This window comes from Sprattus sprattus (genome assembly GCF_963457725.1).
Source record: "Sprattus sprattus genome assembly, chromosome: 6".
NCBI lineage: Eukaryota > Metazoa > Chordata > Actinopteri > Clupeiformes > Clupeidae > Sprattus > Sprattus sprattus.
Window position 1 is genome coordinate 33239309 of NC_137925.1, and position 72089 is coordinate 33311397.

Consider the following 72089-nt stretch of genomic DNA (forward strand, 5'->3'; position numbering starts at 1 on the left):
ATAGTTTTTAACATTACAGTGTGTGAAATTATACTTCATTATATATTATTTAAAAATGAAATTACCCTCTGAAGTATCTAGGATTAGGGTTAGGCCCGGGTAAGGCATGTTAGTTTGTGTCAAAACATTTGCTCAAACCTAGCCTTAGAATAGTGGAAACGATATCAGTATTAGACTCCATAGTATACGTTAGATGGCATCAAGCTATCTGTCACTTTAGTTTTGGTCACCGCTAGTTTATGATGTCCACTGATTTCCATTCACTTTTTTTGCAGTTATTCGCCCAAATATTCACATACGTATATAAACCGCATTACAGTATTTCAATTAATTTTATAAAACAAACCTGTGTATTGACCTCATCTGTGTATTAACTGCAGTTTACTCATTTATTAAGTGTTATGGTGCTGTGTGGGAATGGATGCTAAATGTTTAGGTCAAATCACCTGGCACCTGCTCAATTGAAGTGTTCCAGGGCCAGGGGGAGGGGAGACTTCCCCCCCTTCATTCACTGCATTGGTATCAGAGTAAGCCCTTGTTCCAATGATGTCCCATTATTTTCCTCAGGGTTGTTCAATGTCTACGGGAACCCATTTAACATCTTCCACAAAACAGCTCATTTTGATAAATTAAACTTTGCTTCAGGTTTCACAACAAACAGCACTTGATTGCTAGCTAAAGGAAACTTTTAAATAACCTTAAATGACATTCACAAGACATGATAACTACAGTCTGTTACAGTTTCTCCACAATTCTAACAGGAAAGGGTAGAAATTCTCAAGGTGCCTGTGCAGCTTTTAAATGTATGAATGTATTCAGTATCTGAAATTGTTCTCTGATGTCTACATAGAAGGTATGTCACTTCGGTAGGGGCAAAAAACATGTTTTTTTACAACCCTGTGAGTGATATCTTGTTTTTTTGCCCGGTGTTCTTGTGGAAACTACACGCATGCTCTTTGACAGAGAAAGAAAGTATAGCCTATGTTGCAGGGAAATACCACAGGTAACTCAACTGAATACAAATTCACAGACTGTGTGAAAAAAAAAAACGATACGTGCTTTCCTCCTCTCCTCTCCCAGTTCAGATGATGCAGACATGTGGTCCACAGTTGCTCTGTCAGCTGAGGCTGAGGTTTCCTCGTGCTCCCTTCATGTGTGGTGGACATATGAAGGGTATTTCCTGATGCTGCAGGGCAGTACGTCGGGTGCAGACATATCATGTGAAGTGAGCAAATGTCTTTTTATCTATTTGAACCTTTGCCTTTGTGTCTTTGCAGATTTTTTTTTGCATTATTCGAAATAAGTATTTTTTCATAAAACTAAAAAAATGTTGTCTCTTTCCTTTCCTGGTTTGACTGTGTGTCCTGCCTTTTTGATCTTTGGAGTAAAGAAGATGGTGAAAATGAAATGTTAGTGATAATGTCACGCTATAACATATGCTCAGTAAACTGTGATATAGCACCCTTCTTAATACTGCATTACCTGTGCCTTTCAGTTAGAGCAGCCCCAAAGTGATGTGCATTTTGATGGTCAGCTAATGACCATTAGACTTAAAAATTGTATTTTGAGAAATAAAGATAAATGTAGTCATTTAGTAGATGCTTGCATCCAGAGCGACAACCTTTGGGTTTGGAAGGGAACTGAACCAGAGTCAGCCGCGCTAAAGGAGTCCTAATGCACCCCCCAACATCGCATCAGTTGTTGTTGAAAATCCGATTTGCAATGTCAACAATGCGATGTCAGTGCCATTAACCATTGAAAACGTTAAAGCTCATTGCGTGAAGTAACACTGATTTTACAGTGACTTTTACAGTGATTTTAACACTGACATTAACTAATTTACAGAGATAAGTCTTCATCATTCAGAGAGACAACATGCCTCCTCTTTAGATGTTCCTGTATAGATGATGTGCTCTCATGCCGTGCCTTACTAGTAAGCACGAAAAACATACGACTTGGCAACTAATTTGATAATTTGTTTTAAGTCATGATTGTTGTTGGCACCAATCTGGACTGCCTAACAACAGTGGCGGAGAGTAGGACCCTTGAGCAGGCTGCTGACCATCATGGACAATGACCACCACCCACTGTACAGTACTTTTAATGGACAGAGGAGCATCTTCAGTGGCAGACTCCTGTCACTGGCATGCTCATCAGACAGGCTGAGGAAGTCCTTTGTCCCCAGGGCCATTCAGCTCTACAACACCGCACAGAAGGGGAGGGGGGAGGGAGATGGACTTCTCTGCATGAGTATACCGCAGTATGCCCTCCTCTTCTCATCACATTTTATTCCATCCTACTGCCCATCCTTTTCTACATTTTTCTACTTTTTTACTGGCTACACTAGCCCCTTGGACTGTCTTTACTTTATTTAAGTATTTATATTTATATCACTTTACACTATCCCCACACACATAAGCACAGGACTCTTTGCACTATCCACACATGCACATGAACACTCTTGCACTACTACTTTTCCACTACTTTGCAGCTCTGTCACAAGAAATGCACAATGTTATATGTATATGTTATATGTAAACACCCCACCCCCTGTGTACATGTTCTCCCTATGTGTATTGTTTTTGTTTTTGTATTTATTGTGATTCATGTTTGTTTGTGTAAGCTACTGGAAGCTACTGGATGACCTTAATTTCCCTCGGGAGCAATAAAGTATCCATCTATCTATCTATCTATCTAAGTCGACTAAGTCGATTAATTGTTGCACCCCTAGTTGGAGACTGTGGTATTTGTTGGCAATGTGGTTAACGTCATCACCCTCTGAATAGTTGATCTGGGTTTCATTGCCTGACTGCTGTTGCGGTCTTTATAAGCCGCTCTGGATGAAAGTATCTGCTACATATCAAATCTTTACCTTGATTTCTCAAAATTGAACTTAGCCAGTGAGCCACCTTTCAGGAGCTTCTTGACCTTTCATGTGCAGCTTGCAACTCCATCTTTAGAAACGATGCTGATGTTCCAGAAAAGATGCTGAGATTGCAATTCTGAAACCAGCCCAGCTGGACTCCTTTGAGAAGGATTTAGCATACTTTCAAACTCACTAAGCTTATAATTAAGGATTATGATGACCACCTACACAATCGTGATCTTCTCCTGCTTGCCTTTGCCTCTGAAACCTCCCTTCTATTCCACTGGGATGGATTGTTTCAGGCCCTACACATGGGACACGAGAGCTACTAGTGGCTCTAAGAAGTAAGCATAAGCCAAGCCTTGACACCTGACCTTCAGGCAATTTTGGCCAGGCATAGGATCTTTTTCAAATTGAATCCCCCTAGCGCACCCCACTTTGGTAAAATATGGGAGCGTGAAATACGCTCCATCAAAATTGCCCTGGAAACTATCTAGGGAGCCCAAGCAGTCTCATAGGAGGTGCTGCGTACAGTAATGATCCTCAATTAAAAGCATTTTATATTTGAATTATGGTGCTCGTAGGAATTATGGCCTAATTGAAGTTTATTTTCTTCAATATTCCTTCAAGACGTCTGATGATGCCATTTAATTCAGTAATGCATTGTGGTTTTGCATATTGTGGGCCTAATGGAATGCTTTTCATTGGTCCTCCCCTTAGAGAACATCCCTATGAATACACACATACACACATTTACATACACACATATACATACACCCATATAAAAACACACATATAAATACATACATATACATACACATACACACACCCATATAAATACACACATATACATACACCCATATAAATACATACATATAAATACACATACACACACCCATATAAATATACACATATACATACACCCATATAAATACACACATATACATACACCCATATAAATACATACATATAAATACACATACACACACCCATATAAATATACACATATACATACACCCATATAAATACACACATATACATACATATGCATACACACATATAAATACACACATATACATACACCCATATAAACATATATACATACACCCATATAAACACATATACATACACCCATATACATACACACATATACATACATATAAAAACACACATATACATACACCCATATAAACACATATACATACACACATATACATACATATAAAAACACACATATACATACACCCATATAAACACATATACATACACCCATATACATACATATAAAAACACACATATACATACACCCATATAAATACACCCATATAAACACATATAAATACACCCATATAAACACATATAAATACACCCATATACATACACATACACACACCCATATAAATACACACATATACACACACACACTTATATAAATACCCACATATACATAAACCCATATAAATACACATACACACACCCATATAAATACACACATATACATACACATACACACACCCATATAAATACACACATATACATACACCCATATAAATACACACATATACATACACACACCCATATAAATACCCACATATACATACACATACACACACCCATATAAATACACACATATACATACACATACACACACCCATATAAATACCCACATATACATACACCCATATAAATACACACATATACATATAAATACACACATATCAGTGGAGGTTCTTCCATTGAGGAAACGGAGGAAGAACCTCCCCAAACTTTTTGAGAAATGTATTTTTGTAATTGAACTGACTAAACTCCTTTAAAAATGCAGTTTGATTTCAGTATTTAATACTTTGCATATTATAATTTGTTTCCCTGAGTTAAAATAACATTAGCACCCCCTATCGTAACAAGAAATTACTGCACGGAGGACGTCCTCCCTTTGGCTCCCATTGAGATCAATGTAATCTGTCTCTGATACTGGCGGTTCTTGGGGCTCATTCACTTAAAGGCTGATTTATGCTCGGGGACGTAAGCGCAAGCGCAAGCGCAAGAGGCCGCGCAAGCCCCTTGTGTGACCCTTGCGCGACTTGTCACGTCTTGCGTGCGTCGGCCCCTTTTTCTAGACTAGCGTCAATTTTTACGTAAGGTCTTACGCGAGCCTCGCAGCCTGCATTCTATCAACGAATGTTACGAGATGAGGTTACTAAAATATTCTGCATGTCTACTCAGTTTTACAGTGCTTCCCAAGTAAAGGTTTGAAAAGAACTTCAAGCTTCAGACTTTCTGTTAGGGAACCTGTTATCTATCTGCAGAGCAAATGTCAGGCTCATACAAAAACATTAACGTGAATTAATTGATGCTAATACCTAGCGCGGTGTCTATAGGATTCCCCATATGCGTTAGCATTAAGCTAACGTATTTTCTACCACAGTAAAACATGCAATACTATGTGATTGTTTTTAGAAAACGAATGTTACGTGATGAGATTACTAAAATGTAGTCTGCATGTCTGCTCAGTTTAACAGTGCTACCCAAGCAAAGGTTTGAAAAGAACTTCAAGCTTCAGACTTTCTGTTAGGGAAACAGCTTTCTATCTGCCAAGCAAATGGCAGGCTCATGACAACACGCGCAACCTTTGGGAGCATGAACTAGCCTGGATACCAGCCCAAACCCCGCCCACAAAAAATTTTGTCAGGGAGATTTGGTCTGGCTCTGGGCTAATTGGGAGAGAGTTTCATCGGTAGGATGAAACCGGACCAATCAAATTGTCAGGGCGGGCTTTATACGTTGATGGACAGATACCAACGCTTGAGTTGAATTAACCGGTAGATTCAAACTACGACCAAGATGGCCGCGTCTCGGGTGCTTAGTGGGGAATATTTTATGTGAATTAAGCTATCTACACGACTTTTTAATGTCTACATTGACTCGGTTAGTTGTGCATGTGCAACACGAATGTTGCAGAGTATTTTTTTGTCTTAACTAAAGCTCTCTAGACCATTATTGTTAGATCATTGCTAACGTGTACACAAAAAACCCATTTAAACTAACTGTAGCTTGAATCCTTAATGCTAATTAATTAACGTGAGCAGGCATATCTCAACAGACATTGACAGCGCATTCATTTTGAAAGAGGAACAGAGAAACGCGATCAAGGCATTTGTCGATTGAAAAGATGTTTTTGCCGTCCTTCCTACGGGATCAGGTAAAAGTTTAATCTATCAGATGGTAATAGGCTACTACGTTTCTCTGATTGGTTCTAGGTATCCAATTCAGCGAATAGGCATTTTCTTTCCTGGTTCGTTGAAACACGCCCCATAATGACAGCCCAAAGGTTCGGTATCAGACTCATATTCTGACTAGAATCATGAGTATGACATCGTCAGGCTAAGCATGAACTGCACTGAGTACATTTTCAAAATGTAACTAACAGAAAGTCTGAAGCTTGAAGTTCTTTCAAACCTTTACTTGGGAAGCACTTTAAAACTGAGTAGACATGCAGAATATTTTAGTAACCTCATCTCGTAACATTCGTTGATAGAATGCAGGCTGCGAGGCTCACGTAAGACCTTACGTAAAAAATGACGCAAGTCTAGAAAAAGGGGCCGACGCACGCAAGACGTGAAAAGTCGCGCAAGGGTCGCGCAAGGGGCTTGCGCGGCCTCTTGCGCTTGCGCTTACGTCTCCGAGCATAAATCAAGGCGGCTGCTTGCTACAGCGTTGGGGGTTAACGGTTGCGCAAAATTTACTCGGTGCAGTTCATGCTCCCAAAGGTTGCGCGTGTTGTCATGAGCCTGCCATTTGCCTGGCAGATAGAAAGCTGTTTCCCTAACAGAAAGTCTGAAGCTTGAAGTTCTTTTCAAACCTTTGCTTGGGTAGCACTGTTAAACTGAGCAGACATGCAGACTACATTTGAGTAATGTCATCACGTAACATTCGTTTTCTAAAAACAATCACATAGTATTGCATGTTTTACTGTGGTAGAAAATACGTTAGCTTAATGCTAACGTATATGGAAAATCCTATAGACACCGCGCTAGGTATTAGCATCAAGTAATTCACGTTAATGTTTTTGTATGAGCCTGACATTTGCTCTGCAGATAGATAACAGGTTCCCTAACAGAAAGTCTGAAGCTTGAAGTTCTTTTCAAACCTTTACTTGGGAAGCACTGTAAAACTGAGTAGACATGCAGAATATTTTAGTAACCTCATCTCGTATCATTCGTTGATAGAATGCAGGCTGCGAGGCTCGCGTAAGAGCTTACGTAAAAAATGACGCTAGTCTAGAAAAAGGGGCCGACGCACGCAAGACGTAAGAAGTCGCGCAAGGGTCACGCAAGGGGCTTGCGCGGCCTCTTGCGCTTGCGCTTACGCTTACGTAAGGTAGCATGAATCAGCCTTCAGTCTTTACATTGCCCAGGGGAGGAAATACCTCCCTAGCGTCTGAGTCTGCGCCAACATCGCTTAACCAATAAACAACGGATTTGGCGTTGGAGGGAGGGGATTAGACATTAATACCGAAAGAAGTTTCCGTCTTCAACCATTCTGCAGAAGGATATCGATAACTCGTCACCCTTAAAGAGTGTTGTAGAAAGATTGCAAATAAAGAGGATGTGCAATGGAGAACGAAGATATTGTTCATGTTTTATTGAACAAACCGTTTCATTCATTGTGCTACAGAGAGAAGGTTAGTATCATAACAACAGGGAAACCTGTTCCAAAAATCGCTGCCGTTAATGCTAACTGGTATGCGAAATACTTGTAGCTCACTTGTACCATAAAAAAACAATCGGCTGTACTGTCATGTTTTTAAATCGTTCAATTCAATTCAATTCAATTCAATTCAATTTTATTTGTATAGCGCCATAACAATACAATTGCCTCTCGGCGCTTAACAGAGTTCATACGCCTATTGTTAGTCTGACTGTTCACGTTCAGCTGACATTCTGAATGGAAATTGTTAATGAATGTTTCAGAACACGATGTGTTTCGTATCTATTCTAATTAGCCTACACATTGACCAACATTCTGAAACATCCATTAACATCCACATTTGCCACAAACAATGTTAGGCTAACAGCCCATGTTAATAGTTCTGAAATAATGTTCTCTTACTTGTTGCCTTTGTAACTTGTTGTTTAATATTGTGGAAAGGATGTTAGTAAATGATTCAGAGCATTTTAAATGGCATCACTTTTGGTCTTGTGTCAAAACAATTGTAGCTGAAAATAAAATTAGTCAAATAATAACCAATAATTTAGTAATGGTAGGCCCAAAATTTAGAATGCAGTTTTTTAAATCAAGAGTAGGCCTGATTTGACTAATTGGCTTTGCATCCTTTCCTTCTGGCCTTGTCTAGTCCAAAGACATGCTGCCCACCAGCTTTTTAAGTGCAATGGTGCCACACTGGTGGCTTTGTATCAATTGTATCCCTGCCTGCTATTTTGTAGTACTGTAGTCCACAAAAACACCCTGAAACAACTTGTATCTCACATACTTATGCCACCAACGGAATAAGCAGGCCAATGGCAACCAGGTGCACAGTCCTTTCTCCCTCACTTTAAAAACCACCAGCCGCCACTGACACATATACATATACCCATATAAATACACCCATATAAACACATATAAATACACACATATACATACACCCATATACCTCTACTCTTCTCCCTGTACACCAAAGGCTGCACCTCCAGTCACCAGTCCGTCAAGCTCCACAAGTTTGCGGATGACACCACCCTCATTGGACTCATGTCTGGTGGGGATGAGTCTGCCTACAGGTGGGAGATTGACCATCTGGTGACCTGGTGTGGACAGAACAACCTGGAGGTTAACGTGCTGAAAACAATGGAGATGATTGTAGATTTCAGGAAGAACCCAGCCCCGCCCACCCCCATCACCCTGAGAGACTCCCCAGGCGACAGTGTGGTGTCCATCCGCTTCCTGGGCACCATCATCTCACAGGACCTCACGAAAAAAGCTCATCAGAGGATGTACTTCCTGCAGTAGCTGAAGAAGTTCAACCTAAGGCAATGATGGTGAACTTTTACACCTCCATCGTCCATCCTCTCCTCCTCCATCACCATCTCGTATGCTGCTGCCACTGCCAAGGACAAAAGCAGACTGCAGCGTGTCATTCGTTCTGCTGAGAAGGTGATTGGCTGCAATTTGCCATCTCTCCAGGACCTGTATGAATCCAGGACCCTGAGGCGTGCAGGGAAGATTATGGCACCCCTCCCACCCTGGACACAAACTCCTTGTGACACTCCCCTCCGGCAGAAGTCTGCAGTCCATCGGGACCAAAACCTCACGCCACCAGAGCAGCTCCTTCTGTCTGCGGCTGGCCTCATCAACAAGGCCTGGGACCCCCGCCCCCCAACACGGACTCTTATCCCGCACTCTTAATTGCACACTCCTGCATAGACTGCACGGCTCTTCCATTAATCCCTTTAACATATTCTGTACATTTTTTTTATATATTTTATATTTAGTTTTTCCGATGTTTGAAAAATAACTTAATATGTGTATTGTTTATTGTTTATTGTGTATGTTTATTGTTTGCACCAAAGTACAACAAACAAATCCTGGTAGGTGAAAACCTACTTGGCAATAAAAACCTTTCTGACTCTGATTCTGATAAATACACACATATACATACACACATATAAATACACACACATACATACAGTACATTGAGTAAAAGTTCACCATACACCCATATAAACACACACAATTCCAGTAAAAACAAAGAATCAAAGACCTGACTAGACTGGATTTGTGTTCGCACTTACGCACCCACTGAAATCAAACCAGCCAACAGCTATCTTATGGGCAACCTCCTTTTCATTTGGCCATGAATACTATACTATTACCAATACTTTACTGACTATTGGGCATGAATACTATAAATAATAATAAATAATGGATTTTATTGTATAGCACACTTTAAAATACAAAGAAGTTTCAAGAAAATAGAATCATATAAAATGCAAACAATAATTGGTTATAATGAGATTAAAGAATATGTACAAAAACATATATATTACTTTTACCCATACTAAACTGACTATTGGGCATGAATACTACACTTATACTAAAACTAGACTATTGCACAATGGCAGGAGTAAAGTTATGAAGTCTCTGTTAACTGCACCCTTTTCAGTCATTAGTTGCCTTCAACTTATAACATTTCAGAATGTATTAATTGACTTATTCTTGTATTAATTATAGACTAAAAACCTTAACGTCAATCATGAATAGATTTGCATTTCCAATGATGGCAGTTTACTTGTTCAGATGTTCTATTATGAAGTACAGAAAGAAAGAAACAGTAATGCTGTTGGTTTATATTATCATATGTACCTGATACCTGCTGGTGAGAGTAGCACATCAGTATTAGTGACCCTCTGTGTGTGTAACTCTGCAAGGGGAAAACCTTTTTCAGAGACACGTCATTTGTGCACACTTCAACGGGGATACACAAACCAAGGGCTGCAAGTGTGAGTGATGGAAAATGGCCTTCATGCTTCAGTCACAGGTGTGCAGGTCTGGTGTAGGTTAATGAGAGGCCCTATATTTCACTACACTGTCCCCTTTACAGACCTCAAGGCGATGCCACAGCCAAAAAGATTCCAGCAGTAAATGTCACTCTAGCACTCCAAACTTATGAGCTATCGCACATTTTCATCACGGGAAATAAACTGAGGGAGGAAGTTCCAGGAGGCACTTTTGAGTGGGTGCTGGGCAATATGACTCAGTGGTTTTGGGGTTCTCTTTACAAGGATAGTTTCAAGTGTGACATCCCAGTCTTTTTCCATTTGCCCCTTAAAGGCAATCTGAGTTTTGATATGATACAATGTCCTCTCAAGGATCAGGCTGTAAAGTGTAAAATCCCAATGTTTCCCCTAGTCCCTGAAAGTTTTTATATGACAAGAAGTCACTGTTATTGACACAAATGACTGCTTGATTATGCATTATGTATAGATTTAATTGAATGTGTACAATACTATGTGGAGCTGAACAACATTGAATTATTTAATCATATACCAATGCAGAGTGGATGCTTTTGCAATACTCATATTAATGATGACCCAAAGACAGCTGTTATTCCTGTTATAAAAGATCAATAATTTTTTCATTATTCATCATTTTTTATTATAACATTATTTTGAGCATTATTTTCAACAAAAGCTTACAGTTATCAGTTAATGAGGCCTTAACTGTTAATGAGAACTGCAAATCTCTGGCTTTAAACGTTACAGAGAATGACCATTTACTTTCATTATAATGAGATAAGATGAGATAGTGACAAGGCTAAATATTGCATTATCATTCCAATCTAAACTATTTAAAGACAAAAGTTTCTTATCAGAGGCTTCTGCTTAGATCTTCTCAAAGAGTCAGCCAGTTTTTAAGAAGTAGTTTACACTGATAACTCTGACTATAAAGATGCATATTCTTTTTACATTCTCCCTTTATGTGTGCCTGTTCAGTTTGCATGTTTAAAATCATGGCAATGCTGCAGATGATGGTGTAGCCTAAAGAACTGTATTCCATCCCATTAATCTGTTCCTTGCATAACATCGAAAGTCAATCCAGACTGGCCTTAAATGAATGCAAAAATAGAAAGAGAGTATTCAGTACTGTAGCTTTTGAAATGTCATTTTAGCAATTAAAAACAGTGTAATACAACAAAACTACTACTATTATTATTATTATTATTATTATTATTATTATTATTATTATTATTATTATTATTATTAATAATAATAACAATATTAATACCAATGATGGTACTAGCAGTAGCATTTGTATTACTGTTAGTTTGTTGTTAAGACAGTTTCCAGGGGCTCAGTGGTATGGTAGGGAGTCTGGGGATAGGGATTTTTTTTTACACAACCTTATAGTCACACACACACACAAAATATCAGAAGAGAAGTCATCAGAAGGGAAAGTTAGCCAGCTGTTTGCGTGTGTAATATCTAAACTAGCCCACCCAACAACTTTCCACTTTCCACATATAAAAGCAAGAGCCAAATGGGCAAGATTCACACCAAAGATTCATCCCTTTTGAAGACAGACATCTGTGTCATTAGTTTTATTTTCACTGTAAAGTTGTCAGGACAGAAATCATCATGTGCAGTTTGAACTGGATTATTGTAGTGATGCTCTCTATCTGTCGTTGTGTTGGTGTTAATTCTAAACCATTGCCAGATGAACTCTTACTGCGGATTGGTCTTCTGATTGAATCAAATATGACATGTGTAAGTAAACCCTAGAGCTTTCTCAATTCAGAAATTCAAAAAGATAGTTTTTATTTCAGACTTAATCAATGATTTTTCCCCCCATGCAGGACACAGAGGATGCAAGGTTCTACACTGGAGCTCACGTAAGAATGAACATTTTACTCTCATACCATGAAGGGTTAATAATTTGCTTCTAACATAAAACATAATTAGCACTACTCATCGATCATACCCTTAATAGGATACTGCATACCTGCAAAGAAATTGCATAGCCATGTTCTATATATCATGTGGATAATATAGATCCCTTTCTTCCTCACAGAATGGAACTACACAACAAAATTTGGAATGTGTAAGAAGGGAACTGCAGACAGTGGAAGCGGAATGCCTGAATGCCTCCAATTCAGACCCAAGTGTTGTGAAGTTTAGTGATAACTTGAAGCTCACAATGATTTTTTTGGAAAAGGTAAACAATTTATTGCACATTGCAAGGTTTAAATAGTTTGTGTATTGACTGAATAACAACAGAAATTCATGGTTATTTTTGTTCCAAACCAAGAACCAGACCAATAACACAGGCATCTGTGATAAGGACGGGACATTGAAGGAATTTCTAGCGAAACTGGAAGAGCTGGTCCAAGCAGTGAACAGCGAACCCTGAAACTAAGGGGAAACCGAATGTTCTCAATGGCAATCTTTTTGTTTTCTGAATATGTGAAGCACTATAATTGCAAAATAAGCTTTTGCCTAAGTTAATTTATAAACTATTTATTTAACTATTTATGTATTGAATAAGTATTGAATCACTATAATAAATTATTGACACCACAATCTGGTGTTCTGCTCTATGATTGTTTTTTCACTACACATTAAATCTCTGAAACGAAGCTGACATTAAGGCTAATGGGATAATATTTTTTCACTACACATTAAATCTATGAAACAAAGCTGACATTAAGGCTAATGGGTTACATTAGAAACATTCACAACCATAACAAATGAGCATATGATGATGATGTGGGAATTCCCCTCCCCCTATGCCGCAGCAAAGGAACATTGGAAGGAAAGTTCACCCTTTCACCCCCACAGCAGTTAGAAGAGCAATGTTGGGGCTGGACCACAGCCCAGTGCATTAATAACAACACGACCTACATTTACATACTGATGAGTCATTTTCAAGCCATTCAGATGCATACTATAAACGCCTATAGTTCAAACTAGAATATCTTTAGAAAACTACTAATAATTGTGTTTATCTCTAACAGTGAAGCCCATTACATGCATGAAACACCTCAAAAAATACCAAGCAATATTCTTGAAACCGTATCATAAAAAAGATGGAGGCAGACTTAAACTTTCCAAACCCAAGCTATAAAACGTTCAAACTAATGCTTGAACAATACATACGCCCCAATCACAGTATCCTGTGAAATACATCCCACCTCCTGTCTAAAAAAAGACCGCTTTAAACTTCCCTTACCTCACAAAATCAGTGTGTAACAACAAACCTAAGTTAAACCTAACAGCAAGAGGCCAAATATGAATCTATCAGTCTTTTTTAGAGCAAAGGCACACATTTATTTTCAGGCTAATGACAGACAAAAATACAGTGCAAAAACACAGTATTGAATGACAACTGTATTGAATGACTCCAAACTACAGAAACCTTTTCAGCATCAACCTCCCATTAATATGCCAAAAACATGTACATTTCAAGCAACATGACGTTGACATAGACAGTCTATTAACACGGACAGTATAAAGACATTTACACCATTATAAAACAGTAACTACTTCCTTCAAAAAGTGATCACGAAAAATATTTAGTACACTATACAGATTTACATACATGCTGGAATTTAGCAGCTGCCAGACATCCCACAGTACTTTCAGACCAGCAACAGATATGAGAGTGATGTGAAATGCAGATGTTAAAGTGAGAATTTTTTTTTGTAGATTGAAGAGACAACCGGAAACCAACAGACTTCCTCTGCATGTTTGTAGTAACAGCAAAGACAACCACAAAATTCAATGATGCAAAGGAGCTGACCCAGTTTATGAAGCTTCACTGACTGCTATCGAACATAAAATCACATTTATTAAAGACGATCCTAGAGGACAAACTTGCACCACCATTTTGGTGGTATTTAAGTCTTGACTAGTGGGTGAGATGGGATGCACCTGCTGAGTTCCATATTTGTAGTCCTTAAAAGAGCTAGAATGCTTTGAGATGGACAGCAATGGTGTCATTCAGCAGGCATGAAAAAAAGAGTGTTGCACAATTTTCCCTTCTCATTGTAGGTCATGGAAAAATCCATCGATGGACCACTATATTCCTGCTATCTGGTATGATTGACCAGGGATCATATTCTCAAATTATCCACAGGTAGATTAAAGTAGCCCCAAATAAAGGACGTATCAGTCCTCAAATTGGGAGACCTGATTTTCTTTCCCAAAAGGACCAGGACACGGCTTTGTGCAATGCTCACAGAGAGTGCATGGGTGTCTCCAAGTATAGGCCTTCTCCTTTGTCTGCTGTTGTGGACGCATCTGGGCACACAAGCTCAATCCCAGTGGCTGAAATAATATCTGTACGTTATGTGAATCTATAGAAAAGACTTATTTTATATTAGGTCTATAGTTTTCTCTGTAGAACAGCAAAACTGTTCTCTAAATCTTCTGTTGTTTTATTCCCAGGAAGCAAACATACTAATGAAAATATGCATGTGTATTGCAAGTTGCTTTGCATAAAAGCGTCTGCTAAATGAATAAATGGCATAAATAGATCTTGTTTCTCTGAGCCACTGCTGAGAACTTACAAGCAATCAACATGCAGAAGTCAGCACGTGGACAATTTTCTTTTTGCAGGGTGGACAGGGAGAACCCATCATTCATGTGGACTCATCATTGGCTGGGAATTGCCTTAAGCCTCGATCAGGCAGGAGGTGTTTATTTTTTGCAGTAAGACGTCTTTTTCCTGTTGTATACCTCAGAAAAGCACCTAACGTCATGTTTTATTTTTTATTTTTTTTTACTATTGTCCAATCGAAACAGGCTCTCACCCTCAATCAAAGCAAGTGTCCATTTTTTAATGCAAAAAAGGACAGATTTGTGAGTTTACTTGCCTAGTTGACTAACTGTCTTTGCCAAACAAGTAAGCTATGGTGCATCACATCACTCACAGATGGATAAATATGAATGGTTATATAACCATTCATTATTGACATAATTTATCATAAAGGTGGTTATGAGTTGATGTGAATACATATACATGGTTATAATTAGGTGTTACAATGACTAGGAGCTACTTTATAAGACATTATTAATATGTATAGGGCATTATAGTCACAGGCTATATAGATAGTTGTGATAACTTAGTTCTCAGTAAGAGAGGATTTACTCAAGATGATCACTTTCAGTATTTAATTCAAATATGCACAATCATCACTCCGGTTAACTCTACTTGATCTACTATCAGTCTCTTGACCTCAGGGGTTAACTGTACCTCCTGATGGAGTGGGGTGGTACTGCACTAGTATATGTGAACCAGATAATCAGGATACCACTAGTGTTACCAACATGTATTTGCAGAAATACTAGATGACACAATTTAACAAAGTAATGTTAATTGAATACTATGTTTTTCAAGATAAAAGTCTCCTTTTTGTATTCATATGTTCCAGTCAACCGCAAATATTGCTTCTGTCAATCTCTTTGATGTAAACTTTTGTGTAATCAGTTTTTTTTTTTTACGTATATAGTTGAACAACACAATCAAGATCAAAATGGACGCAAGGGGAAGTCCCCTTCACTGCAATGTTTCAAAGAAAATGTTTTTGCAGTGTGTCATTAGTGCCTTAATGACTTCCCCAAATCCCTGCTGTATATTTACTCTACTGGCAATGAAGGATTGATAAATATTTCAAAAGCATTTTGTTAGAAATATTAGATTAAAGGATGTACTGCCCCTCCAGATCTTGACTAGGTTGCTTACCTGCTTTACTGTGATACAGAAATAGTTGACTAGCTGATTAATTAGACAGGAGAAGTTTGCTTTGTAATGAAAGGCCCAAGTCATTTAATTTTTTACTTAGTCCTATCTTAGTATTCCATAGTTATGTAGGTAAGTCTATGAATGTTAATTCATTGGGCTATGGAAGCTAACTACATTAAACTCATCGTTGAAAGCCTCTTCCTTGGATGTCCTACACACAGAATCTCAGTCAGAGGGTGAGTGAAGATGGAAGTTGTTTGGGTGTTGGCTCATTAAAATATACTCTGGGTGTAAAGCTAGCCTGACCCAGGGGTGCTGTATATGGAGGCATAAACATAAACATTTTGAATCATTTGCATGTTTGCATGAGGTTAACCATTTGCTGGTTCAGGAAAGGGACAGTAGAATTTATTTTGTGCAAGAGGGGCAGAAAAGTGGACACCAGGAACGCCCAAACAGTACTTTGGCAAAGGGCAGGATTGGAGATTGCTGGATGATGACGAAAGACAACTTTAAGTTCCACAGTATATTGTGACTGCTATGAGACCAGACATGGTGTTGTATATGTGAGTGCATTGTTTACTTAATTGAGTTAATGATCCCCTTTGAAGATGCAATTGAGGAAGTCTAAAAACAAAACGCAGCACAATTGGCTCTGACAAAAGCTGGCTAGCGAACCAAATGCTGTGTTTTGGTTCTGTGACCACCAAGCTACAAATGGCTTAGCCCGGACAGTCACAGATTTTTTTCCATCCTTGAAATGACCATATACCATAAAAAATGAATTTGAAGATGTTAGCAAAATTAGTCATCTCTTAATTCCTGAATACTGTTATTTTCAATGTTCCGTAATACTTACCTACAAATAGCAGAATTTGAAGAAAGAACAGTTTCAACATTATTATCTGCGCAACACAGTACTAATAAACTTAGCATGCTAACCGGACTCCTAATAATACCACTTGTACCAAATAGGCAATGAGTCACTTTAGTGAAAACAGCAAGGGTGCCCCAAAACATAAGCCCACAGGGTCGGAAAGGAGGCCCCAAGATATAACCCACAGGGTCGGAAAGGAGGCCCCAAGACATAAGCCCACAGGGCTATAATTTTATCTTCAAAGGCAAGAATAAATAACAGTGACACGAGTTCATACATAGATAAATCGAACACCCAGTTTGTTTCGAACTACAAAGCTTCAATTAATTTCCTGAGTGCTAGATAGTATTTATAGCACACCCCAAGTAAGCATGGCTTTCCTGTAGTTAGTAGCAATCATGATTTCCCCCTGTATGTTTTCTCCCCTTTTAATTAGATTTTTAAACTATGCCCAAGCTTTGCATCTACTCATTTCTGATGTTTTTAAAACGTGGCTTCAGAGAATGTTCAGAGAACATTACAGGTTATGGCATCAGCTAGATCAAAAGCTTGAATGCTTAAATGAAGTCCTACCGGGGTCTCTTTGACTTTGCTTAGTTAGTGTAACATCTAAAGATCAATCAATGTTGATGCAGAGTAATAGTAGCTTAGACATCTTTCGATCAAATGAATGTGTTTATACTACCTGTAGCCTATAGCCTCCTAGCCTGGCCATTACCAGCCTGTGACTCCATTTCATTCCGTCTTTCAGTCTGGGCCAACCCAATGCATTTTGGTTTCCGAGATGGGCGGGTGCTTATCTTGAGGTTTAAAATCATTGGAGTTCCCTTAACCAATCAGCAACGTTTAGTAAGCATTCGGTAGATTAAACTCTTCCCAAAGCCAGTTGGGAGAAGAGCTACGACGTCCTTTCCAATCATAAAACTTACAAGAAAATACTCTTGTTCTCCTTTTAATTTTCTGATGTTCTCGAGAGTTGAGACAACTTTTCCGATAGCTTTTCGTGTCTTTTCCTCCAAGGCGAGTTTTGCGTCACAGCTCTGAACTGTTCGCTGATTGGTCCTGCAAAATTTTGAGTTCTGGAGACGATAGTCAATGGGGTTGGGCCAGACTGAGTATGAGCTTGAAATCAATTCAGGCGGAAATACGTAGGCTGGTGTCACCAGGCTAATAGCCTCCACCCTTTTGGCCAAACTTTTGGTTTACTTCTTTGAAGGAAGAGGAAGTAGGGGTGGGCTGTGCACCCAAAATGTTGGAGTGGGGAGTAGAACTGTTCCCTGAAAAACGACTTACCCTTAAAAAAAGCCTCATCCAAAAGCATGTACACAGACCAAGGTTTCGAATCACTGAAGTTATGTTCGTCATGAATACATTTGGAGGCAACTTTGACCAATAAATACATTCTATAGTGTAAGCATTTACCTTAAAGAATACAATTAAAGAAGACAGTCACTCGCTCACACAAACTACATCACATTCCAACATGATGTTAACAAAGTAGACCATTTATTTTCAGGCTAATCAAATGAGTAACTTTAGTGCAAACACAAACTGTATATTTGGGGCAATAGTGTCTTCTGCATGGAGCTAAGGGCCCTCACATGCTGAAGTGCTCACTGACAGAAGGTTTCTCCACCCATGATCCAAAGCCCTTCAGAGCCAGGTATGACTTGAAAACACTCTTGGCCTCCTGATAGGGTTTTGCCATCATCTACAACCAGATAGAAAAAATTAGTTACAAAACAATGGTTAGAGGTGAACAATGCAAGCACTGTAATGGAATAATGTAAAATAATATTTTGCTACACAGATGCCAACCCTGCCACCTGCAATAACAAGGGTTTGACTTTGCTACCACCTGTTGGATTGAGCGGTAAATAGCATCTGAAAAAGCGTGGGGCAGCAATTCTAAAAGTAGGCCTATTTGTTTGAGATTGGTGTTTACACATGTGTGGCTTGTGTAGAGTACAAAACAGACCTTACATAACCAGTGTGTGCATATTTGAGAAGGCAATATATTTGGAAATACTGTCCGATTTGAATGGGGTATTTATTCATGTATATTTTGTCATCACTCGATCTTGAGAGATGTCTTCAAGTACCGTTAATGTTCCAAACATGAAACATTCTAATGTGTGCACCCAGTCTCAGAGAGTTACTAGCCAGACTAGCAGTAGCTACTGAAAGAATGCCATGGATCCAGCAAAGCGTAAAGCTAAACGAAAATATGAAGATGAACACCGGACCTGAATGGGAGTAATTATTTGCGGAACGAAATGGAACCCCCCTCTTGCTTAATATGCCAGACGTCACTGTCGCATTTTAAAGCCTCAAACTTGGAGTGCATTCTCTCCACACACAATGCTAACATAGCCCAGGAGTTACTGTACATTATGCATATTACAAATGAGCCACTGACATTCAGACTAACATTTGGACAGGACAACTTATTTATTGTATAATTCAGATAGCAGTTGCCCCTTGGTAAACATTAGGCTACACATCGTATGGTCTCGTCACATCATCAGATAGAGATTTGACATAGGACAACAACACAAAAATTACCCAAAAATCATCATTGAAAATCTGACGGAAATACAGAAGAAAATAAGAATATATGCATTTAATTGAATCGTTTAATAGTTTCTATAGTGTAAGATAAGCATATCATTTTGTTGTAGATTGCTACTGTTTCTCCCACAAAAAAATAGCTACCATGATAGAGATAAGTTTGCCCTTTCAGGTGTATATATACAGTGGGGAAAATAAGTATTTGAACCCCTTGCGATTTCACAAGTTTGGCCACTTGCAAAGAAATGTGTGATCTATAATTGTAATGGTAGGTGTATATTAACAGTGAGAAACAGAATATCAACAAAAAAATCCAGAAAAATGCATTTTATAACATTTATGACTTTATTTGCATTTGATGCAAAAAATAAGTATTTGAACCCCCAAAACTGACTGACAAAAATGACTTAGTACTTGGTGGAATAACCCTTATTGGCAAGCACAGACGTCAGACGTTTCTTGTAGTTGGTCACCAGGTTTACAAACATCTCAGGAGGGATTTTGGTCCACTCCTCTTTCCAGATCCTCTCCAAATCTTTAAGGTTGTGTTTTCAATGGGAGGGAACGAGGGAATGAGGTTCAAGCCCAATATTCCACGTTACATGGCCCCATCCATAGTCCCCTTGATGCGGTGGAGTCGTCCTGTACCCTTGGCAGAGAAACAGCCCCAAAGCATAATGTTTCCACCGCCATGCTTGATGGTGGGTATGATGTACCTTGGGGTCATATTCAGCATCCCCCCCCCTGTCAAACACGGCAAGTCGAGTTGATGCCAAAGAGCTTGATTTTGGTATCATCTGACCACATTCTGTCTCCCAATCCTCCCTAGAATCATTCAAGTGTGCAATGGTAAACTTCAGATGGCCCTGTACATGCGCTTCCTTGAGCAGGGGGACCTTGCGAGTGCTGCAGTACTTCAAAAAATGACGGCGTGGTGTGTTGCCAATGGTTTTCTTGTTGACTCTGGTCCCAGCTGCCTTGAGATCATTCACAAGCTCCCCCTGTGTAGTTCTGGGGTTATTCTGCACCTTCTGAAAGATCACTGATTCCGCACGAGGGGATATCTTGCATGGAGCCCCAGACCTAGAGCGGGTGACATTTGTTTGGTGTTGCTTCCATTTATGAATAATCGCACCAATAGTTATCTGCTTCTCACCAAGCTGCTTGCCGGTGGTTTTTTAGCCCATTCCAGCCTTGTGCAGGTCTACAATCTTATCTCTGACGTCCTTGGACAGCTCTTTGGTCTTGCCCATATGGTGGTGAGGTTGAAGGTGTGAAGTATGATTCTTTGGACAGGTTTCTTTTATACAGGTCATCAGTTGAGATCAGGTATACCTTGTTAGACCTAATGAGGACTAATCTGTGTGCTTTTTGGGCACATAACTGGTCATTGGGAGCCAGGATTATTGCTGTTTGCTTGGGGGTTCAAATACTTATTTTTTGCATCAAATGCAAATAAAGTCATAAATCTTATAAAATGCAGTTCTCTGGATTTTTTTGTTGATATTCTGTTTCTCACTGTTAAAATACACCTACCATTACAATTCTAGATCACACATTTCTTTGCAAGTGGCCAAACTTGCGAAGTCGGCAGGGGTTCAAATACTTATTTTCCCCACTGTATATATATAATAGATTATTGTGTCTGCTGACACCTGCTGCATTTGAGCAGTGACAATAGGGGTGCAACGGATCATCATTGATCCGTGATCCGTTCGGATTATCTATTTCGGTTCGGCACACGCATGATCCGCAGATTGATTTATGAAAAAATAAAATGTGCGCATGTTCAGTCCACACACAGCCGTAACCATTCCTGCTAGTTCCAGGGACAGAGCTACTTAACACGCTCTGGGTAAAAGTCTGCAACAGTTCCCTTTTCAATAAGCAAACAGTCCTATGGCTCGTTGTGATTTATTGTCCTCAGCGTACAACATGTAGAACAGTGGGCATGGAAAATAAAAGTAGGCTAGACTTCGGTGACTACTGTAACGATAACTGCTGCCTCTAGTGCTACGTCTGTTTCCATATACTCGCGCTGCCACACAAACCTGTCGCCTAGGTTACCACACAGACGTAACACGTAGCTGACATGAGATTGCTAACATAAAGAAAAACCTGCAACACAGCGTGGTCATGGCGAGCAGAGGAACAGAAGAACTTGAACGCCCCACATTTAAATCCCCTGTTTGGGAGCATTTTGGCTTCCCTGTCAAATTGAATGCAGAAGGAAAGAGGTTGGTGGATCAGTGGCGGTTCTACAGGGAGGCCTGGGGTGGCCCGTGCCCCCGTAGACATGTCCTTGGCCACCCCTGTGGCCACCCCGTGCTGACCAAATAAAACAAAATATGAATTTATTATGATTTTACACCAAGCGCCATAAGCGGTACTAATGCGACGCAACGTTCCACACGGGTAAATTAAAACAGCGCACTGTAGTTTGCCATGTGTGGTGCTTGTTGGAGAGAGGAGCTACGATTTAAATGTTTAGCTCGCTCCCTGTCATTAATGGATTGCTGGGTCTTAAACTTAAGCTGGTAGTCTGCCTGTGCCTGTAGTGGTAACCATAGTGATGATATACAACTGTCTACCGGCTGAGCTGGTGATTTTTCTGCCACATGAAGGCAGAGAAGATTTTTTTCAAAAACCAAAAGATGGAAATATCCTATGCCTGTTGACTTTCCCAGATGTTACATGAATACACAGACATCCCAAGTCTCCCTGAAGTTCCGGGAGTCTCCCGCATATTGATAACGACTCCTTGATGCCCGCAAATTACTTAAAATCTCCCGGAATCTAGAGCGAGCGAGCCAGACCGCGCACACGAGACAGACGTGATCCAAACCGCGTTAGCGTCTGTGTAGCGCGCTCACGACAGAGAGGAAGAGGGACCTAGAGACTGTGCGTGTGTGAGGCAGTGTGCGTGTGTGCCTCAGGAGCATCCTGATTTACCTGTTTCGGTAAGTCAACAAATGAATTTTCAGTGTGGGCGGGCTTTTATCTCTTCTTCCGAACGAATTAATCAATAATGAAATTAATCAGTTCAGTGTATCTAGGAACAGGGCACAGGGAGAGTGCCCCCCAAAAAGAAAATTTAAGACATTTTACAACAGACTATACAAAGGTGTACGTACCCCTGTCTTATAAAAGTAAACCACAATTACAGTCTTGCACACTGTACTATCTGTAACAGTGATTTCAGCATTGCCCATGGTGGGTTAAATGACTGTAAAAGACTTGTTCATTTTGTATGGCCCTACCTCTCTTGCACTCATTCTTATAATGTTAAGTTAAGTTATACATGTTTATATGTTTTTAAAGTAATATAAGTTTATAATCTTTAAATATCATTTGTTGCAGGTTTTTTATGTGCCCCCCAGGTTAAACCCTGGCCCCTCCTTGGCCCCCCTAGTAAAAATGGTCTAGAACCGCCACTGTGGTGGATAAAACCGTGACGGTGTGTAGCACAAGAAAGCCATACAACAGTGGAAACACATCGAGCATGGCCACGCATTTACAGCGACATCACCCCGGTGTTTCACTGACAGGAGTGAAACCGAAAGCGGCTCAACAACCGCTCATCACCGCGGCATTTAAGCAGCCCCTTCCTCCACATGTTTATTTGTCTTGTGTATTTTTTTATTTTTTTTTTGCTGATCCGAAAAATGATCCGATCCGTGACTCTGATCCGAGGAACGATCCGAACCGTGAGTTTTTTGATCCGTTGCACCCCTAAGTGACAACGGTAGATAAGTGACATTTGTGGTGTAGAGGCAATGCTAACTAACGACAGAAAGACGCCATTGAATTGCATTCCTTTGGTAAGTAAACCGCTACTGCACCTGCAGTTGAGGTAATGAATTGTTTTCAGCCGTTGGAGCACTATAACGGGACATAAGTGCTAACTAGTACGTACTATCCGGCCGCCCGCCCACCCGCCCGACTATCCGACCCGACAGTTTGAGTACTTTAATGGCACCTTTAGGGGAGCAGAGTTGAGAATGAGACCAATATTAAATACAAAGCACATACTGTACCTTAGCCTCCCTGTAGGAGGCAGCACACATCAGATCTTCTCTCTGTGCTTCTTTGGCCACCAAGTTGAAGCGACTCAACATGGCTGCTTTGCACAGACGGCTGGCCAGGGCCGGCCCACTCTTGAAGGGAGATCTACCAGAACACACATGATGACTGGTCATTACCTTGTGCACAACTACAGTGAATCATCAGTGACACAGTAAATACACATTGTTTATTACCATTAAATACTTCTGTATTTATGATTACCGATGTGATCTCTCTTCTAACACTGGTTGACTAGGGCAGCCAACTTTGCAGATGGATACATTTCATTATTCTGTGGACACTGGTGAAGTCGCGTTGTCAGTTGCAAAAACCATCATAGGAAGGCAGTGAGTCAGGAAGTTGGAAAAAGAACATTTTTATTCAAATCAATTTGGTTAATATGACACGATTATCCGACGTTAGCAGAATATTTTTAAAGAGGAAAAAGTCTTGAGAGAGAGAGGGCATTTGGGTATAACTTGGCTAGGTTCAGGCACTTTTGTGGTTTTGACATGCTATGATATTTTAAAGGAATGTAAGCAACTTTTATTTCAGATTTATTTGTAGGAATTATGAAGTTTAAATATGATAACATGTAAGTAGTATGCATGTCATATTTTTTGTCATACATTTTTTTTTGTTAACTTATACTGGAATATGTGGAAAAACATGTGCCGAGCCAGAGTAACCAGCGGTTCTCATTGCCCCATATGTTGCATATGTGTAGGGCCATAGCTGGTGTTCTACAGTCACAGGAAGTGATGCGTAGGGCCAGAGCTGGTGTTCTAGTCACAGGAAGAGGCTGCCCCCTGGAGGATAGCAACAGCAGATCTGGACATATTGAAGCAGCTTTTAGCTATGCTGCTCAGCTCTGGAACCAACTTGCCATCAGATATGCTCCAACTGAAGACTTCAAATCTAGACTTGTTAAATGATTGAATGTACTGTACTTTTTAAATGTATTTATCTTTTCAAAGTTCTTTTAGATTCCTTTCTAATCCTTTATTTTTCTATATTATTTTATAATGCACTTTACTGGTTTAATCTCTTATATTTCTATGTTCTTTTATCTGCTCATTAGTGAAGCACTTTGAATTATCAATACGTATGAATTGGGCTAGATAAATAAACTTGCCTTGCTTAAAGAGTAGACCTTTGTGCCATTGAAGCCTATAGCAGCCTCGAGAACAATACGGTAACGTTTTGAAATATGGCACACAGATTGGGGGCAGCCTCCTGATTCTTTTCACCCAGTTTCATGTCTACGCCACGAATACCATTGCGCCACCAATGGGTTGAATTTGAAAGTGCATTTACGAGTGGAACCTTTGAACCGTATGCTCCATTATCAAAACCGAGGTACCATTGGACTTCTTGGACAAAGCAGGGTTTAACGCATCCAATGATATCAGTGTTCCCCATATGAAATTTTATTTTAAAGTTTTTCTTTTATTTCACAGGCCACCAACAACTATCTATGCCAGTTTTGGGGAAGAGTGGACAATCTTTAGGCCAAGCCAAACAAAAAGTTATCAGATTGGGTTTCGATTTTTTGAAACCATTTGTCTGTTAAAGCTAAACAAATAGGAAGTCCGGTAATATCTTAGCAATTGTTTGATGTAGACACAAAACTTGGTTTGCGTCCTGAGACTACCCAAAAAATACATGACATCATTCGACCACTGGGGGGCACTTTTGTTGTGTTGACCTTATTAGGTTTCCTCCGTCAGGACTTCAGCAAATCCTCATTGTTTTGGCGAACAAAGATGTAGATTATATTTGTGTAACGTGGCTGGAAAGTTGCAAATTTCGTCAATAGAATGAATTCCTCCTGCACACTTTTGTATACTTTCTCAAGTATAGGTTTGTTTTTTCATTTCATTTATGCAATCAAAAATGCCTGTAAAAACTAAAACCTAAGAACTTAAGTTTAAGTCTTGGTTAATGTGTCCAACGTGGATGGAGGTTTTTTATCTATGTTCAAGGTGAAACTTTTTTTGTGGGGGGGGGGGGGGGGGGGGGGGGAATCCCGTATTGCAGCTAGAGGATTAACCAAGATGATTTGTTAATGGATATGAAGTTCTACCTGGAAAGCAGGCTTTTAGCTAGGCATGCGTCCGTGCGTCTTTTGGACGCACTGTTCTAAAATAATAAGAAATTGGACGCACTAGTTTAAAGCAGACGCCCTACAGACGCCTTACGTTTTTCCATCCTGTTTTCAGTCAGGCAAACTTTTTTAAACGTGTTCACAATAACTCTCAACATTGTTCAAACGTTAATGAGCCTATTCACGTTGTAACACGTAAAACAACAGTCTGATACCGCTATCGGGGTGGGCGAACGTGCAGCTCGGGAGCCGCATGCGGCTCTATGCCGGCTGACGTGCGGCTCGGCTCCAGCTCGAGTGCTCACTGACTTTTCTCTTGGTGTACAGAATTTTCATATTGTAAAATAAACATCTAAAATGCATATTTTGCACGCAATATATTTGGAAATACAGACAAAAAGTTGTCCGATTTGAATGGAGTATTTATTCATGTATATTTTGTCATCACGTGATCTTGAGAGATGTCTTCAAGTAACGTTAATGTTCCAAACATGAAACATTCTAATGTGTGCACCCAGTCAGAGAGGTACTAGCCAGACTAGCAGTAGCTACTGAAAGAATGCCATGGATCCAGCAAAGCGTAAAGCTAAACGAAAATATGAAGATGAACACCGGACCTGAATGGGAGTAATTATTTGCGGAACGAAATGGAACCCCCCTCTTGCTTAATATGCCAGACGTCACTGTCGCATTTTAAAGCCTCAAACTTGGAGTGCATTCTCTCCACACACAATGCTAACATAGCCCAGGAGTTCCTAAAGGCACAAAGCTGGGCATGTACATACTTTCAATTGAAACGTCAGTCAGAGAAACAGACTCGGCTTTTTTTGGAAATTTACGAAGTACTCTGAAACGGTCACGTTGGCATTGTATCATTTGTCATGGAATATTGCTTGAGCAAAAAAAGTCATATAGTGAGGGAGAGTTTGAAAATTGAACAGAGGATATCTGACATTAACTATAATGAGCACCTATCTCAGCAGATGTCTTCAATATGTTTATTTTTGTGCCATATTTTAATTTTAATAATAATTTAATATTTTTACATTTGTTAATTTCTCTACCTAAAACCCACTAGAGGACACTATTTAAAAGGTTATTTTCAAAAAATAGGAGGCAACTGCTGTGATTAGGCTCTTCTCCAGGCACAGTCTGTTTCTCTGCTTTGTTTTGATCACAGTCATTGCAGAGAAGGAGTCCTCACATAAATATGTGGAGGCAAAGGGTAGTAGCTGCTCCTAAGCTTTCTCTCCCAGGTCAGGGTGCTCCTGCTTCACACATATCCAAAAAAAAATCTCAGCAGATGTCTTCAATATGTTTATGCCATATAATAAATCTAAATGTGTTAATTTCTCTTCCTAAAACCCACTAGAAGACACTATTTAAAAGGTTATTTTCAAAAAAATCTTATGGGGGACCATGCCCCCAGACCCCCCTAGTTTTGCTGGGTCACTGGGGCTTCGCCGCGTTAGGTTCAATTACAAAATGGACCCCCCTTAAAAAAATTCTAGCTAAAAGCCTGCTGGAAAGTAATTAATTTGGCCTCAGACAATTATAAAAACTTACTCCTCCACAGTCTTGCCTTCTAGCCCATTGACCACTTCCAGGGAGACATCCCCTTGACTCCAGTTTATGCTGAGAGTGCGTTGAGCAGAGGCCACACCAGCAGGTGTTATGTTGGTTACCAAACTGATGTGAGGTCGGTGGACACAGTAATACATTGGCAGCTTGGTGGTAACGCCATCCACACGCTGGTTCACAGCTATCTCCATGCCCCGAGTGTTGCTGCAACTCTCATCTCCTAAGAGAAACAGAGACAAAGCGTATGAAAAAGGAGGCTAACACGTAGTTAGCAAGTTATGCGTTCTTACAATAACTTAAATAGTGTCAAAGAAGTTTGGTCATTATTAACTTGACAACTTTACATTACTTAACATGAAGTGATGCTATTTCATCAAGACTTTCATGGACTGATCTCAAACTTGGCATGTATCCTAACCACAATGGCATCTGGGTACGTAAGAACTTTTTGTTGAAAACAGGCTACCCACAGTGACAATTTCCTTGAACAGGACCAGTAACATGTAAAACATGAGGCCGATATTCAGCAACTAATTTAGAGAGCTGGTCATTTAACTGGAGGTTGAGGTTTGCGCTGCTGAATTATATTGAGTTGTACCGACACGTGTTTCTATTATGTTGACTATTAGTGACTGCTGTGCATAGGGCAGCTGACAACAAGGGACAATCTACGTGACTGATTGGAAAGACAGCTGGTTGGAGAAAACAGACCCCGCCTTTGGGTTAGCCAAAGGCTAGATGGCCAGGGGCCTCAACTAATCATTTAATCAAAAATATAAATCAACAGAATAATTGATTATCAAAATAGTTGCTAGTTACAGCCCTAATTGATTGCCAGCTTATTTACCCGTAATTAAACCAACGAATATTCCAAAACACTGTTAACAAACCACTCTGACAGCACGCCTGAGCAGTGACTCAGTTAAAAATACATCTGTGAACTTGCCTATAAGAATGCTGCTGACATAAACAGGCTCCATGAAGTGACTAAGGAGAGCTCCTTGGAAGCCCAGAACCTGCCACTGGGTGATCTTGTCTGTGGTAGACATACTGACCACCTTGGAGGCAATCTGCTCAACTGTGGAAGAGAAGACAGAGAAGACCTTCCCCTCAATGGTTACATGGAGGCTGATCTGATTGTTTACCTCCCACGCAGACATCGATAGTGGATTCAGGCGCCTGTGAAAAGAATTAAAATAAATATATTTCTGATGCAATTGTCAATATCCTCAAAACAGCTATAGTTGACATTACAATCAAGACCTCCATAACCACAGTGGAACACATTTCCCCCAGTCTTCAGATAGCGAAAAATAGTTGAAAATGACTGTTGGTGTTATAAAAAAAATCAAGGGGATTTACAAGTGCGTTGGGATCTGAGCGGCCCCCTTGGGAAGCTGGTTCATGTACAGATGCAGTTTGACATCACTCTTGAGGCTGAGCAGCTTGGTCTTCTCATCTTGTTGGAAAATGGACTTCTCTTGCAGATGGTTGTTTTTGCTGAAGAAGAGCAGAAGGTGCCTATAGAGATACCTGGTAAAGAATCCAAACAGTTCTGTTAGATAGCTTGTGTAGTACCCTACATTTTTTTTCATGTTGATATTTGAGCTAAAAAAAAATAAACGTCACCCTTCCTTCCGTGCTCCTGAAGCACGTGTCATTTTCACAGTACTGTCAAACCAATATACTGTGGTATCGTCTTATCATGACTTATTATTTCTATAAAGGAGCATCTGGTGGTTTGATATATCTATGAACGCAGGTGGTATATTCATTCTAAAGGAGAACGCCACGACCGTAAAACAATAAGCAGTATTTGGGCTAGGTGACAGGTGGAGAGCATGAGGTGAAGGGCCGAACATGGTTGACATATTGGTCTGGAAGCACCAATAGGTAAGGGATAATGTATTGTCCGGAGGTCATTCTCCAAAAATAATTCCCGACGGGGTGAACAACACCCCGACGCGCAGCGGAGGGTGTTGTTTCGTCCTGAAGGGAATTATTTTTGGAGAATGACCGACTTTCATGAGTCCCGTTTAGAAAAAAATTGTTCTTCAAGCAAATAGAACTTTGAAGTTTCAGGTGTTGCATAGCAACCCATTACTTGCTGACTTCAAATTACCATGAGTCTGTTCATTAAAATGATCGGACTTCTGGCGGAATGATATGAAAGAGGTGAATTAGAAGCACAAAACCCGTTGCCAATGACAGCGGTCATTATCTTTTCGCAGTGGTCTGTTAGCAGGAATTAATGTATGGGTATGACGTAGGGATGGCCCATTCAAATCAACGGTACTTTTTGGAACATTCTGAAGAGCCGTTTAATAAAAGGAGGTAATATACCAAACAGAGAACAGTGAAATAACTATATGACATGACAGTTAAACTAGATCATCCATGTGTAAACTGGAGGAGTTCTAAAGGTTTCTGGTTAGTATTTTATTGCTAACATCACCAGCAAAACTAGCCTGCCAACTGTAACTTGTTATGATAACCAAGGGTTTGAACTAGGGATGCACCTATACCGATACCAGTATCGGGTATCGGGTCGATACTTCGTTAAAATACTCGTACTCGTTTTAAATTACCGATACCAAAAACCGATACCCAGTGTTGCGTCTTAACGCGTGTGTTTTCTTCTCCTCTACTGTCTATGCCTGCCAGGTGTGAGAGCGCCGAGTTGCATAGAGGCCGAGAGCGGTATTGCAGACAGATAAGTTGAGGTTGAACTTGCAGTTTAAATTAATTCATTAACAGCTTGGATACGATGTGTGGAGGTGGCTTGCGTAACCAAACGGTTTCGCTAGAGATTTTAAACTTAACACGTACGACCTCCAGTAAAGGTAAGTGCTATCTTCGGCTATTTTATGTTTTGCAGTTAACTTAGAACTGCTGTTACATAGGCAAAGTGTAGGGGCTAGCCTACTGTCTTTAGCGACGCTGCGCCTAAAACATATTATTGCCATTTGCTACGGTTGATTGACGGGGACGGGAATGTATTTGTTTTCTCCTCTTTTACCCGGACGCATTTAGGTCTTGAAAGGAGGACATGTGAGGGTAAAAGAGGACTTCTGCCTTGTCTTGTGTTTCAGGAATCTTGTTGACTTGCTTGTTTGTCATAAACACCCGCTAGCAAGTAGCCGCTAGCAAGACATCCCGTTAGCGATGTTAGCAAGGTTGTTTTAACACTCTTGGACATTGATGCTAGTATTACGTTTTTTTTTCTTCGTTTTTCCGCCTGATGCTAATATTAAGTGCTCTTGCGTTAACTTATTTGCAATGTTATTGTGATAGCTATGTTGGCTAGGTTGCAAAGTGTCAAACCTCAGGCAAGTGTCAATTTGGCTGCAAGAACGTAGCCCAGTTCATTGTCAACATTAAACTCTAGTAAGAAATCCCTATACCGTTTTGCTGTCTTAACGGCGATTTGGACTCATTTTAAGATAAATTATGACAGGAGTAAGGCACAGTGTAAGATCTGCACTGTTACAGTGTCGAGGGGCGGAAAGGAAAGTACTTCGTTTGACACAAGCAATTTGATTAAACATCTGAAGACGCAACATAGTGCTAAGCACACAAAGTTCACTCATGCCAGTGGCGCAGGAGACCAAAGCAACCAATCTTTACTGACGTCTTTCAAAAGAAAAAAACGCGCACGCACACAGACAGAGAGAGAGAGAGAGAAGGGGAGGAAGAGAGTTGTTGATCCTTTTGTAACTGAACTGTGCTCATGTTCTTATTCAGGATAGTTCTGTTCACTTTTTGTTAAGCAGACTGTGTTGTTAACTCTGCAGCAAATTAAATTGCCATCTGTCTATATTTATATTTTGTCTAATGTGATGATATTGACTTTTTTTTTTTTGTTTAAACCAGAAAGCTCTGTTTATTTTTGGCTTGGGATAGCCTTCTGTTAATGTTGTACTATAGGCTTGACATAACCTGTAGAGGATAAAATAAAATCTTTCATGGAAACCAAATCTTGGAAGTATCGGTACTCGGTATCGGCATCGGTATCGGCAAGTACACAAATAAAAATACTCGTACTCGTATCGGTTTGTAAAAAAGTGGTATCGGTGCATCCCTAGTTTGAACCGGTTCACGGAACGAAAACCAGAAACTTTTGATGTTTTGCTAGGAACAAAAACGAAACCAGAAACTTTAAAAAAAAAAATGTGTTCCGGATCAGAATCGTTTACCTAAAATAATGGTAACCGGTTAATAACGTAATTTTTTCGTTCTTTCACAAGATTCCTAAATGCAATATGATTGGTGATGTTCACTTCCGGTCGTTCACTTAGATAGAGAACCCTGCCTGCGCGCCGACAGTTAGTAGCCTTATCGGATCAAATCTATGCACAAGCTGTAGCCACCAGTCTCTCAAACTCAATCTTAAGAAGAGGTAAATATTGTACCAAGTATCTCACACATGTTTGTTTTTAAATAGGAATTCTATAGGCTACGAATTTCCAATGCATTGTTGTAAAAATCTGCAGGGTCAAGTTAATGAAATTATAGCTAAGTTGGACAGTTAGCATTGGCAGTAGACTACCTGGCTATTGCCCAGCATAACCTACCCTAGTTTGTTAAATCTTTATTTAAAACGTAGGCTAATACGGTAGTTCTCATATTTGGCATTTTAACTTTTTTGTTCAGATGGGAAGATATTGCGAGAATCCTATACGGCAGCATTATTCATTTGACCCCGCGACTAACAAATCCAAATGCAACATTGAGGGATGTATGTAGATACAGTTGTAGTTTTGTAATATTTGTATTGTCTCTGTTGACAAAAAAAAAACCCTGACGAGGTTTGGCCAAATGCTGTTATGTTTTGTTTGCCCAATAAACAACATAGCATACATTTTCCTTGTCTTAACTCATGTATAATATTTACAAAATGTCAGAATTAGAGTTAAGCCGCTTACATAATGTAGCCTAGGGCTGGGCGGTATTACGGTATATACCGTGCAACGGTAGAAATGTGTCTACCGGGAGAGATTTGGCTATACCGTTTCAACCGCGGTATACTCTTATTTTAAATGACCGGACTACTAGCGGAAAGATATGAATGCGCTCTATGCACAAACCCCGTTGCCAATGACAGCGGAAAATCATAACATTACAGACGTGCAAACGTTGGGGTGGCCCATTCAAATCAACTAAACTTTTTGGAATATATATATATATGCAACGTGCTAACGTCGCCGGCCAATTGGTGAGTTGAAGACTGTCCTGTAAACAAACGCTAGTAAGCGATGTATTTAAGTTAACTATCTAGAGCTGGGGTGGCGAACCCGCGGCTCGCGAGCCGCATGCGGCTCTTTGCCAGCTGACCTGCGGCTCGGCTCCAGCTCCAGTGCTCACTGACTTTTCTCTTGGTTTACAAATTTTCATATGGTAAAATAATCTAAAATGCATATGCTTACATTTGGCAATACAGACAAAAAGTAGGCAAATTTGAATGTAATATTTATTCATGAATATTTTTGGCATGGAGCGAGATGACTAAGTAATGTTAATGTCCCAAAACACGAAAGATTCAAACAATTGTTGTCTTGGTAACACGTCTCCCACCCCTCCCTCCCGCTACGCTGCTCTGTTTACATGCGCGCGGTCAGCTGATAACTGTCACTTGTCTGAGGTCTTACTGTACAGATTCAGAGTGTTACTAGCATTAACTACTGCCAGAATCGCCATGGATCGAGGAAAGCAAACAAATAAAAGAAAATATGAAGATGAACGTCGGACTTTCTTGACTGAATGGGAGGAACTTTATTTTTTTGTGGAGCGAAACGGAAAACCTTTATGTTTGATATGCCAGACGGCGCTGTCACATTTCAAAGCCTCAAACTTGGAGCGGCATTTGTCAACACACCATGCTAACCTAGCCAAGGAGTATCCTAAGGGCACAGAGCTACGAAAGAAAAAAGTGAGTAATTTGAAACATCAGTCAGTCAAACAGACTCAGTTATTTCGGAAATTCACAAAGCACTCCGAAACAGTAACGTTGGCCTCATATAAGGTAGCGTGGAATATTGTTCGAGCGAAAAAATCGTACAGCGATGGGGAGTTTGTGAAGACTTGTGTCCGAGATGTCGTTGCTATCCTTAACCCTGACAACGAAGGATTAAAGCAGTCTGTGTCAGACCTGCAGCTGTCACGGCACACCGTCGAACAGAGGATATCTGACATAAACACGGCAATTGAAACAGAGTTATGTACCGATCTTAAAAACTGCCGGTATTTCAGCTTGGCTCTGGATGAGTCTTGCGGCATTCAAGACAAGCCACAGTTGGCAATATTTGTGCGATCTGTGTCAGAAGACTGCGTGGTTAAGGAAGAGTTGCTTGACATTTTGCCATTGAAAGACAGGACCCGTGGCATCGATCTCAAAGAGACTCTTATGACGGTTGTGGAAAAAGCGGAATTGTCACTCTCAAAACTGACAGCGATAACAACAGACGGCGCACCAGCTATGTTGGGGGCTGTAAATGGCCTCATAGGCCTGTGCAAGAGTGATGATCGTTTTCCAGATTTTTGGACATTCCATTGCATCATTCACCAAGAGCACCCGGTGTCCAAAAAACTGAACATGGACCATGTTTGCATACCTGTACTGGAGATCGTGAATTTTATTCGCACACATGCTCTGAATCAATACAATTATTATTCTCTGTCACCTCTTCTCTATGGCTCTTATGTTATCTTTAACCATTTCATGCCATTGATGGTCTGGTAACAGCAGTGGTGTAATGTAACAAAGTATTTCTACTTCCTTACTGTTAAGTAGATTTTTACTTAGGCTATCTGTACCTTACTTAAGTAAAAAGAAATTTGACTTCTGCTCCATTACATTTTGCAAATTTTATCTATAATTTCTCCTCCAATACATTTCTACAACATGTGTCGTTACTGGTAACATTTTATGAACACAGTTTCGCCAAAATATTGGGTGCACAGCAGTATTGCGTTGCCTTCTTAGAAGTTTAAACCTTTCAGTTCGCTCTATCAGCACCAGTTATAGCAAGCGCGCGTTTGGCAGCCTCCTTTGCATATGTAGCCTAAACATTAAACATGGATCCAGCCAGCCTCGACTGAGCCTTCTGAATTAAGCCACCCTTGGCCCTATTCAAAATAATTGTTCGAGTTTAGTGGCCCGAAGAATGACTCGTGGAGATTTCAGTGCATTTCCTGTCTGCCTCAAAGTAAGGAGTTGCTGGCTTTCACAAAATCGCCTTCAAATTTGAAGAACATTGTCGAGGTAAGCGGAGTTCTTGCTATGCTAAGTTAATATGCCGGACTTTTGCATATTATGCATAATTTGGTTACAGATATGATATTTTACTATTATTTAGCGAAATGCATATTGACATCAAAATAACACGATTGTACCTTCATTATTTATTTAACGTAAGATAGAGCTGGTAGGTTAGCTATGTCAAGCTAGGTCAAGCAAGCTTGCTAGCTCGATGTCATCGTCTGCTTGGTGGTGGTGCTCTCCGCCGGTCTCGTGGTCAGTGGCTTGTCTTTCACAAGGGATGAAGATGATTTGACTTTGTTGTCCAGGGTTTGCACCCTTTTGGAGTAGAAGAGCAGCCTGGTTTAATTACTGTAATGCAGCATATTCTGCCGTACAGTGATGTCACATGAAACATATTTCCTTTTTTCACCATTAACTTTTGTCTGCCTGGCAAATGGTTAAATTCAATTCTCATTTAAAATTCCTTCAATTTCAATTTTCCTTTCTTAAATATGCATATTTTTGTAACTGGTCTTTGCCAGGCATTCAAACTTTGTACCTAGTTTTGATATTTTTCTTATATTGCAATCAACAGGGCATAATGCTTTGCATTGAATAGTTTTGCAATCAAATATCTTTCATTTTGCATTCAAATAGCTACAGAAAAGCAAGCCTTAAAATACTGATAGCAATTTGACAAATGTTTTTTCCTCCTTAACTTTTGGCTGCCTGGCAAATGATTTAAATTCTCATTTCCCTCAAAATTAATGTATTACCAATTTCCTTTGGTTGCCTGGCATGCACACTTTGTGCCTAGTCTTGGGTAACCATTGTGTCCTCCATATACAGTACTGCTATTGACAGAGCACAATGTTTTGAACAGTTTTTCAATAAAATAAATTATTTATAGATATAACATGTTGTCTTAATTGGTTTTGGCTAAATGGTATTAACTTTTCAGATAATCCCTGGTAGATAACTTGTCATCTGCAGAATTGTAAAGTGTGAACCTTATTGCAGAGGGTAAGCACAATAAGTACATCAACCTTTCCAATAAACACATTATTTTTCAAAATAGCCCAGCCTAGACATTGAGAGACAACCCATTGTGTGAAAACTTTTAAAACTGAACGTAAATTTAAAAGTAAGTATTTATGACTTTTACTTAAATAGGATTGTTGATGTAGTTCTTGTACTTTAACTGAAGTAAATTCACTGTGTATTTGTACTTATTTATATATTTATTTGTACCAAGTAAGGTACTTAAGTACTGAGCTTCACTGGGTAACGGTGTGGCTCTTCGAAATGGTGTTGGGTTTGTTGTGGCTCTTTGAGCTGGACTGGTTAGCCACCCCTGATCTAGAGTCTAAGTAACATGGAGACAAAACGTATTAGAACTCCACGTAGTTCATTAACCATTGAAAACAAAAACGAAATCGGTTGAGAAATGTAAACGCTAATGTGCTTTTTATCCAGAAAAACCGCAGCTCCATCGTTTACTAGCGTTTGTTTAGAGGTCAGTCTTCACCTCACCAATATGCCGGTGACGTTAGCATGTTGCACCAATGGGCTGAAGCGGTCAATGGGGCGTATGTGTAATGGCCAACTTCTTAATTTTCTGATTTTTATATGTGGCCATATAAGAAAAAAAAAGTCTCATCATTATTGCGTATACATATGAAAACATTGAAAAGAAAGTTTTTTAACACTTGATGTATCTTCTGTAAGAACATAAAAGAACCACTGAAAGCCACTGGATTAAATGCCACTACATGCACTTTGTTTTAATCTTACTATTTATAGATTCAATTGAAACGTTCAGTACAAAGTAGGCCTATACTGGCCACTATTGCTTAGGCCAATAGCTTATTGAGGCAGTATTGTTTTTGCAACTTAGTGTTCATAAGGGTCAATAAATAAATGATCATACTGTATTGCCTATGTCTGTGGCAGAGGCGATTTCTCTAAGACTGCAAGGGAAGCTCAGCTTCCCCTAAAATGTCGAAAATTAAATTGTCAAATATGTACTGTTGTGTTAACATTTCATTGACTACAAATGCGTTAGAATACGTTCATGTCGAAGACGAGTTCGATCAGAATCTTATCCAAGACTGACTCGATTTTGTTAACTTGTCATACATTCCCGTAATGTCAATGCATTTGTCCGTAGAAGCCGAGCGTCCATTCACTTGAATGAGACTGCATGGAACAGTTTTTTTCATTGCCTCGAAACTCGACGGTCATTGGATAAATGCCAAGATTTGTCCCGCCCCCCGACGCTCAGCGTCTCTGGGGGTGGATGGAGCAGTGGGCTGGCCTGGGCTAGCCTGGACGCTGGGCTTCCGCGTGATGATTGGAGGATCAGTCGAAAGGCTGAATCACTTTTTGATTGACAGCTATTTTGAGATATACACAGTCACTTGATTCATCGCATCCCATCGCGGATTTTGCAAGTGAAGTCTTACGACAAACTGCAAACCATTTCTTGATATTTGCTTGGCGAAATTGCTTCCATTATTCATTTCTACACTGTAAATAAAACACATTCATCGTATTTCCTTGTTTCAGTTTAACATATTTTCCACATTTCGAGTTCGAGTTTAATATCGTTTAGTTAGTTCGTTCATTCATACTGTTGGCTAGGTCGGAGTGAACTAGCCAGCTAGTAAGGTGCACACGATGGAGAGGAGAAACTTAGCACAAGTGCTGTGACAAGGAAAATGCATTTAGCACAAACACATTTAGCAACTGCTGAAAGGTCCTCTTTTTCACAAACTCAAAACTGGTCACGCTACGTATAATATACCTTGATATATACCGTAACCGTGATATAAAACTACAAACACCGTGATAGAAGATTTTGGCCGTATCGCCCACCCCTAATGTAGCCTATAGTGCTTTTTTAATGTTTAATGACAGGATAGAGACATATAAGATTATTTTAAAGTCCTAATAATCATCCTACTTATTTGAATGTCCTGCAGCTGACATGGAACGCTATTAACCGGTTCAGGAACTTTATTTTTTTGTTCTAACCGGTTCAGGAACGTCAATTTTAGGGTTGAAACGATAACCGGAAACGTTAAAATACTGTTTCTGTTCGGAACGAACCAATTGGGAAAAAATTCTGGTTCAAAGCCCTGATGGTAACAAAAGACAGTCTTAACTGCATTATTGGCGCCCCCAATTCAACAATTACTTGTATGCCATTCTTATGAAACTTCTGTTTGGTTAATAATATTTCAATCCAAGGTTTGTTAAAAAGTACCTCAGTAAGGATCGACGTGCTGTTACAACTGCATGGGAATCATGCAGGATTCGCCCATTTGGTGTAATGCTTTCTTTTGTGTTGTAACTGCCAGTCCCTATGGCCACCACTTCATGGCCTGAAGCTGAAATGAAAGAAATGAAAATAGATTTCATGTGTATTCACCATTTTTCATTTGAATGTCATATTGGTCACCCTTAAAATAAGCAATAGTGCACTTGCGGCTTTTTAATCCAACACCTTTAAAGTTGAAATATTGAAGGCAGTAGAATATTCAGACAGAACATGGTGACAAAAAATGCAAATAATTCTTTTCCATCATTTAAATATATTTCACCCTTGTAAAGTATAGTCTAGCACTTACTGGTAAAGGAACTACTTGTTAGCTAAAAAGCACGATCAAAACAAAAATAGAACAACCAGCTAAGTAAAGCTTTCCATGAACAGGTCTTGAAAGAGGCGAGGTCTGAAATGCATTTCTGAATAGGAAAATGATGAAAAATAAAACTGACAAAACTGCAACTCAGAAATATATACATTTAAGGCTACAACTCAATGATTTCACTGTGTCTCAGCCAACTTACATGATTGAGTCACAAACGCTGCCATTGTGTTTCAGCCAACTAACATGATTGGGTCAGAAACGCTGCCATTGTGTTCCAGCCAACTTACATGATTGGGTCACAAACGCTGCCATTGTGTTTCAGCCAACTTACATGATTGAGTCACAAACGCTGCCATTGTGTTCCAGCCAACTAACATGATTGGGTCAGAAACGCTGCCATTGTGTTCCAGCCAACTTACATGATTGGGTCACAAACGCTGCCACTGTGTTCCCACACCCAGAAAGCTCAGGGCACATGCTCAGCAACTTTGTGAACGATTCCTTAACAGCATTCAAAATTTGCTCCTCCAAAGGATTGTTCTTCCTCTCTAAAAACAAAAGATGTGGAATATTTTAATACTAATTGATGCTTGGTTTTACATACACAACTTCTTGGACTAATTTGGGCCTTTTTTCAAATTGAAAAGACTTGCCATGGACCAATATCCCTGAATGTGGCTCTGAAGAGGAAGGTTCCCTCACAGGTAAGGGGGGAGGTCCTGGTATTCGCACTACTAATAAACAAAGAATTTCCACCAATTAAGACGTTGAAGGTAATTCATCTCATGAAGAGGAAAATCCGATGAGCCTTTAAATGAATCCTTACCACCACCATGAAATGCTCCTTGGTTTTCTAATACGGGGATGAGGTCCTGTAAAGCAAGCTGAGCCGCCTTGGCCTTGGCCTCCTTCTTATTCACCCCCATGCCCGTCTTGTACTCCACTCCATCAATCACAGCACAGTATGCAAAATATAAAGTTGTGACATTACCTGATGTAAAAACACACAGAAAATACACAAATTTGACTGAAGATGTATACACAACAAAGAAATGATAAAATCTTGACAGAAAACCATTGCCTCAAGCCCTCCCCTTAACTAATGACCGAAGAACAGTTGTCTTTCATTACATCTACCATGACACGTTACAGTCATTTGACAACTATGAACCACGGTTTAATTTCTTAAAATCTTCAAAGTGATCACAATTAGCGTTCATTCCCACACAGAACCTCAACACTGAATAAGCCTGAACCCCCTTACAGCAAGAACAAGGCCGACAGGGGTAAGGAGAAAACTCTGAAACTGGCCGGGAAGAGATCGAAAAAGAAAGAGGGAGCAATTGTGCACAAAAAGCTTCTCAGCCATCCCATAATATACAATTAGAAACCTTTCCCTCATCAGTGCTGGAGCTAGGGACAGATCCATATTAGAAACCTTTCCCTCATCAGTGCTGGAGCTAGGGACAGATCCATATTAGAAACCTCTCCCTCATCAGTGCTGGAGCTAGGGACAGATCCATATTAGGAACCTCTCCCTCATCAGTGCTGGAGCTAGGGACAGATCCATATTAGAAACCTCTCCCTCATCAGTGCTGGAGCTAGGGACAGATCCATATTAGAAACCTTTCCCTCATCAGTGCTGGAGCTAGGGACAGATCCATATTAGAAACCTCTCCCTCATCAGTGCTGGAGCTAGGGACAGATCCATATAAGAAACCTTTCCCTCATCAGTGCTGGAGCTAGGGACAGATCCATATTAGAAACCTCTCCCTCATCAGTGCTGGAGCTAGGGACAGATCCATATTAGAAACCTTTCCCTCATCAGTGCTGGAGCTAGGGACAGATCCATATTAGAAACCTCTCCCTCATCAGTGCTGGAGCTAGGGACAGATCCATATTAGAAACCTCTCCCTCATCAGTGCTGGAGCTAGGGACAGATCCATATTTGGTTGCAAAAGCACAAGCACATAATAAGCAGAAATACCTGTGGTGACGGTTTCTTTCAAGTCCAGCTGGAAACCGAGTACTTGTGACAGCTGGTGTAATGCAGACACAGAATGAGTTTGTCCACTTTTATATCTCTGCATTAGCTCGTCAATCCCAACCTTTGGCCTTCCCCCTGGACAAAAAACAAAGGCTAGGATCATTTCAGTTTTGGGACATCAAGACTGTAAGGCTTTATGAGATTAGACACCTCACATTATGGACTCACATTGGTCTCTTCCCGAATCCTCAGAGGTGACATTAGCAAACGAAGTGACTTTCTTGTGTCCTGTCTGGCCACCAACATTCTTTTTTAAAATGTGGGCAAAACTTGAAGCTCTGGATACAGGATTTGGTCCACTTCGACTCATTGCGACAAGGCTCTAAACAGGAAACAATTCAAGACAAATTATGTCTAATAATCATAAACACAGGTGATCTCACCGCCTAGACTAATACTGAAAAAAATAACCTTAATTCAAAGCCTGATAGCATAATTGTAAGACTGATAGCGTTGACTTTTGCAGATGAATAAACTCTGACTAAGCTTATCTTGCTACAGCCACTACTGCTAAGGGGGTTGGAAAATGCAGTGCCAGGTAGGGGTTGCAGAGTGGCCAGAAACATAACCATTCAGAGATCCAGCCTTTAACATACCCATATTTGTGCTCTCTTCATTTTAAAATGGCCAATTGTGCATTTTGTAGACATGTGTTTGAGGAACATAGAATTGAAAGCAAATAATGAGTAGCAGAAATGTTGAACAGCATAGATGTATTTTGGTCTAGGGCAGTTCCAGTGTTATGGATGTGACATTTGGATATTGGTAAACAAAAAGCCTCAAAGGACAAACTTGGCATCATATCCTCTACAGCAGAATACAGACAAGTATAATCAAACATGATGCATATAATAATTATCATACTAAAACATACATAGCATTTTATCGGTGTTATTGATATGATCTCAAACAAAAAACTTTTATAGGAGACCACAAGTTACAAACGCCCAATGCATGTAAACCATCAAAGACACTTGAAAAAAAGGACGTTTTAAAAATATGTTGTCATTATTTAGGTGAAACTGCCATTATAGACGTGACATTTTCACATGTCTAAACCAGTCCTCCGTAGCCTATACAGTCCTGCTCACCATTATTGGCACCCCTAGTAAATATGAGCAAACAGGCTATGAAAAAATATGTCTTTGCTGTTTATCCTCTTGGTCTTCCACTCAAAATATTCATAAAAATCTTACCTGATCATTGAGGTAAAATAATTGAAAGAAATTATTATTTTTTGACATTAAATAAATATTATTCTCCAAAACATGAGTGCACAGGTATTGGCACCCCATGATTAAATGTGTTGTGCAGCCTCCCTTTGACAAGATAACAGCTCTAAGTCTTCTCCTTTAATGCGTGATGAGGTTGCTGAACACATGGCACGGGATCTGAGACCATTCCTATACAGTTTCTCTACAGATCCTTCAGATTCTGAGGTCAACGCTTGTAGACTCGGCTTCAGCTCATCCCACAGTTTTTCTATGGGGTTTAGGTCAGGGGACTGTGATGGCCATGGCAAAATCTTTATTCTGCGGTCGGTGAACCATTTTTGTGTTGATTTTGATGTATGCTTCAGATCATTGTCCTGCTGGAAGGTCCAACCACGGCCCATTTTAAGCTTCCTAGAGGGGGGCTGTTAAGTTTTTATTTAATATCTGCTGGTATTTGATGGAGTACATGATACCATGTATCCTAACAAGATGTCCAGGGCCTTTGGAAGAAAAACAGCCCCACACCATCAGAGATCCGCCACCATACTTCAAAGTGGGTACGGGGTGCTCTTCTGTATGGCTATCTTTCTGTCAACGCCAAACCCACCTTTGTATTGATGTTTGTTGCCAAAAAGCTTAATTTTGGTCTCATCTGACCATATAACTCGGTCCCATTAAAGTCTGAGACTGACTTACATTTGGTAAACTGTAGGCACTTTAGTTTGTTGTTGATTGACAGCAGAGGCTTTTTTCTGGCAACCCTCCAAAACAACCTGTGGTGATGTAGGTGGCATCTGATGGTAGTTTTGGAGACTTTGTGACCCCGAGACTCAAATAATGACTGCAATTCTCCAGCTGTGATCCTTGGAGATTATTTTGCCAGTCGAATCATCCTCCTTAGATTTAAATTACGGTATAAGATTTTTCTATGGGTGCCACATGTTTTGGGAAAAAATATTTATTTAATGTCAACAGTTTTTTTTTCTTTCAATAATTTTACTTCAATGAAAAGGTAAGATTTTTATGAAAATTTTGAGTGGAAGACCAAGAGGATAAACATCAAAGACATATTTTTTCATAGCCTGTTTGCTCATAATCACTAGTAGGGCCAATAGTTTTCTGTGAAAACGGAAAACGGACGGAATACGCGGAATGGACCATCTGAAACGGAATGGACCATTGAAAACGGAATTGCAACTTTTCAAACGGAAACATAATTTTGTGCACCATAATCGCCCAAAACCCCCTGTATTTTACCCTGTTAGACTGAATTTCTTTCAAATAAACACAACAACGATCGCAACAATGAACAAACATTAACTAGAAAATGCATTTCCTGAACGAAATACCAGTGCATGAAATGCAAAAGTTAAGAAAGGAAGAAGAAAAGTGAAAGAAGGAAAGAAGGGTGGAAGAAGGAGTGAAGAAAAGAAAGAAGAATGGAGAAAGAAAAGAAAGAAGAGTGAAAGAGTGAAAAAAGAAAGGAGAGAAGAGTGGAAGAAGGAAAGAAGAAAAGAAAGAAGAGTGAAGAAGGGAAAGAAGAGTGGAAGAAGGAAAGAAGAAATGAAAGAAAAGTGAAAGAAGGAAAGAAGAAAGGAAAGAAGAGTGTTAGAAGGAAAGAAGAAAAGAAAAAAGAGTGCAAGAAGGAAAGAAGAAAGGAAAGAAGAATGGAAGAAGGAAAGAAGAGTGGAAGAAGGAAAGAAGGAAAGAAAGAAGAGTGAAAGAAGGAAAGAAGAAAGGAAAGAAGAATGGAAGAAGGAAAGAGGAAAGGAAAGAAGAGTGAAGAAAGAAAAGAAGAAAAGAAAGAAGAGTGAAAGAAGGAAAGAAGAAAGGAAAGAAGAAAGGACAGAAGAGTGAAGAAAGGAAAGAAAAGTGGAAGAAGGAAAAAAGAAAGGCAAGAAGAGTGGAAGAAGGAAAGAAAAATGGAAGAAGGAAAGAAGAAAGGAAAGAAGAGTGGAAGAAAAGAGATAAAGAGAGAGTGAAAATACTGAAAAAAAGAGATAAAAATCGAGTGATGAAGAGAGATTGAGTCTGAGAGAAAGTAGACTGAGAGGGATAGAGAGAAAGATGAAGAGATGGAGAGAAAAAAAAGTAGAGAATGGAAGGTGTCTTAATGTTCCTAGTTACAGTTAAATTGAGAGGGACAGAGAGAAGAGGTTCCTTGGATTTGGCGCAGGTGTCAGTGAAGCACAGGTGCAAGCCAGTTTAAAGACCCTATTATGATGTCATAATGGCCCAATGTAAGTCAATGGGAAAATTGATATTCGTTTTTCTTTAATATCTTAAAAAGTATAAAGTTTGGAAAAGTGAAAAATACATAGCATAAGTGTCCTTTACAAGACCTACGCAACAAAGTTTGAACGAAGTTTCTAAGTTAAGCGGTTCGAGCTGAATTAATCACAGAAAAAGGTAAGAAGAATAAGAAGAAGAAAAAAATTCCTAGGAATAACAATACAGGGCATTTCATGCACTGTAATTAAAGAACAAAAGCAGTCAGAAAATGTCACGTCTGCGCTGAACTCTGCTCCGGCCACGCCCCCCTTTTCAACGGTAGTCACGTCTTCCCAATCGCATTAAAAACAAAAAATGTTAAGTCTTCTGTTCTGTTGATGGCTGGCAAACAACAATCTAAGAAGGGCACGTATTATTCACTGAGTTACCAAAGCAGTCTTCTTTATGGGGACTAATTAGCACTGCACTGAAATTACATTAACATGAGTTATTGCTACACAATAACAATTACACAACTAATATTACTAGATACATATTATAGTGGACATTACACTAGGCAACATAGATCTCATTCATATCTCATCCAGTCGAAATCTTAACAGGATTGAACCCATCTTTATTACAGTGTATCAACATAAGAACAGAACATAGCTAAATCTCCGCTTAGCATGCATGCTAACACTAGCAGGTAGCCCAAAATTTGGTATTTAAAACACGATCTATTACAGTAGCAACTTCATGAAAACCCTTACTTTCATTAGGTATGCACATAATGCCTCACAAACAGGTCAAACAATGATGATTTAAGCATTGGAAATGTATAAGGCACAGTCAGTCAACTACTTGGCGACAAACTGAACTCCGCTAGTTTGTGACTGAGGGAGCTGCAGGCACGCAGACAGCGTTGCTAGGCAACATCACTATCAACAGAGTTTTTCATACAGTTAACGTGCAGAAAGGCATTTTACAGCTGTTTTTTTTTTTTTGACGCGGAAACACGGAATTACCAAAAACGTGACACGGAATTTGCTTTTTTTTGACGCGGAAAACTATTGGCCCTATACTAGGGGTGCCAATAATGGTGAGCAGGACTGTATAAAGCACATGCTTGATCAGTGAATTTTAACATGAAACCATTGACATGTTAGGCTAATTATGAGAAAACTAACAACGAAATTACTTTCCCAAGTCTAAGGTCTTAGTTTTATTATGCGGTATGGTTGATTCCCTTTTAAATGTTCAGTTACCGGTGTGAATGTGATGGTTCAACAGACCCATCTAATGGTCAACTGCCCTTAAATGGCATAAGAAATCATTTTGCTATTTTGTGACTTTCAGGAGGGTGTTTTCAGTTTTGTAACTGGCAATTTGATCATTTTGATAAAAAAAAAAAAAAAGTTTTGGATCAGTGTTGCTGAGAAATTCCATCACATAGAAAAACCCCAAATGTGTCATATTTGTTAACTGCCTGCTTCCATGCCTAAACCACACCGATTCCTCTCCTCCACGGCAGAGACAGTTGGGGCATGGTAAATTACTCAGATTTTTTTTATTACTCTTTATTCATGTTGATCACTGGAGATCTGTGCGATTTGAATGGCTGACGCATGAGTTGCCATTTTTCACGCAAAAACGGATGCGTCGGATCCGTCAACGATAACAGATCAACGCATTCCAACGCAACCATGTGAGCCTAGCATTAAGGTGCTAACGCCCCCTAAAGTTGTGGAGGCAAGTTCACTTTTTTTGCAAACTTCTAAGGCTTATTTGGTATGAAATTGACGAAGACTGATAAAACTTTTTTGGTGTGAGGTCAATGACTATTGGCAACTGGAAAAACTGCAAATCTCTGTGAGAAAGGGATGAGACCATTATGGGGGAAATTGTGACAATTGCACGTACTCACGTTAATGGCTTACAATTTTGTGCAGAAAAAAATATGACAAAAAAAAAAATATGAATATGAAATGTGTGACCAAGATTAAGGTCTTTCACTGGCAAGCTACATTTTCACCATTATGTTGAATAATTTGTGAAGAAGTGTGACAACATGCATGACTCTCCCCTACCTCAGTCCCCTTTATCATAATTGTCCCTATCGCTCTTATTCCAAACAAAGATAATATCAATCAAGGAACAACATAAACTTTTTGTCACAGTGGCTGGTAGATGAAAGAAGTTATTGGTAAGGTATTTTTTTCACCCACGGTTAGATTTTGGTGAATTTTATATATTATTTCATACACCAAGCCATATCAACCAGACCTCCACTTTCAGTTTGAGTAACACCAGGGGCCTGGGGCCAGAGCCATTAGACTGGATTGTTGTCTTTTGTCTACAGTCACGACAAAATGGTTGGAGCCAAACATAAGCATTTAGATAGTCCTTGGTCAAGTTAGACCTGCCTAACATCCACCTCCTACCTTGACCCCAAGACACACCCACCCCCCTTCCATATGCTTCTCATTGTTTAATATGTTAACTCCAGCCTATGTACTTCTGTAAGATCATAGAAAGATGTGACTGTGCTACAGGTCAGATGGTCAACTGATTCTTTCGCAAAGCCACCTTCCCAAGCTTCTGTCTCTGAACAAGCTAGCTTGAACCAAGAAAACAACAGTGGTGCATAATATACCAGGGTTTTTTCTAAACAAGGGAACAGGGGCGCTGCGCCACGATACTCCCGGCGTGCGCCCTCCTACCGAAATGCCGACTGAACCTGTCAGACTTGGATCTGTACTTACATGCTGCTGTACAACATACACTATTTCTCAAAACGATCTTTTCTCCGCAAAAATATCCCAACACCATCACCTGACAATGTGTCTGATCCTCAAATAACTTATAATTACTCCAAAAATATTTCAATCCGAATGGGAGTTTCCCAGACCAAGTCGACATGTTGACATGCTAACGTTAAAGTTATTAGCAGCTTTGCCGGCTGACGTGCGGCTCGGCTGCAGCTCGAGTGCTCACTCACTTTTCTCTTGGTGTACAGAATTTTCATATTGTAAAACAAACATCTAAAATGAATATTTTGCACGCAATATATTTGGAAATACAGACAAAAAGCTGCCTGATTTGAATGGGGTATTTATTCATGTATATTTTGTCTTCACGCGATCTTGAGAGATGTCTTCAAGTAACGTTAATGTTCCAAACATTAAACATTCTAATGTGTGCACCGTCTCAGAAAGTTACTAGCCAGACTAGCAGTATCTACTGATAGAATGCCATGGATCCAGCAAAGCGTAAAGCTAAACGAAAATATGAAGATACGTTCTTGCCTGAATGGGAGGAATTATTTGCGGAGCGAAATGGAAAACCCCTCTGCTAAATATGCCAGACCTCACTGTCGCATTTTAAAGCCTCAAACTTGGAGCTCCGTCTCTCCACACACAATGCTAACATAGCCCTGGAGTTCCTAAAGGCACAGAGCTGGGCAGGCACAAGGTACATACTTTGAAACGTCAGTCAGAGAAACAGACTTGTTTTTTTGGAAATGTACTCTGAAGTAGGCTACTCTGAAACGGTCACGTTGGCATCGTATCAGGTGTGACGGAATATTGCTCGAGCAAAAAAGTAATATAGTGAGGGAGAGTTTGAAAATTGAGCAGAGGATATCTGACATTAACTATAATTCAACAGATGTCTTTAATATGTTTATTTTTGTGCCATATTTTAATCTACATTCGTTAATTGATCTTCCTACAACCCACTAGAGGACACTATTTAAAAGGTTATTTTCAAAAAAGGGGAAGCAACTGCTGTGATAAAGCTCTTCTGGAGGCACATTCTGTTCCAATGCTTTGTTTTGATCACAGTCATTGCAGAGAATGAGGCCTCATATAAATATGTGGAGGAAAAGGGTAGTAGCTGCTCCTAAGCTTTCTCTCCCAGGTCGCTCCTGCTTCACACACATCCAAAACAAAATCCCAGCAGATGTCTTCAATATGTTTATATTTGTGCCATATTTTAAATCTAAATTTGTTAATTTCTCTTCCTAAAACCCACCAGAGGACACTATTTAAAAGGTTATTTTCAAAAAAAATCTACCAGATTTTAAGGTCTACCAAAGTCTACAAAAAGTTGATAGTATTTTAGTTTTTCAGGATGACCACAAGAGCTAGAATTTCTCTCTAAGATAGCCTCAGAATGTACCATTTAATCATTATTTTTTCAAAGGCTTCGCACCGTCGCGTTGCTCCCTCGGCGCGTCGCAGGGGTCTGCTCCCTGCTACTATTTTTTTCTAGAAAAACCCCTGATATACTACCTTCATTTGTAATTAATTTCATTGTACACCACATACATATTGGATTTAAGAAATGAGACAAGTTTTACTTTCAGTATAGATAAATAGTTTAAATTACTATGCCACTAAACTAATAAACAGACAATCTTTAAATCAATCGAGCGAGCATAGCCTCGACTTTCATAATGGACCACCTCTTGTACCATCTCTTCAATATGCATCGACTTAGAAAGGTAAATTTATTTTGAAAGGCCTTCTCTGTGCTAGATGAATAGGGTTATAAACTAGTTGAATGCAACAACCATTGGCATATGCCTTACTTTTTATGTCTATGCTCATACCTGCATCCTAATCCATTACAGACTATATTATCAATTATTGCAGCAGTAGGCTAGTTCATTCTCCATAAGTGCCACACAAGGATTTGCCCCACTGGGAGAGGCAATCTTTCCTCTGTCCCACTTCGCTGACAATCACCATGTTCACAAATGCTACGGAATGGGAATAAACTATACGGAGAGAAAACTACGTTAAATTTGTCCGTGCCAGAGTAGGTGTATTATTGGGGTGGAAAAAACAAACCGCCAGTATTACAAAACAAATCGTACGGAATCTTATTCCGTAGCAATAGTACACGAATTTTAGTTCCGTTTGCATAGCCGTAGCCTTAACTCAACTTTGTAAACGCAAACTCAAAAATTCAAACCAATTAAAACGTATCAGCAATACCATATCTTCATGTAACATAATCGTGTCAAACATACGCTTGTTTTCTATGGAAGTATGAAAATAGATACTTGAGACATGGTGTCCCCTTATTTTACACAACCGAAGTTCGCAAAATTGCTAACGATGCCTTGCTAGCTTTAAGCACATGGATAGACCAACGGCAGTAAACGACCTCTGCCAAAATGTAAAATGATAGATAGGGTAACTGATAACATCAAACTTGCAAGTCAGACACTGAGTAACGTTTACATTCGGAAGGTACAACAAATGAACAAAAGAATGATTCCAAATAATCCCAATTTCGCCTAAAATTCAAAGTTGACTCACCTGACCTGACTACCAACGCCAAGGAAACTAGTTGAACCTTTTGGACGTCCAGACAGTTCAAACGAAATATCGGCATACTTAACACTTCCGGTATTGGGATGCAGATTCGGCGAAAAAGTTGTGAGAGAAATAACGGCTGTCAAAACTATTTTAAACATTTATTATTTATTTATAGAGTTTAAACATTTATAATGTATCGGTGTTGAATAAATACGGTTGTCTTACGGCCAATACTAAATAAACTGAGGCAGGGGCGGCCTTTCCTACAGGCGGGTTAGGCGGCCGCCTAGAGCGCCATCTAGAGGGGGAGCGCCAAATAATGCGCCCGAAAAAGAAAAAACACAATTTTTTTTTTTCCCGGACGCATAAGTTGGCGCTCCTTCTATATCTCCAACCAATATTTTGACATAAAACAAATAAATCTAACTTTAGGGTAAAATGAGCCAAAACTCGAAAACGGAGGGCTATGTTCTTCATTGGTGTTGTTAGATCATGCTAGCATAGCAAGACATTTGGTGCGAATGTGTGTGTATCCTCTGAAGAGGCTTAACCCCAACGGCGTGCATGACTAGACGGTCCGGATCACAGAACTCATCGATATATTTCTTTACCGCCGGAAAGACATGTGAAAGTAATGATATTACAGCCCCGCAAGGTGCAGGGAAGTCCACTTATGATGTACAATACACATTAAGGGTTGCTACAATATGTTATCATGAAAACACTAATGATGAACACAGTATTTCAGAGATCAAACTGATTTTGGAGAAACAGTGTATAATGAGCAGATAAACCACACGTGGGAAAACATTAATACAACTTTTTCAGGGGGTTATCAAACATTATTGTGAATGAGTACATGTACATGGATTTATGGGAACAGCCGCTCGACAGGTCCTCGTCTGTTGCAACTAATTACAAATCAAACTTCTTCCAACAATATCACATAGGCCTATGCGCAAAGTAACGTATTCTTTTAACGACATATAATGATAATACTGACTGTAACATGCCGGCATAGTCGCCCCATAATGCCGTGCGGCGGGCGCATACTTTTCTATGTGTGACAATGCACTAACGATGTACCTGTTCCTTACTGTTCTTATTATCCAGGAGTGAAGCTCGCCTAGAGCGCCTAATGTGCTAGGGCCGCCCCTGAACTGAGGTTCAATGCAAGACGGTCGTTTTTTTTGGGGGGGGGGGGGCACAACGTTAACGGGGTTTTCATTTTAAAGGTAGGGTATGCGATTTATTTCAGTCTTTACATGTATTACATTTGTGTCCCAAATTGAATACATTAAATGCTCAGACATTCAGAAGAATCTGGAATCTGTCATTGTATGGCTTACCTACCAGTCTATTGACTTGGTCAATTTAAGACTGATGTAACATCTACAAATGTTAAGGATTGGTGAAATGTATTGAAGATGTATAAATTAATAAGGAAAAAAATGTGTGGCTCACCAGTGGACCGCCTGAAAACCAATGAGCAGAAGGCCAACAGTGGCGGACTGGCCTTTGGCTGTCGGGGAAATACAAACTGGAAAAACAAAGTCTGGTATGTGGGTTACGGTATTCGCGCACATAGAATATGGTCGCACATAGCAGCCAGCCAACATCATCTCTATCTGGCTGAGGCGACCGACCATAAACTCCGCCACAGAAATCCGTAGGCAGCAAAGGAGACTAGACAAAAGGGTCCAGAAGCTAAGCTTGCCTTGGTGTAAACGTCACTCATTTCACAAGCAAGTGGGAAGTTCAAGTTGAGGTTAAGTTTGGATGCCAGGCACCTATGACCTACAACAGAATAATTTAAGAATAGGAGTATAGTGGAAACCGAAGTGACTGTTTGCTGTTTCTAATCTTCATTTTATGGAATGTAGCCTACAGTTTACGCTCAAATAAGCCAGCTATAGCTAGTTCACGTTTGAAAGCAAGCTAGTCTAATTTTTTTTTTTTTTTTTAAAGCATAGTTAATGTTAGTGTCTTAAGCACACCATGACTCGAATTGCATGTGAATCATGCATTGCAATACATGAGCTACAACAATCATGCTGTAATTTGATGTTAATTAAACATCCATACATATTGTATTGTTCATTTGAGCCAGCTGAATTTTGTGCTGAAATATGTTGAAATTAGATTCATAAATCATTACACACTGTTATAATTGCACCATTTTCGAAGTTGTAATTGGTAGTCCTCCGGTAGTTGTGCAAATCGAAATTTGGCCGTTTTTATGCCATTGTATGTTCGACGTCAATATCCTCAGGCAACTCATTATTCAGCGTACCGCCCCTAGTGGATTGTAAGATATACCACAGTAGGCCAATGAAATTGCGACGCTGAAATAAACAGACGGTGGACCAACTCTGTTGTACATAAAAGTAGTTTGTTTGACTTGTTTTTTTTTGCTTAATTTTTTTGGGAGTTACCGAGAAATAGACTGCAATGTTTAAACTAGGGCTGTTAAAAGATTAAAAAAAAAATACTTATTAAAGGCACCCAGTGAAAAATGAATGAAAGAAAAATAAACATTCAATTTCTAGTATTTTTTACACGTAGTAAGTTTCAATAACTCCATACCATTACATATCGTCATTCAAGGAGCAAAGATGAGACGTCGTTGTGTGGTGAGAACTGATAGAAAATCGTAAACAACGACAATCGCCGGTGGGGAGAGGCCATTTTTCCATTGACTGGAATCCTGCTGTATTTATTGTAGGTTACAAAAAAAAAAGAAAATGGCGGCGATTGTTGTTGTTATCGATTTTCTATCAGTTCTCACCACACGACGACGTCTCATCTTTGCTTTGTAAGTTTGGTCTTAAATTTCATTTAGAAGTGGTATTAAAAAGTCTTAAATTTAATTTGTTTATACCTGTAGACACCCTGGATAAGGTAAGATGTGGCGTTGTTGACCTTGCCAAATGTTAGCTTGCTATTCACAGCTGAGGTAACGTTCCCTACAGCTAACCTACCTAAATTGAGACCGTTATGATCTGGTAAAATAAGCAAGCTGGTGCTGTTGTCAACATCGAGATTATCTATTTTAACATGTTAGCCGTAGTCACTTGCTTACAATCGATGAGCAAGCTATCCATGGTGGTAGTTGTAAATAGGCCAATCTTATCATTTCTATTAACTGGTGTCAAATAAGTTTACCAGTTAGTTTGTTATGCTAAAATCAATGTGTTACACACAACACTTACATTATAAACAATGTTAATATGTTATCTAGATTGATGATTCTGCAACAGGCTTGTCTGTTTGAGTAGCTGGCTAAAAGCAAAAAAAGTAGTAGGCTTATCTTTTATTGGTAACCTAACTCTTACGATTCATTGTTTATTTTTTCAAATAAGAGGCCTGACTGCTATGTTCACAGCAAACTTGAAAAAAAGAAATGGTAAAGCCATGGTTTGACTGCACTATAGGCTGAGTCCTTGTTGACCTGAGATGTGCACTTTAGAATTTTATTTTGTACCGCCCTGTTTGGCAATGTCTGATAACCATCTGATCTGATCTATTCATCTAGCAACCTATACCTACCTTGGAGTGTTACAATAGCCAGTATTATTTTAATCCATGTGTCCATCCAGTCAAATTGGTGGATCCAAATGTTATTAAAAAACGAGCATATATGATGTAATTTCTTCATCCAAAATAATGTTAAGTGTATGGGTATTTTTCCCAGTAGGCCACTGACTGGTCGATACGTGCGATCCATTGAGTGGGCAATGCGGCGTGTACTGAGTGGGCAGGGCGGCGTGTACTTAGTGGGGCGCGCGCCGTGTATTGAGAGGGCCGGTCTGACAGTAACTCCCGGGCAACTTTTTCCCCCCAGACCGCCCCTGGTCCCTACAAATGCATATTGATGAGTTACCTGGGAGACCTCAGACAAAGACAATGGCCATTGCATAATGGCCCTGGAATGTCTTTGTGGCTCACTTCCCCCAGAGGTTTTCACGCCACACCATGGCCCAATGGAGATCACTGTATCACCATTACTTATCATATGAATGGCTGTCATTTGCTGGGTGGGTCCTTAGGAGCAGAAAACTCACTGACAGACTGAAAAGTGCATCAGCTCAGCTATATTCTTCTTACAAAGTACTTATTTATATTTAATTTTCGAACTTTCTATATTTTAAAAGAAAAGGGTCCAAGGTTGATGTGGGTTTTCTTTATATGTCTGTAGGACAAAAACTTGCGTAGTTTTGACAACATGAAAAAAATATCCCACCGGTGGGTAACTGTCCCAGAATGGTTTTGGAATGGGTTTTGTGACTGTTGCATGTCGTATGAATTATGGTTTGCAAGCCTCTGTTATTACCTTTCAGGGATGGTTCAGCAGTGGAGATTGTTGGCCTCAGCAAGTCCACCGTGCGCTGACTGGCGGAACTACACAAGGCTGGTGTGTTCCCCTACTCCTCTGTCACCATGACCAGGGATGGTAAGTTCTCCGCATTGACATGCTTTATCATAATTATTGTGTACCTCCGCAGTTCTCTCTATTCTGTGCATACTGGAACAGACTTAATGTTTCGTATTGGGTTAACTCTTATGTGATTATAATATTAATTAACCTAGGGTGAGCTGCAAAATGTATAGAATACAGTATATGCTTATATGTTTGTATTGTGTCCATTATTCCATTGAAACAGTTAGTGTATAACTGCATCTGGGTTCTTCTCTGTCTGCTGCAGGGAAAGACGTGTCTGTCTCCTACGAGGAGTGGAACAGAATGATCCAGGAAAACTTTGAGAAGATGTTCTATGTGTCCCATGACACCAAAGACCCCAGAGAGCAGCTGGTCCATAAAAGAAGCATATAATAATAATAATATATAATAATAATAATTCATTTTATTTTTAAAGCACTTATAAGGACAGCTACGGGGCCTCCAGTCGATGGTTTGACGACCAGCTCAGGCCCAACTTAACGATTGCCATGATGACAGTGTTTTTTATTCTGACCATCTGACTGTGTCTGACTGGATTTGTCTCTTTTTAGTTGCATGGTGTATTGTGGTGTTTATGACAATGCCCTGGACAATGACAATTACAACTTGGCTAAAGGTTTCAATTACCATCAAGTACGTACATCATTATCTCTTTGTGTTCTTCTAAATTAGTTCAGTTTAGCAGATTAGTGTTTCATATGGTCTTTTTTTGCAGGAATGGCTTTGGCCTGTTGGTTATTTATTTCCTCTGAGCGAAATTTTACTTTGTAAAGAAGCTGGGTAAAGAGACCTACGACAAGACAGTGTACCTTGTGAAGAATGTACTCTCTTGGCAATATGTCCATTTGGAAAGGTACTGAATCATCTGATCACAAACATTTAATAATTTAGTAATAATTTCATTTGGTTGTGTCTTTTAGTATACACATATACATACAGCCGCGGAAAAAATTAAGAGACCACTTCAAAATTATCAGTTTCTCTGGTTTTACTATTTATTGGTATGTGTTAAAGTAAAATGTACATTTTAGTTTTATTCTATAACCTACTGGCAACATTCCTACCAAATTTCAAATAAAAATATTGTCATTTAGATCATTTATTTGCAGAAAAATGACAATTGGTCAAAATAGCAAAAATGATGCAGTGTCTTCAGATCTCAAATAATGCAAAGAAAACAAGCTCATATTCATTTTTAAACTACACAATACTAATGCTTACACTTAGGAAGAGTTCAGAAATCAATATTTGGTGGAATAACCTTGATTTAAACATTGTCAGAGCAAAAGGAAGCAAGTTTTTCTTCCGGGACAACGTTGTACTTTGCCTGGCTGAGGTTTGTAAAAGACCATAAGGATTGAAAAAGCGGACTGGAGGTTCTTCTAAGTTCGTCTTCTCTGATGAGTCCGATTTCACAGTAGGTGCAAGACTCTCTGGCTTGTAGGCCTCTCCAGGTCTCCGTCTAACCATCAGACGACCATGTGTTGGGCAAAGCTGAAAATTGGACTCATCAGAGAAGACGAACTAGAAGACCCTCCAGTCCGCTTTTTTCAATCCTTATGGTCTTTTACAAACCTCAGCCAGGCAAAGTACAACGTTGTCCCGGAAGAAAAACTTGCTTCCTTTAGCTCTGACAATGTTCCCCAACTCTGAGAAATGTTTTTTCCAGCAGGGCAATGCTCCATGCCACACAGCCAGGCCAGTAAAGGTGTGGATGGAGTACCACCAGATCAGGACCCTGTCATGGCCAGCCCAATTTCGAGACCTGAATCCCATAAAAAACCTCTGAAATGTGATCAAGAGGAAGATGGATGGTCACAAGCCATGAAAAGAAGCCGAGCTGCTTGAATTCTTGCGCCAGGAGTAGCATAAAGTCACCCAACGGCAATGTGAAAGACTGGTGGAGAGCATGCCAAGACACATGAAAGTTCTGATTTTAAATCAAGGTTATTCCACCAAATATTGATTTCTGAACTCTTCCTAAGTGTAAGCATTAGTATTGTGTAGTTTAAAAATGAATATGAAGTTGTTTTCTTGGCATTATTCGAGATCTGAAGACACTGCATCTTTTTTGCTATTTTGACCAATTGTCATTTTTCTGCAAATAAATGATCTAAATGACAATATTTGTATTTGAAATTTGGTAGGAATGCTGCCAGTAGGTTATAGAATAAAACAAAAATGTACATTTTACTTTAACACATACCAATAAATAGTAAAACCAGAGAAACTGATAATTTTGAAGTGGTCTCTTAATTTTTTCCGCGGCTGTATATACATGCAACTTTAAATAAGACCTTGGTCAGTATAACTTGTATAACTAGACTTTTTCTAATTTAATAATTTAGATACACTGTTGACAGTTCCCCAACACGGTTATTTTTTTTTCTGCAAGATTGCAATCAGATATTAATACTGTTAATGTTCCTTTTTAAATAATACATTGTAAATCTGACAATTACAAATATCTTTTCTTTCATCAGATCTAAACCCCCTTATTATATGCATCCCACCTACAGTACCCTTAGGGCTCAGATACACATACGCGTATTTTTTTAGGCAGAAACGCTTCAGTAACGCCTTGGCAAAGTGCGGCGGCCAAAACAGAAGCGGTGCGCTTCCCTGCCTTGCGCTGGAAAGTTGAGAATAGTTCAACTTTTAAGCGCACCTAAAAAATGCTTCAATGACGCAACGCGTGGTGGAGAAGGGGCGCACGCTTTAAACGCGCCGTACCATAGGAATCGATGCATTTGCTCGCGTCCCGTTTTTACAAAAACGCGTATGTGTATCTGAGCCCTTAGGGGTGTGTCAGCACATTCTCATTGCACTAGTTTTTGTTTACCTAATTGTCCACCACAGTGTTTCCCACGTGCTGCTTTTCCTAGTCTTCCCGTATTCAAAGCTCATATATGGTATTATTTCCATACACATTTATGGTTTTGTGCATATCTGTTATATGTAGAGATGATGCATACACCGTTTCTGCCCACAAGTGTGCTGTTACCTTGTGCTCAAAGGTTATAGTTCATAAAGACATCCGAAATATCACCCTTCCTGTAGGCTACAATGTAACACAAAGCTTTTCAGTGGTGAACTGTGACTACTTACTCATTCCTTTTTATGCCCACATGTTATTCATATACACATACCCATCCCCACAACTGACACATGCTATCAAGTGTAGATGTAGATCAGGCTAAAGTTTGCTAATGAACTCACTATGAAAAGCTCATGAATGACATAGTCTGTTCAGTTATGTCACTAATTTTTGTGGGTTGGAGTGAGTTAATGTGTGAATTGTTCATTCTGTGGGCAGGAGCCTCGTTTTTTCACAGGGCCCAGAACTTTTAGCAATGCCTCTGTGTAAATATTTAGCTTTTAACCTCAAACTGCACAAAATCCCTTCCTCCAGCTATTACCAACCGCTTGTCTCCTTTTTGAAAACCTACTCCCTCTTCTTGTCAGGGCCGGTGAGGCCAGATAGAGGTGGCAAACCCAGAAGCAGATTAACGAACAGATGGACGGTTTAGGTGTGTTCATATTTAGAGTAAAAAGACAAAATCAGTCGGGCAAGAAACCCAGTGGGCAACAGAGGAGTCAAAAGGGTACTCAAAATATCCAAAAATCACAGCTGAGGTACAGGCAACAATCCAAGATCCAAAAAAACAGGCAGAGAGATCGGTACACAGGTAGGCAGAGAGAATACAGGCAGCAGTAGGCCTACTGTCACGTAGGTTCTGCTTCGTGACGCACAATGATGGACACGGCCAAGGAATCACTTCAGTTTTGTGTGGTATTTTATTTGTCCGCAGCCAAAGTGTAACAAAACAAAACGTTTACTCACAAAAACGTATCTCACTTTATCAAAAAAAAACTACACATTCATAAAATGCTACAAAGATTTAAATATAAAAAGTTCATAATGGCCTTTTGGGACGTTTTGTTCAACATTGATGCAGTGTGTTAAGCTCCTGGCAACTAGCTTGTGTTTGCTATCGCTAGTAGCTAGGATAGCTCAGAGTGAAATTGTTCAAACAGTTACATTAGCATTTTGACGGTAACATTAACATTTTGATTTGAACATTAACACATTTGTTGGAGAGACTAGTTATGTATTTCTGATGGTTATAATACTAGTTGCCATGAACCATAACTGTTAGGGGATGTTCTCTCAACTAGATAGTTAGTCATCATAACTAGCGATAGATAGCTAGCTAACTGCAAGCAGCTTCATATTTTGGAGAAGACATATGTGACCTGATCCAGCAAAATGAGTCACAGTGACCAAGAACTCAAAATTGAGATATTGTTATCTTTGGAAAGATGGGAAAATACGCTTTTAAATGATGTATTGGTCAAAGTCCTATCTTAAAGTTACATTAATTTGAATGATGGTGTGGCAGCACCTTTTTCCAACTGAAAACCCGAGATAATCGCATTTTAGTTTTCCGTCCGTTTTTTGATGACCTCTTCAGTAATCCTTGGCATCCAGAGCTGCACCCAGTGTTTTTACAACATGATTTTACTTAAGGCATTTAGATACTTAGAAAAGGCTATTAAATTGGACTGAAACATCAATTATTTCAAAATATTTATTACATATTATTCAATATTTATCAAATAATTCAATAATAATTTAAGGCGCGTTTTACAGAGATTAATAATAATTTAAATTCAATACAATTCAATTCAGCTGATTTGACAGACTCATGTCCAAAACAACAAAAGACAGAACAGATATATATTAAAAAGGACTATAAAAACATAAGTAGATCAAATGTCACATACAAACATACATACATTTTAGGTACAATAGTGTGCCCTCAGTCTGGATGTGTAACAGGAACATTGATGAATACCTCCAAAGATTGTACAGACATACAATATTTTCGCTATAAAGCCTTTGAGACAGTGGCAAAATGTCAGTGTGTGTGTGTGTGTGTGTGGCAGAGAGACATTGACTATTATATACATGTATACATAGAGAGAGAGAGAGAGGGTGACTGAGAGAGTCAAAACAGACATACTACATTTTCGCTTTAAAGCCTTTGAGATAGTGGCAAAATGTCAGTGAGTGAGTGTTCAGTGTGTGTGTGTGTGTGTGTGTGTGTGTGACAGAGAGACATTGACTATGTACATGTATCTACATAGAGAGAGAGAGGAAGACTGAGAGAGAGTCAGTGAGTTAGTGAGAGAGTGTGTGTGGCATAAACACAGAGACACATAGTTGGAATCATATTTCAACTCTACGTTTCTTAGCTTCTTTCTCAGTGGAACAGCTCACCTTCCCAGCTGGTTTTGGGCATGTAATGTCCCTTGTATTGTCGGTGCAAAACTCAGGAATGTGTTGGTAAAGATAGTCCTGACGTTTCAAATCCAAACCAGGAGGCTTGACAGCAGGGGGCCTCTGCATTGGTGGTGCATCCTCTTTGAGCAGGCATATTCCACGTTCCTCAGAATTGTCAAATTCCTTGTAGAACACCCAACAACACAAGTCAGTCATTGGCTTTGTACGCACAATTAGGCCGTAAGGTGAACACGGTTTTCGTTTCAGCCCGTTCCACTCACTGGCATCTGCACAATCTTTAGCTTATAAAAAAGAACAAGTCGTGGTTAGTTACCAAAAAAAAGTTCGTCGCTGATTTTCCAGTCGATCGTCTATATGGCTTTGTTTTATGCAGAACTATAGTCTTCAGAGCGTAATAAGATTTTTGTCGGGAGCCGTGCCACGGTTCGACACGTGATCGTGCTACACCAATGAGAAGGCTGCATTTGTCAACAGAATGGAAAAATGGCGGCTCCCGTGCGGTTAGGAACAACCAGAGCCATCTCTGGGAACAACGTGAACGATAGAGGAAAACACTCGAACATCCTCAAAAGTGGGCTAAATTAATTCTAATTAGTGCTGTATACATAGTCGCGTCCAAGAATAACAATGAGGCAAATATACGATAATGTTATTTTTATGTTAAGTCATTTAGATCAAGTTTGACATGTATGGGAATACACCTTAGCCTACTGACGATCTAATATGGACTGCCCAGCACACCGAATAAATCAAGGCAAAGACTGTACTTCCTACATCAGCTGAGGAAGTTCAGAGCATCCGCACCCATCAGCTGTGTGTCCTGACAGCATCACTTGGTATAGGAACTGTGCAGCCTGTGACTGCAGCACCGAATCATCAGAGCATCTCTCCATATTCTGCAGGAGACCTACAAGAAAAGACTTACCTACCAGCGCTCAAGGTATTGTAAAGGATTCCTAACATCCTGACCATGGACTTTTCAAAACACTGAGGTCAGGCAAACGTCTCTGCTGCTACAAGACCAGAACAGAGAGACTGAGGAGGAGCTTCTTTCCTCAAGCATTCCTTATCCTGAACACACACAATGACTATAAAACATCAATTACACCTTTTTTCACACACTGCTCTTTAAACTCCCTCTTGCTATTTATGAAAAATATTTCTTGATCTTTCTTTCTTCACACTCGCACAGAAAAAACTGTAGTATTTCTATGTATGTGACAAATAAACCTCCATGTATCAATAAAAGGCAGTACTTGTAGGCCTACTTATACCAATGACCATCTGTTTGTTCATTCATTCATTCATTCATTCTTCCACAAATGAAAACAACACTAATGAACCATAAAAACACTCTTTATGAAACATGATATATGATGTATAAAACTGTACAAAACTGAATAAGAAATAACAGATTAGGGACATTCAGTCCTCACTGTCAGTGTCATTGTCAGGACAGTTATCTTCCAGTTCCTCAGATTCTTTTGTGTTGGCACAACTACAGCAACGACATAGGTCTGTGCAACACAATCCTGCAGAAAAACAGGAACATCTGTGTGTCTCACAGGCACCTTTGCAGCCACAGTGTATCACATGCAAAACACTGTCAGGGGCCGGATTTCTAGTCATCCAGGTGACGTGCAAGTTCCCATCCTCTATTTGCCAACCATATCCAGCAGGTGATGGAGCACTTACATTTTGTTTGAGACAGGACCTCATTATTGCAGCCTGGTAGTTTGCCCTTTTGCAGTGCTGATGGAGGGCATCAGTGGTAGGAGGAAAGGATAATTCTGGCAAGGCTGATGATGTCATACAGAAAGCCTTGTACCTAGCTTCATTTACATTATCAGCAGCTGGCTGATCATATTGTGGCATACATACTGGCAAAGAAATGCAAATGTTGACTGCTCCAAGTTAAAGTTAGTACCTAAACTTTAGGTACTCATCTTTCTCACATGCAACAGAAAATGTCTTTCTTTTTCCTTTGCCATAAAAGGCACTTGTGGAGTCACACCCAGAGAATGTTTGAATTCCGATCAAGGCTGAACACACACTGGTTCCAAGAGCTGATGACACCTTGGTAATGTCAATGATACATGTCCTGTTGCCAGTCCCTGTGAAAACATATAAATTGCATGGCAAATCTGTCTGCACACTTACAGCAATGACTGCCACATCTGTAGATGCCAGACAGTGGAGCGGGTTGAAACGAAAACAGGGTTCACCTTACAGCCTATATGAGGATGTGCATGTGTGTGAGTGTGAGTGTGCACACACTGGGCACCTTCACGAGGCTTCTCTCCAGTCTTCTCTTCCACACACACACACACACAAACAGAGTTGAAGACCTTGTAAATGTTTTCCCACATAGTATGTTTTTGCACATGAAAATGCCAGTGAAAATGCCTTTACATATTGTAAACATATAAAAGGTCAGGCACATTTATGTGGACCTTCCCTGCCATGTACTATCAGGTGACGTTTTAAAGACCCAGCTTGTTTAGAAGTTTTTCCACATTGGCATGAGTATCAACATATGCATTTGAGAAGGGCAAACTTCAGACTTCAGAATTCAAGCATTTACGTGGCTTTTCTTCACTGTGCAACCACTGATGGCATTTCAGACTTGATGTCCTAGTGCAGTGTTTCTCAACCACTGGGCCGTTGCACTTATCATCCTTTTTACTTCTGTATTTTGTGCTGTGTCTTATTGATATAATGTATTAAACCCGTATTTAATGTTAATCACAATTACAAACGAGGGTCTGACAGGGCTTACAATTAGGTGTGAGTGCTCCAGATCAATGAGGAAAAGTCAACCCCCTCGCTGGATTTCTAAAGTTGGGATGATTATTGTATTTCTGTAAGTGTGTGTGTGTGTGTGTGTGGGAGAGAGAGAATCTGGGAGTGGAGCTGTAATGTAATAGGGGAATGAGGGTTTATTGTTGTGAATGAAATCTCACCTGTGTGTGTGCTTGTGTATGTGTCGATGTGGAGTGAAATGTGTGTGTAGCCTACTGTATGTGGGGTGTGTGTGTTTGTATGTGGAGTGTGTGTGTGGTTGTTGCCACCTTAAGTTTTTGCCATTTTCTTAAATCCATAGTGTCAATAGTTAGTTACACTCGCAGGCAAACATAGTTTTTGCAGGGGCAGTGAACCAGCTCAAGGATCACCTTTGGAGCTGGTGGAAGTGACATCCAGAGTCATAATTCTTGTCTTTGTTCATCTGTCAGACGATGTCCTCATTTCTTTGTGATTTCTAAGAAATGCTCATGACTTCTTACAATGTTGCATGGAATTGTTTGTGTATCATCAGGGGCGGCCTTTCCTACAGGCGGGTTAGGCGGCCGCCTAGAGCGCCATCTAGAGGGGGAGCGCCAAATAATGCGCCCGAAAAAGAAAAAACACAATTTTTTTTTTTTCCCGGACGCATAAGTTGGCGCTCCTTCTATATCTCCAACCAATATTTTGACATAAAACAAATAAATCTAACTTTAGGGTAAAATGAGCCAAAACTCGAAAACGGAGGGCTATGTTCTTCATTGGTGTTGTTAGATCATGCTAGCATAGCAAGACATTTGATGCGAATGTGTGTGTATCCTCTGAAGAGGCTTAACCCCAACGGCGTGCATGACTAGACGGTCCGGATCACTGAACTCATCGATATATTTCTTTACCGTCGGAAAGACATGTGAAAGTAATGATATTACAGCCCCGCAAGGTGCAGGGAAGTCCACTTATGATGTACAATACACATTAAGGGTTGCTACAATATGTTATCATGAAAACACTAATGATGAACACAGTATTTCAGAGATCAAACTGATTTTGGAGAAACAGTGTATAATGAGCAGATAAACCACACGTGGGAAAACATTAATACAACTTTTTCAGGGGGTTATCAAACATTATTGTGAATGAGTACATGTACATGGATTTATGGGAACAGCCGCTCGACAGGTCCTCGTCTGTTGCAACTAATTACAAATCAAACTTCTTCCAACAATATCACATAGGCCTATGCGCAAAGTAACGTATTCTTTTAACGACATATAATGATAATACTGACTGTAACATGCCGGCATAGTCGCCCCATAATGCCGTGCGGCGGGCGCATACTTTTCTATGTGTGATAATGCACTAACGATGTACCTGTTCCTTACTGTTCTTATTGCATGTCGTTGTTCTGTGTTGGGACTGAGTTTATACAGGTGTGTGACGGTAACACAGTCTTTTTGCTGCGATCGTTGTGTTTATGTGAAATAATTGCAGTCTTACAAGGCAAAATAGCGTTTGAAAGTTGCAAGGGGGGGGGGGGGGGGGGGGGGGGGGGGGGAGGAGTGAAGCTCGCCTAGAGCGCCTAATGTGCTAGGGCCGCCCCTGTGTATCATCTAAGCCTATGATTTCTCACAGTTAAGATCACCTCAGCTGACGTAGGAACGTACAGTCTTTGCCTTGATTTCTTCGGTGTGCTGGGTGTTCACAGTCCATGTAAGATCGTCTGTAATGTGTATTCCCATGTATGTCAAACTTGATGTAAATGACTTAACATAAAAATAACATTATCGTATATTTGCCTCATTGTTCTTCTTGGACGCGGCTATGTATATAGCACTAATTAGAATTAATTTAGCCCACTTTTGAGGATGTTCGAGTGTTTTCCTCTATCGTTCACGATGTTCCTAACCGCACGGGAGCCGCCATTTTTCCATTCTGTTGTCAAAAAGCAGCCTTCTCATTGGTGTAGCATGATCACGTGTCGAACCGCGGCACGGCTCCCGACAAGACTATAGTTCTGCATAAAACAAAGCCATATAGACAATCGACTGGAAAATCAGCGACGAACTTTTTTTTGGTAACTAACCATGACTCGTTCTTTTTTTATAAGCTACAGATTGTGTAGATGCCAGTGAGTGGAACGGGATTCATTTTCTAAAGGACTTTTCGTGCTTCACCTTGCGGCCTAAATGTAGGGCACAAGGGTCTTCCACAGGCGTCGAAAGGTCACAAGACTTTGTTCTTATAAAACAAAGTAGAGAAAGGATTGCTTAATTTCTGTATCAATGCACTGTTTTCAACATCTCAGTTGTTTTAATGCTGTTGTAATCGGTAAAGGTAGATCTACTTCTTATGTTTTTTCAGCATAGGCTTATTTGCAGCGTAGGCTTATTAACATAATTTCAGCACACAAATGCTCAGTAATAAGCAAGGGTGTAGTGGTAGCTAAACGCAAGTAAACACAGTTTATCCACATCTTAATAGAGTTTATGGGCCCTATCTTGCACCCAGCGCAATTGACATTGTCACCAACGCATACCATTCCTATCTTGCACCCGGCGCACAGCGCGATTTTCCCTCCAGAGGCGCGCTTCGAAATGAACTTGCGTCGGGGGCGGAACAGAGAAGGCGTTTCTCTGGCGCAAGCGGTATTTTGCAGTTTCAAAACAACGCCGTGCGCCGTGCGCCATTGATCAAAAAAAAGCTGGTCTAATGTCAGAGGCGCAATGTCTTAAGTCTGTAACGCGTATTCAGAACGCTATTTTAAGGGCGCATGTGCTTGCCCGCACAGTATAGGACCTATAGGCTACACTTCACTTCTGTCGTCTACACGAGAGATTTATACCAATTATTTGGCAAGCCATATATAATTCCAAGGAAAATAAAGTATTTACCACATGAGGAAATCATTGTGATATCCATATCCAAGATATTTTAAAAATAGGCATACATCTAGCGTACACATTGCCCCAAATGATTCAAGTTAATTGTAATGGCAGTGTTGTACCCGATTCAGCAGATGCACCCCCTCGATATTTAGTCTTGTGAAACGCCGTGTCAAATACATTCAACTTGCTCAAAGGAAAATTAAGTTCATTAATTTTGTAGTCATGGCTGGGGTAGGCTATATATTTCCACAGAACAAAAAGGTGTTCTTTTGCGTTCGCTATTATCCGAGGTTTTTGGAAGAAAAACATCGGTTGTTTGTACTCTTTAGAACAGTTCTAAAGACTGTAATAACTTGTGTTCTTCTCTTCCATCTCTTTCACAAATAATGAAATCGTAGTATAGTATTTTTCCCTGCATTTGTTTAGGCGAACTGGTTTCCTTTCCGATCAAGCGAGGGTGCTGAATCGGGTACAGAAGTATGGGATCCCTGGCGTCCTTGGCGCTATAGACTGTACCCATATTCACAGACGTGCTAATTTACCTCAGTTTCTGCTAGAGTGTAGCAGCTAGGGCTAGTAAGCTTAGCTGTGATATGGAGTTGTTGACTGTCTGTACTATGTTTGATTTTATTTAACACTTAACATGTATTTAATCGACAGTTAATAGGAGCCCATCACTCGTATTTGTGAGGGCTAGGTCTTTCATCAACAGAGAAATACTGTCACTACACAGTTAATACATGCATTACAAACTTGTTACTTAATTAATTTAAATACTACCTTGCAGTTCTAACAACACTCCTCCTCTCTGGTCTGGCAGAACTCCATGCAAACACAGTTGGCACAGCTCCCTGTTTCAACTTGGTGATGCCAGTCTTGCTTTTCAGAAGGCAGTCTGGGAGGAAATGCTCCGAACACACTTTTGTGTATGTGTTTATCTGCATCAGTAAATAAAATGTAATCATACAAACATTTTTACATGTATAATTTTATTGATCAGACTCCTACATCCTCATCCAAGCTAGGAAAACTGATGTGATGTGTTCCCTAGGTTAGCTTGTGACTAGAAGCTAATACAAACAAGGTCACTCAGAATATGCTTATACTAGTGAATTTGTGGTGGTAGATTTGAAAAACATACTACTAATTTTCGACTAGACTGTATATTTCAACAACCTGGCTCTCTGCCTTAATTTATCTACTAAAACTTGTTTGTTCCAGCTAGCAGTAGCCTGGCTAGCTGCTAGCGATACAAGCTAGTTATGGAGACGGCTCAGACCGAGACGGCTCAGCCTTACAGCAGCAGACATATAATAAAACTTACCTTAAAATTACGACCAGGATCCCTTCTGATGTTTTTTATCCACTGCCGACGTAGTCTCTGATCGTTGGGGAAACTGTGAAAGGTTTGTCCGCGGTTGGATTTTTTCCTGTGTGACGATGTGCATCGGGGAACACAGCAGTGAGGTGCCATTGCACTGAGAAATAGCGTTGTGAGAATTCCCGGAAGTGGTAAGTGTACCCCTCAGGCTCGGTGGAACGTTCGAGGTGAATAAGGCGAATTGGCAACTGAGGAGGCTCTGTGAACATTTTGATAGGTTTAATAAGAAAGGACTTGACGTTTTCACACCATATTTGGATAACTGAGAGCATGACGTGTCAGGGGATACCAAAACATAGGAAAATCCTCGTGCGAAATCCCTGGTTGAGCTGGCTGGTAAAACAGCGTTATTCGAGACATTCTTTGTAAGATTAAGAGTTGCAAGTCAACCTAAACAGCCATTTAAGTGCATTTTCGCAATTACTGTGACGATGAAACTTTGGGAGATTAATTTTGAAGACCCTTTCTTTCATATAAGGTAAAAAAAAAATATATATTTTCAATGTTTCTTACTGTAAGCGGCCATATCTCAAAATAGAACATTGCGACTTGCGACTCATTTCGCCAGAGCGGGTCACATATGTGTATTTTGCGATATATTGAGTTGGGAGTGGGGTCTCCCACACTGTTTAATCCACAGCTGGCAACTTTTCCCCCTATGTTTTAGGCTTTGGAAATGCGAACAAAAACAACGTGTCCCTCTAATCTCTCAGGGTAGCCTACCTTGTGTCAGATCTACAAGTCCCGTAGGCACTCTGGGGACGGCCCAGTGTTCCGAAAGAACAATATTCCGAAATCTCAATATTGCGGAAAAGAAAGTCCCCCTGGCATACTTTAGAACTAGTTTAAGTGGCACAAAACACACACAGCCTTTAATTTGCGCAGCGGAGACACTACTCGTGCTATCACTTTTCCTAGGCAATATTTGTTAACTTAGCCTACTATGGTTTTGAATATGGGGTACCATTCCTGCGAAGGAAATCACCGTTATTGTAAACAATGCACCTAGTGGGGCCGGCAAAATGCTCAGTATCGTGCCAAATGCTCAAAATGATCGTATTTGGAGGATTATTATTGTGCATCTGGCAACACTGGGAGGGCAGTCGACTTAAGACAGTTCTCTCTAGTCAGAGCTCGCGCAAGAGGGTGGAACATAAGGGAGATACCCTTTCCAAAACGCAAAATCCCGGACAATTTTGAAATCCCAAAAAATTTTTAGGTCTCGGAATGTCCGGGTAAAAGAGGACGTCTGGCAACAACCTGAGAGCAATAACCTGTCGATCTCATACGAAGCCATATTATTACATCAGTATCATGAAGGCTCTGGATTGATTGCAAAATGTCTGACCGTCAGTTTCAACGTCAGTTTCCACGCCTACTGGCCTACTCTCATTATCATATTGGGAACAACGAATGAATGAATACATAAATGAATGAATAAATAAATGAATGAATGAATGAATAAATTAATTAATAAATATATGAATGAATAAATAAATACATACATAAATGTAAATTATAAGTAACTTTGATTGACAATTGTACATTAATTAAAACATTTATCCATTTATTTCTGTCTAAATGCATGGATGTGGACATTTATTTATTTATTTATTTATTTATTCATTTGTAAATATGGCAGGTTTGGTCCTCCATACAGTGAGGGTGAGCACTTACCAATACCGGCAGTTACGTTTATACTCTGAAGCGTTGGTGCAACTGGTGTTCAAATATTAAGACTCCGTTTTGATTGGTGGATCATGAGGGAAGCAGTATTTGATTTGTTTGTGTCAGTCCAGCCCCTTGCATTTCGCCACTGAGGGAGCTTTCACTTAACCAGTGACAGGTTGCCGGTGTTTTTTTTTCTCCGTCTGTGACATCGCGCCCCCCCCTGGAGAGTGTTCACGGCCCCCCAGGGGGGCGCGCCCCCCACTTTGAGAACCACTGTTCTACATCCCATAGTCTTTGATTTAACAAGTTAAACAACCTTGTCTCCGCCTTGACATGTGTCTCCTACACTCTCCTCGTACCTCTCTTCAGCGGGCTAGATATACCAGTTATCCCCACCCACTAGAAGAGCCCAACTATTTACGTTCACACTTAACATTCCATAGATCATACATTTCATCAACAACTTCAAGTCCTACGGTAACAATAGATATCATAATCAACAATACAACACATTACATTGCAAAAATCCATGCATATTTAATTGGCACATAATACATCTTAATTGGGAGAAACCAACACAATTCCTGCACGAGTCCGAGCTCGTGCCCGAGGCTGGCACTACAAAGCCACCCCAGCTTCCTCAGTTCGGGTCCTTTGAGCCGGCAACCAGGAAGTCAGAATCAGAAGTCCTCTCGCAAACAACAAGTCCCCACGGAACCTATAGCTCTCACGTGAACTGAACAAAGATAATGTAGATCACATTTTTAGTTATTGTTAAACTGTAGGTATTGTTTAACTTCTAAATTACAAGAACCCATGTGAGCTCATGTGAGCCCACGCGCTTAACCCCGTGTTAGGGGATTTCTCTAGACACTGCTAGTATCATGAACAATTGGCTTAGGCTTGCTGTAATAAATTAAGTTAAGGTCTGGTGTCTTTTAGAATGCTAGATGTGCAGAAAAGGGAGTTAGACTCTTAGTCGCCATGTAAATGAATGTCTTCTCCTTTATGAATATTACAATTTGATAATTCTGATTGGACTTGGCCCAGAGCCAGTAAGAAATGAACAGATAATATTATAGGATAACTGAGGTCTATATAAGGGGTTACACACTTTTGTATCATTAGAACGACTACGCGGGTCCTTCTCTTATTGTCTTGTCTGTGACAATAAACCAAGTTTCCAGCTCTTTTCAATTATGCCTCTCGAGTCTTTTGATTCCGAAGTAAGACACCAGTACCTGTACTGGCCACTACAATAAGTAAATAAAACCCTAACCCCATACAACCTCTGTGTGTGTGTGATTTTGTTCCATGACCAGTGTGTATTAGCCTGGCCATTACCAGCCTGTGACACCATTTCTTTCCGTCAGTCAGTCTGGCAAAACCCCATGCATTTTCGTTTCCGAGATGGGCGGGTGCTCAGCTTGAGGTTTAAAATCATTGGAGTTCCCTTAACCAATCAGCAACGTTTGGTAAGCATTCGGTCTCCCGTCTCTCCATTACTAACGGGGCCATCTGGTAGATTAAACTCTTCCCAAAGCCAGTTGGGAGAAGAGCTACGACGTCCAATCATAAAACTTACAAGACAATCCTCTTGTTCTCCTTTTAATTTTCTGATGTTCTCGAGAGTTGAGACAATGCTGGTAAACTACAAACTCCGCTGTACTACATGCACCTCGGCAAGGGGAGTTTTGCGTCACAGCTCTGAACTGTTCGCTGAATGGTGCAGTTGTAGGGTGAAGCCTGGAAACGATGTTAGGCGGGCCTGGGCCAGACTACGTATGAGCTTGAAATCAAATCAGGCGGAAATACGTAGGCTGGTGTCACCAGGCTATATGGCATCCTGAACTTTGGCCGAAATTCGATCAACGCAAGCCTCAGCTTCCAAAAAGCGTACAACTACAGTCCTAGAAGGACTGAGTTTGTCATTTCGAATTTCCAAAAAAACAGATGGATTGACCTGGGGATAAATCGGACCATCTTAAAATCACACCTATGGGCCTAAAATGATATTTATATATTATAGGACGAAATTTTAGCAGCAGAGATCAGTTACATATTTAGCAAGTATGTAACACTTTGACTAATCTTTTTAGCCCAATTATTACGAAAGAAACGCGAGTTTCCAAAATTTTAGAACCAAGCACCTTGATTTTGTTTTGTTTGAGACCACTCCACAATACAACCAATAACGAGGATATACGTAGCTCAGGAAATGACATTAAATCATATATTTTCAAACTGTTTATATCTCCATATATATTCACCACACAACTCTCAAATAAACCCACAGTCCAGATACCCCAAAAGTCTTTTTCCCCGATGTGGTCAGAGGACCGCGTTAATAAGCGGCCTCCCTTTGCGTGCCCCTTGCGCACACTCGCACGTTCTCCCTCTAGTTCAAAGCAAATGAAAAGAATATCCAAACGAAATCCCCCGATGTCCCCGAACAAAACTCCGCAAGCCAACTGTCTCTTACTTTCCGAAGGAAAAATAGGTAATCCGGGAAAAATATAGGTAAAGAAAAAAAGATGACCCAGGTCGTAACAAAAACCTCCAGCCAAAAAAATATATATCGCTCTTACCGACGTATCCCACGAGTCGGCAAGAGTTGTCAACTTTGAATCAGTGGATCTTGAAGCTTTCCCACTATTAAGCTTTCTCTGGCTTAGGACTGGCGTTTTTTTAGAGGTCCCTCTCAGACTCCCTCCATTCATTCATTACGCCAATCCCTGGCACCTCACTTCCTTGTATTTAAAACCTCGAACCTCATCCCGTCAGCTGACAGGCACGTCAGCTGATTTGCGGAACACAGATCCCGGTCAGAAAACAATAACAGTCATAAATATAAAATAAATACATATAAATATAAGGCCACAGGTAGACATTAAGGTAGGAACATTACTTTAGGATCCCCACATTATACCTGTTCATTCTTTACATATTGAAACCAGGTAATATTTTTACAGTGTATCCTAAAATATTAAATATGTGGCCTAGTGTCACATAGACCCCCTCTCCAGCCGGAGGCTACTCAGGTAAGACACCAAAATATTTTTTCAAATTTACCACATTTACTGTATCCTCTTTTTGTGGGTTGTTCCACCCTACCCTGTAGTTTATAGGCCCCAATTTTTTTATAATTTTAGCTGGCCCTTCCCACCTAGGCGCTAGCTTAGCGGAGAATTTATCACTGGCCTTAGAGAGAGGATGGGACCTGACCCAGACTAGGTCACCCTGCTGAAAGTGCGCATCTTTTCTGCGGGCATTATAATACCTAGCTTGTCTAAGTTGGTGCACCCCCACTCTCCGTTGGACCTCCTCTAGCATTTTCCAGCATCACTCCCGGTTTTTCAACTACTGTGGTCTGCAGTAGTCCTGATGGCTTGGCGTTATCCGCTTTGTACTGCTGACAGGGTATACAGGACTTGACATGTGCCCACACATCTTTGCGGACATTTGGCCACCAGGCTACTTCCAACACCTTCAATAGAGTCTTCAGCTGACCCAGGTGACCACCAAGGGGATTATCATGAAAGTACCTCAGAAATTCGGACACCAGGGATTGTGGAACGACCATCTGGTACTTCTGTCCCTGGTCCCGTACAGGAACTCTTCTGTACAACACCCCTTGTTGGACCCCAAAGCCAAAGCGAGTTAAAGGCACATCTGTCTGAGCACTGTCCTGCTTCAGCTCACACACCCGTTGGTCCTTCTCTTGTTCCTCTGCTATCTCTGCCAGGGTAGTAGGCAACACAGAGTTGATTTTGGTGGAGACAGCCAAGCACGGTGATGGGTGAATTGAGAGAGGTTCGTGAGCCCGGGACAACGCGTCTGGTGCTGAATTGAGACAGCCCTTTCGGTAATGTACCTTGAAATGGAACTGCTGTAATCGTAGGGTCCACCGGGTCAGGCGGGAGCTAGTCTTTGGGCAATTGAACGCCCACGACAGTGCAGCATGATCAGTGTAGACGGAGAACTCCACTCCTTCTAAGTAGTGCCTCCACTTTTCAACCGCCCATACCACTGCCAGGCACTCCTTTTCCGAGGTGGAATAATTGCACTCTGGACCTCGGAGTCCCCTGGAGGCAAAGGCTATCACCTGCTCCCCCTCTGGTGTGTTCTGGGACAAGATGGCGCCGAGGCCCACGTCACTAGCATCTGTTAGCACCTGGAATGGTAAGGATAGATCAGGCTGTGCCAGCACTGGTGGATTCTGCAAGGCCTCCTTTAAGGCATCCAGACTGGCATTCACTGGTCCATTGCCACTCCACTCCTTCCCTCTTAAGATGGTTAAGCGGGGCTGCAAGGTCGGCAAACCGGGGAATGAATTTATGATACCAGCCCGCCAGTCCAAGAAAGCGCTGCAGAGCCTTTAAGTCCTTGGGAGTAGGGAAGTCAGCCACAGCCTGTGTTTTAGCTGGGTCCACCTCCACCCCTCTGTCTGAGACAATGTGGCCAAGAAACTTAAGTTCCTGTTTGAAAAAGTGGCACTTCTTCATGTTAAGGCTGAGGTTGGCTTCTTGCAGCCTTTGGAAGACTGCAGCCAGATCCTGTATGTGGTTATGGCGGGAATGAGAGTACACAATGATGTCGTCTA

General features: G+C 40.2%; 1 protein-coding gene across 1 annotated transcript; it reads right to left on the bottom strand.

Moving 5' to 3' along the window:
• Positions 1-18576: 18576 nt before the first annotated feature.
• adad1 (adenosine deaminase domain containing 1 (testis-specific)) lies at positions 18577-40553 on the bottom strand (the record flags this gene model as incomplete). The annotated part of the gene is made up of 11 exons (XM_080841024.1): positions 18577-18690; positions 23582-23720; positions 27289-27523; positions 28250-28482; positions 28666-28836; positions 37812-37935; positions 38616-38744; positions 38850-38930; positions 39023-39187; positions 40184-40318; positions 40412-40553. 11 exons carry the CDS (start codon positions 40551-40553, stop codon positions 18577-18579), a joined length of 1668 nt encoding a protein of 555 aa, XP_080697150.1.
• Between the last annotated feature and the right edge of the window lie 31536 nt (positions 40554-72089).